This window comes from Prionailurus viverrinus, chromosome X (assembly GCF_022837055.1).
Source record: "Prionailurus viverrinus isolate Anna chromosome X, UM_Priviv_1.0, whole genome shotgun sequence".
Taxonomy (NCBI): Eukaryota; Metazoa; Chordata; class Mammalia; order Carnivora; family Felidae; genus Prionailurus; species Prionailurus viverrinus.
The window spans coordinates 88435527-88507615 of NC_062579.1; the positions used below are offsets into that span (position 1 = coordinate 88435527).

Here is a 72089-nt window from a genome sequence, read left to right on the forward strand (position 1 = left end):
GAAGGCTTCCTGGAGGAGGTGATATCTAAGCTTACACCTGAACGTGGCAATTAAGTCAAAGGGGAGGGAGGGAGGTGGCAGGGCGGGAGGGAGAGCATAGTATGAACCAAAGCCCAGAAGTGTGAGAGAGCACTGTGTTTGGCTGGATCCCAGAATTGAAATGGGAGGAGTGTGAGAAGATTCTAGAGAGGTTAGAAGGGGCTAGATAATGAGGGACCGTGTATGCCATGTAAATGAGTTTGAATTCAGTTTTGAAGGTAATGGAAAATCAGTGAAAGTTGTTTTGCTTTGTTTTTAATTTTTTTAAGTTTACTTATTTATTTTTAGAGAGAGAGAGAGAAAGAGAGACGGAGAGAGAGAGAGAGTGAGTGCAAGTGGAGGAGGGGCAGAGAGAGAGAGAGGGAGAGAGAGAAAATCCCAAGCAGGTTCCGCACCATCAGCACAGAGCCCAATGCAGGGCTCGAACTCACAAACCGGAAGATCCTGACCTGAGCCGAAGTCAGACGCTTAACCGACTGAGCCACCCAGGGGCCCCTGTTTTGTTTTTAAACATAAGAAAGTGACTTTACGAGTTAGGTATCTGTTACAGTGGTTTGGAAAAAAGATCCAGGGGGATCATTTGGAGCATACATTGACTACGTGGAAGGAAAGAAGAAAGAAAGAAAGAAAGAAAGAACAATGTGCTTCAAATTAGGCAAGGAAAGTGCAGAGGATCCTTAATAGAACTCTGTGGATGTGCGTGTTTGTATGCGCGTGGAGCTGTTGTTGCCTTAGTTTTCGTGGCAAAATAACTATATTAAGTCCCTAATGCCCAGAGAGGATCAAATTCTCTTCTCCTTGGCCTTGGTTAACCTTGGGCTCATATTCAGGTCAGTTCCCATCTCTCCATGATACTGAAGCACCACAGAGATACTGCAACGTTCCCCAAGGAGCAAGGCCACCTTTAGGGAAGACTATGGACATGTTTCACCGCGGCTGTTTTGCCAGCTACTGTCGAAAAAACGAAAAACGGTCCTGCAAGGAGGTGGTTGCACAAACGCACTCTCTTTGAATGAGTTTTGACAAGAAGTTGAAATCGTTGCGCTGCACTGAAGCTCTCTTAAAATGTTGTTACAGTGTGTAGAGCTGGTGCTCTCGGTCGGCTGCAACATTTCCTGCCTATTTACAGAAAGCAGATAGCTGATGTTTAATTTCTGCCAACAGCAATAGACCAAAGGTAAAAATACACAAGTAGTTCAAATACAAGTAGGGATATCTGAGGATTTCCAAAGAAGGAGTCTGGAGAAGCCAACTCTCCGTCTGGGGCTACGGTGTGCCTGCGTTTTGTTTTGTTTTTCGTTTTGTTTGTTTGTTTGTTTCCCTTCCCCAGGGACGCAACGTAAAAGCTCAGCGCAAGTCGAGGCATTATATGGGAAAGATGTAGGGCTGCTTGTGTATCAGCCAGGATTTCAGCAAGAAATGGGGCATACGCTCTGGGACGCCCGGGGTTAAGCTCAGTTGGTTAAGCGCAGACTTCAGCCCAGGTCATGATCTCAAGGTCCGTGGGTTCGAGCCCCGCGTCCAGCTCTGTGCTGACAGCTCGGAGCCTGGAGCCTGCTTCGGATTCTGTGTCTCCCTCTCTCTCTGCCCCTCCCCTGCTCATGCACTCTCTCTCTCTCTCTCTCTTTCTCAAAAATTTTAAAAAAAGAAAGAAAGAAAGAAAGAAAGAAAGAAAGAAATGGGGCATGAGCTCAATTAGGAATCTGAATGAAATTTAATGAGGGGGCTCTTCACAGGGGTGTAGGCAAAGTTTAAGGGAACCAGGAAGAAATGGGACTAGCAAGCGTGGGAAGTTCTTACCCTCAGGCCAAGGAGAGCTGGGATCTGTGGGAGGTGGGGGGCAGCCATGAGCAGGAGCTGGGGTCACAAAGGAGCACGGTCACTGCCGATGCAACCCCACTGGGCAGAGAAGGGGTTTGAATCGATTTGGGAAGGTAGGCGCAGAAGAACAAGCAATACATTTGTAAATTGCTCCTTCTTTGGGCAAACGGTTCTCAAAACCATACAGCCTTGCAGTGAGAAGTACGTGTGAGTCAACATCGTAGTCAGACTTACCTGGTGATTTGAACAACGCAGGAGGCCGCCGGTGTCGGCCAGGATGCGGTGGGGGGACCCTCTTGCACTGTTGGCGGGAGCGTTGGTTGGTGCAGCCACTCTGGAGAACGGTGTGGAGGGTCCTTGGAAAGTTAAAAAAATGGAACTGCTCTTCTCTCTAGTGCAGGGGTATATGTGCACCCCGATGTTTCTGGAAGCATCATCTACAGCGGCCAGATGGTGGAGGCAGTCCAGGTGTTCATTGACTCGTGAACGGATGGAGAAGGTGTGGTGTATACATTCTTTGGAATATCGCTTGGCCGGGGAACGGAATGACGTCGTCGTGCCTTTGTGGTGACGCGGATGGAGCTGGGGAGTGTCGCGCTGGGCGAAGCGGGTCCGTTGGAGGGAAACAGGTGCCATCTGACTTCACTCACGTGTCGAATTTAAGAAACAAAACAGGTGAGCAAGGGGGTGGGGGAGAAGAGAGAGGGGGGCAGGCCAAGAAACAGACCCTTGTCTATAGAGGGGAGACGCAAGATTGCCATTGGAGGAAGGGTGGGAAGGGGACGCGGGACATCGGTGATGGAGATTAGGGAGGGCGTTTGCTGTGATGAGCAGCGGGTGATGCATGGAAATGCTGAATCACTGTATCGTCCACCTGAAACTAATATTACCTGTGTGTTCACTGACTGGAATTTCATTAACAATAAAAAAAACAAGAATGGTGAAAACAGCCGTAAATTGGGATTGGAAGGTCAGTCCCACTTGGGGTTGGTTGAATGACCTTAAAACAAATCCTCTTCCCCCTCTGTTCATTCGGTTTCCTCATCTGCAGAATAGGGAGGTTGGACCAGCGATCTTAAAGGTCTCTTAGAGCTCTAACATTTTTGGCTTCGAGAGTCAGTGGATGCAGTTTTCCTGCAGCTTGGACTGCTCTTTACTCCGTAGCAAAAGTCAATAAAAAGGAAGGGGGGAGATAGTTCTAACACCTCCTTTCCTTTCTTTCAATCATCCATCCAACAATTCGGTAAGTCAGGATTTATTAAGAAATTTAAAAGTTGTACGGATATTCAAATGTTGGTGCTATACAAACAGATATTCACGAAGGGTCAGCTTTCTCATGCCTTTTTTTTTTTAAACTGGCTACTGATTTTACAGGAGTATTGATTTGGATGGTTTGATAAAGATGGGAATAGCTTCATCCTATAGGACCAGATGTCATGACTTATTACTTGAAAATAGGCTATACCTGTGCTTTTAGAAGATTATTGGTCTTCTGTAAGCTGGGTTTACATAATCATATTTACTGAAAAGTACATTGAGAAATGAGCACTGACTATTTTTTTTTTTTAATTTCTTTTTCAACGTTTATTTATTTTTGGGACAGAGAGAGACAGAGCATGAACGGGGGAGGGGCAGAGAGAGAGGGAGACACAGAATCGAAAACAGGCTCCAGGCTCTGAGCCATCAGCCCAGAGCCCGACGCGGGGCTCGAACTCACGGACCGCGAGATCGTGACCTGGCTGAATTCGGACGCTTAACCGACTGCGCCACCCAAGCGCCCCTAATGTGGCATTTTAAATTGCCAGTTTCTGGACTGGGAGTGGCCACGAGGCAATGGTGCAGGTCGATAGTGTCAGAGTGAACAATACGGACCTTATTCTTATTTTTTTTAATTTTTTTTTTTTTATTGTTGAGAGACAGAGGGAGACAGAGTGTGAGTGGGGGAGGGGCAGAGAGAGAGGGAGACACAGAATCGGAAACAGGCTCCAGGCTCCGAGCCATCAGCCCAGAGCCCGACGCGGGGCTCGAACTCACGGACCGCGAGATCGTGACCTGGCTGAAGTCGGACGCTTAACCGACTGCGCCACCCAGGCGCCCCAACACTGACTATTTTTTTAAGTTTATTTATTTTATTTTGTTTTCTAATTTTTTAATTAAAAAAATTTAATGTAATTTATTGTCAAAGTGGCTTCCATACAACACCCAGTGCTCACCCCAACAGGTGCCCTCCTCCGTGCCCATCACCCCTTCCCCTCTCCCCCACCCCCCATCCACCCACAGTTTGTTGTCTGTATTTAAGAGTCTCTTATGGTTTGCCTCCCTCCCTCTCTGTTTGTAACTATTTTTCCCCCTCCCCTTCCCCTGTGGTCTTCTGTTCAGTTTCTCAAGATCCGCAAATGAGTGAAAACATAGGATATCTGTCCTCTGACTGATTTATTTCACTCAGCATAATGCCTCCCAGTTCCATCCACGTTGCCGCAAATGGCAGGATTTCATTCTTTCTCGTTGCCAAGTAGTATTCCATTGAGAGAAAGAGCACAAGCGAGGGAGGGGCAGAGAGAGAGGAAGAGAATCCCAAGCAGGGCCGCACTGTCGGCGCAGAGCCTGACGCGGGTCTCGAACTCACAAACCGTGAGATCGTGACCTGAGCCGAAATCCAGACCCCGGCCCTTAACCGACTGAGCCACCCAGGCGCCCGGAGCACTGACTTTACATAGTTGAAAGACTGTCACATAAACAAGATTTACACTATAACTCTTGCAGCCCCAGAGGGTAAAACTAAGGCCAACAGTGGAAGCACAAAGAGATGACATTGGCCCCCAGACTCAGGGTTGCCATTAAGGGTAAGCTATCTCTGGCGTAAGTGCCAGTAAGTTGAAATAACTAACCAATGCATCATACCCTGAGTGCTTTCTGCTCATTTTATGTCACCACCCTCAGATCAAAAGGTGTACCCTGAGAGTGTGACTCAATTATTTCATAACTAAACGTACCTACTCTGATCCCAATTAGTCATCTCTAAAGTAGGACTTTACCCTGGCGTTTTAGCCTTACATGACATGTTAAAAAGTCATCTGGAGAAGATATTTACATGGACATTCTGGTGACCATGCAAAATAAATGATGTCATTAATAATATACACCTTTTTTTTTTCTCTCCAGGCGGTTTTCAAGCCTGAGAAGTTTAATTTGTTGACATGTACTAAAGCGAAAGGAAGATCTTGATGGAGGAAAAGACATATTTTGTTTTGCTGAGAATCCTCAAAGAAAAACTAGAAAATCCTTTCCAGATTCTTTTCCTTCCTTCCTCCCTCTTTTTCTTTCTTTCTTTCTTTCTTTCTTTCTTTCTTTCTCTCTTTCTTTTTCCTCTTCTTCTTCTTCTTCTTCTTCTTCTTCCCCTTCTCCTTCCTTTTCTTTTTTGTGTCACAGCCTCTTGACTCAGAGAGACTAAAAGAAAAGTCATTCACTGACTGTCAGCTCTATAAAAATACAGTAGTAAGGGCTACTCATTTTATCTTCTTAACAGTCTTTTACTATTAATATGTTCCTATTTTATGGGTGAAGAAACTCAAGGTTTCAGCAAGCATGGATTTGCCTAAGATTACATAGCTGGTAATTGGTACGTGAATCCAGTGTTTCTGACTTCATTTACCTTGCTCTCGTGATGATCAGTTCGGGTTTTCCTGAAGCCACATTCAATTGTTTCGTGAAGTGTTTTCCCAGGTTATTAAATTTTTTTAATTTTATTTTTATTGTTATTTTTTATTTTAGAGAGAGAAGAGAGGGAGCACACGCATGTGAGCAGGAGAGAGGGGCAGAGGGAGAGAGAGAAAGAGAGAGAATCTTGAGCAGCTCCACACTGAGCATGGAACCCCAAGTGGGGCTTGATCCTAAGACCCTGGGATCATGACCTGAGTCAGAATCAAGAGTTGGATGCTCAACCAACTGAGCCACCCAGGTGCCCCTGAGGTTATTTTTAATTTTAGCACTAAGGTATTTAGATTTTTCACTTCCTAGTTCCTGTGTCCTTTGAATAGATATCAGTGTTCAGCCAGGGCCAATAGGAGAAAACTCAAGAGAGTATTAGGGAGCTTCTGCTATCCGGGAAACCTACAGAGAGCAACCAGGAAATCTGGATTCTATTCTTGGCAGTTGATACTTATAAAGCTATTGCTGAATTCAAGCGAAACAAAGAAGACTGTGTACTTAGCACTTTAGAAAACAAGTATAAGCTAAATATGTATGCCCAAAGGTGTTCAGTGCAATGCTGTTTATAATGGCAAAATTTTGAAAACAACTTACATGGTAGTGCATCAATATGGGAATGAATTCAATCATTACACATGATAAAATAGACCCATATTTACTGACATGGTCAGATACTTGTAACATGTTAAATTTTGTATAATGGAAAATCCTCACGTATTGTCAAATAAAGTGCAGTGCTATATTAAAAAAGAGAAAAAAATCCCAAATAGGTTAGGCTTATTTCAGAGACTGTAATTCACATTAATAGAATCAAGGAGAAATTCATATTTTATTTCACCCGATGCAGAAAAACACATTCGATAAAATCCATTCAAAATTTAAAATTTTTTTAAATGTTTACTTACTTTTGACAGAGAGTGAGACAGAGCACGAGCAGGGCAGGGGCAGAGAGAGAGGGAGACACAGAATCGGAAGCAGGCTCCAGGCTCCGAGCTGTCAGCACAGAGCCCGACACGGGGCTGGAACTCACAGACCGCGAGTTCACGACCTGAGCTGAAGTTGGATGCTCAACCGACTGAGCCACCCGGGTGCCCCAAATCCATTTAAAACTTAAAAAAATAAAACTTGTAGCAAACTAGAAAGAGATACAATTTTTTTAAAGATTGATAAGTATATATCAAAAGCTTACAGGAAACCTGTTTAATGACAAAATATGAAAGGCTCTCCCCCTCAATACACCCTAAGATGAGACAAAATTGGGGATGAGACCAAAAATGCCCATTTATTATTGTACCAGAAGTCCTAGTCAATGCAAGACAAGGAAAAAAATGGTGTAAGGATTAGAAAGGAAAAAATAAAACTGTTATTATTCACAGACGAGGAACTGTGTATGTAGAAAACCTAAAAGAATCTATAAGCAAGTTTCACAATTAACAAGTGAATTATTAAGGTTATTAACCACAAAATCAAATGTAAAATTGTGTTTATATTCCAGAAACAATCATAGAAGATGAAGTTTTAAAAGAGCACATTTCAAATACCATAAAAATCTTAAATATGTAGGAAATATCCAATGAAATATATGCCAGGTCAATACATAGTGAACTATAAAAAACTACTGAGAGATATTAAAAAGACCTAAATACATGGAGACATATACCATGCATGTATAGCACTGCAAACTATTATAAAAATATCAGTGTTTATGATTGATCTGTAAGTTCCACAAGAGTCTCAATTAAAACCGTAGCAGGTGTTTTCGTGGAAACTGACATGCTTATTCTAAAGGTTTTATGGAAATGGCAAGGGCCAAGAATAATCAAGAAAAAAAGAGTAAAGATAGAAGACCTACATGCCCGATAACAAGACTTACAATAGAACTTGCAATAATTAACATAGCATGATGATATGGGCACAAAATGAGAGAAATAGAGCAATGAAGGCAGAAAAGAGAGTTCAGAAACCAGCCTCTACATATATGAGTATTTGGTTTCCCTGTAGGGCGGCAGGGACCTCTTCAATAAATGGCGTTGGACTCATGGTCAATCGGTAGCAAATAGAAAAAAAGGAAATCTCCCCTTCCTATTACACGATACACAAATCAATTCCAGACAGATTATAGATCTAAATGTGAAAGATAAAATGGTAAAGCTTCCCGAAAAACACACAGGAGAATATCTTACTGACTTTGGGCAAAGATTTCTTGAATAGAACACAAAAAACACTATTAATCAAGACTGTGCTATAAAATTGGATAATTAAATGAAGAACTTGTGTTCTTTAAACCATCATTAAAGAGAGTGAAAAATTGGGAGAAGATGTTTACAGTACGTATATCCAGCCAAGTCGGTGTAGCCAGGATACCTAAAGAATTCCTAACACATCAATAAAGATAGGCAACCCAATAGTCAAAAGGGTTAGACAGATTGAGACGTAAATGCACATCCGCTTGAATGGCTAAAATGAAAAAGATAGGTAATAACAAGGTTTGGCCAGGATGTAACGCAGCCAGTTGCCCATGAACTGCTGGTGAGAATGTAAACTTACACCACCACTTTGCAAAATGGACATTCTATACTCTAAAGCTAACGTAGCCTACAACCCAGCAGTTCCGCTTTTAATTAGATACAAGAGAAATGTGGACATAAGTGCACCAAAGATATGTACAAGAATCTGCTTAGCAGTTCTCTTCATAAAAGCCAAGGATTGGAAACATTCCAAATGTTCATCAAGTATAGAAGGAATAAACAACTTGTTGTATATTCACACAATGGGCTTCTGTACAATTGTAAGGGAGACTCATTACTGCCATACGCAACCACTTGGGTGAATCTTACAAATATAATGGGACACAGAGGAATCTAGACACAACAATAAGTACATAGCTACAATTCCATTTGTACAAAGTTCAGAAACAAAAGTAGTTGGACGGTGAGAGAAATAAGGGTAGTGTTTTACTTTTGGCGTGGGTGGTGTGGTTGGAAGAAAGCTCAAAGCACAGGGAAGCCAGTAATATTTCTTGACTTGGGTGATGATTACATGGGGCATGTTCACTTTGTGAAAAACCGTCCAACCATATACTTACAATTTGTTCATTTCTTTATCAGTATGTTGTGTGTACATACATAGCACTTCTATTATATGTACACATGTATGCGTACACATATTCACGTGTAAGATAATAAGTAAGGAAAAACACCTGCTAAAAAATATACCAAGCAATCATTTGTTTAAAATACAGTAGACCTTGGATTGTGAGTAACTTGCTCTGCGAGTGTTCCTCAAGACGAGCAAACATTTCTAATCCATTTTAACTTGATAAACGAACGATGTCTTGCGACACGAGTCGTACGTAACGCCGAACGTCACACGATCACAACCGAGCCAATGGTTTTGGAAATTCGCTTTGACGTACGAGTGCTTTGGATCACAGGCATGTTTCCGGAACGAGCTATGCTCACAAAGCAAGGTTTTGCTGTACACATCTCCGCAGAAAAAAGATTTAAATTTTATGGATGTGCCAAAATATTACATTTTGGTGGGTGGGATCACTGATGAATTTGATTTCATGCTTTGGACTTTTATTTCTCGGAGGTGGGAGTAACGTAGAAAGAAACATACGGACTTCCTGAAGGCTTAGTTCAGATCTTGAGTAAACCAAGGGAATCTATACTACACATTGAAATGGGACAGATTTAAGTCAGGCTGGCATGAGAGGCAAATGCTAGAGAAATCTCTCAGATTCCCCTTAGGTGTAATCATTACCTCAATCAACAAGAGCTCAGTAGAGATCTTCTCCGCCAGTACAAACAACACTTTTCTTTCTTGAAGCACTGAGTTATTTGGCTGAGTTAACATTGACACTGAAACGTAAGGGCGATTTAAGGAGGCTGAGACAAAACCGGAACATTTTCCTCATTTTTCTCATGGCCCTCCAGGGATCTTAGACTTTGTGCCTCGAAGAAAGAGAACAAAAAGGGAGGGGCTGAACAACACAGGAGATGTTTTTAACAGAGCTTTTGACTGCTCAATCTCTATGTACATGGAAACCAATGTCTTTCTTTACCGTTCAAACTACTCTGTAGTTGAAGCTTCCATGTTAAATTTGTTGTGATTTAAGCAGGGAGGTACATGAGCTTGAACTTTCCGTGCTTTCCGTTCAACTGGTGGGTTTTTCTGAGTGATACAGAAAAGATCAAGCTTTTGGCCTCATAATTGTGTGTTTTGTCACAGGCCAATTCAGTCGCACGTGAACCAAACAGGTTTAACATGATTTTATTGGCCCAAATCCAGCCACCCCCTGTTGCACTGTCTCTCACTTTACAAGTTTTGGATAATCCCTGTAGAGGTTCCATCGCAGCTGGAACTCTCTAGTTCCGGGTGCATGGGTGCATGTGAATTACAGGTCCTGTGGGCAGCTTCCCTGGTCTCCACCAATTGTCCTGGCCTAGTTTCTGATAACCATGCATGGATTTAAAATTCAAGGAATCGCTTCCCTGTTACAAGTCAGAAAGTTGAATTCCATCTAGACAGGAAGATCATTAGAAAGATTGTTCAGGAAAATTTCTATGGATTAGCTCGTAAAAATAGATACGGTACCACTTTGTGGTCGTTGTTGTTGTTGCTGTTGTTTTTGAGTTTCCCAAATCATAATGTCAAGGTGGAAAAAAACTAGCCAAACAGCTTTCCAAGAGTTTTCCTTTGTTGTTTACCTAAAGGGAGTTACCTTTTTGAAGTGCTTTTCTTTTTTTTTTTTTGCCCTGATGAGCCCTTTATTTACATTCTATTATTGAATCATCACAATAAGTCAGTGAAACAAGCACTATATCATTGTTCCCCTTTTCCAAATGAGGAAACTGGCAGACAGAATGCTTAAGAAATTTGTCCAAAGTCACTCAGCCAGTACGTGGCAGAGCTAGAATTCACATAAAGATCCATTTTGTTATACACAGGAAATTCTCAACCTTTCTGATGTATTTCCCCTAAATATGTGCTATCTCATAGTGCAAATACAACCTTTCTTGATTCTTCCTTAAAACAATCCACTAGGGGAGGGCACCTGGATGGCTCAGTCTGTAGAGCATGCGACTCTTGATCTCAGGGTTGTGCGTTCAAGCCCCATGCTTGGTGTGGAGCCCACTTAAAAAAACAAACAAACAAATACCCGCCACCCCCCCCCAAAAACCCTACAAAATAAAATCTAAAAACCCTAACCTCAAGCTTTAAGTGGAAAGTAGAAATGGAAACCTCACTACAAAGAAGTTATGAAACATTCCTGAGAGCGGTAGTTCTCAACTGGGGGAGCTTTTGTGCACTACTCCCCCACCAGGCACATTTGCCAGCATCTAAAGACATTTTCGAGGGTCATGACTTGGGTGAGGGCTTCCTTGTGTCATCTACTAGGTAGAGATAATCACAAATCGCCTTACAAGGCTTGTTGCATGAGCTGATCTAGGACAATACCTGTTCTGTGACTAGGCTGCTATCTCGTAAATTCCAACAACTTGAATGTGTTCAACATGGCTCCTGTGGACAGAAAGAATCGTCTCAAAGACTGTTTCCCAAACGTTTATAGGACTCTCATACAAGTGGTTAACAATTTATTCAAAGAAACAAGAAACAGACACATGAAAAGCCAACCGCGCCTTTTAAGGGAAGTGGAAAGACGGAGATGCTCTGAAAGAAGTTGATTCATACATCAGACTAGTTCTGACCTCATATTTAGTAACTTAATCCATGATGTACAGATACTCAAATTCTGCCCCCAGATATTTATGTGGAACTCTTAAGACATCAGCAAGAGTTACAGTAAGGGTGTCTGAGGATAAATCTTCTTTCCAAGTAACATAAAATAAGTAAGTGAACATCTCCGGATAGACTCATAGATGACATTACAGTTGCAGCCACTGGGTTTAAGTCATTCCATCTTACAGTGGTTTTAAGGTCATGTACTTTACATGGCTGTGCTGTGCTATTAGGTGGCCGTATTTAGACTTCTAATGTGCTCCGCGATCACTTATTGATTCGTCTTCAGAATGTTCCCGTGGTTGTAACAGCCCATGGTAGGACGTTTGGGCTGGAAATGGAACCGAATGTAGTAAGGGGTACTAGGGGGAGGACGAAGAGTAGTGGTGAAGTGGAGACAGCTCCAGCCATGGTGTCAGGTCTGAAATCACAACTGGCAGCTGGTGAAGATTTTCCCATGGACATTTTCGTCCTGTAACTTTTACTACATTCTGGTGAGAGTTCGGATGTTAAGTGGGATTGACCGAGAAACGTAACTAAGAGACGTCCGATAACAAAACCACTACTTGGGCTCCGTGGCCATATCAAAAGGTCACCGTCTATAAAGGTCCATCGAGATCCACAGAGAATCTTTCTGTTTTGTGGTGGTAAATGAGGGATGCAAATAAATAGGGTGACCCTGGCACATCTGGGGATAATGTGAATTGGCGCACGTCGTGACGGTAATTTGGGAATACGGCTTTAAACCTGGAAGCAACCATTCCATTGATTTCGAATCACCCTTCTAGGAATCTATCCTGAGGAAATAATCCTTAACAATGTATTTAGACACAGATGCTTACCCAAACATCATTTATAGCAATGAAAACTTGAAAAATTATAAATCGCCGAGAACAGGTCAAATAAATTGCCGAACCCATGTGATAGGAGGCTATGGAGCCATTTTGCTTTTTATTATTATTATTTTTTAATATGAAATTTATTGTCAACTTGGTTTCCATACAACACCCAGTGCTCATCCCAACAGGTGCCCTCCTCCATGCCCATCACCCACCCTCCCCTCCCTCCCACCCCCCATCCACCCTCAGTTTGTTCTCAGTTTTTAAGAGTCCCTTATGCTTTGGCTCCCTCCCTCTCTAACCTCTTTTTGTTTTCTTCCCCTTCCCCATGGACTTCTGTTAAGTTGCTCAGGATCCACATAAGAGTGAAAACACATGGTATCTGTCTTTCTCTCTATGACTTATTTCACTTAGCATCACACTCTCCAGTTCCATCCACGTTGCTACAGAAGGCCGTATTCCATTCTTTCTCATTGCCAGGTAGCATTCCATTGTGTATACAAACCACAATTTATTTATCCATTCGTCAGTTGATGGAGCCATTTTAAAAGATGTTAACAGGGGCGCCTGGGTGGCTCGGTGGGTTAAGCGTCTGACTTTGGCTCAGGTCATGATCTCATGGTTCGTGGGTTTGAGCCCCAGGTCGGGCTCTGTGCTGACAGCTCAGAGCCTGGAAACTGCTTTGGATTCAGTGTCTCCCTCTCTCTCTGCCCCTCCCCTGCTCATGATCTCTCTCTCTCTCTCTCTCTCTCTCTCTCTCAAAAATGGGTAAACATTAAACAAAATTTAAAAAAAAGATGTTAACAAAAAAATGCTCAAAATAAAATACGAGGTGCCAAAACTGGCTCTAAAACTTTTTTAAATAATAGCAAACTGATTTTGTCATTTATACATACATATAGACGCATAGACATTTACAGATATATAAAGCGTACGATCGAACAACAGTGGTTTCATCTGGGTGGAGGTATTATAGATAATTTTTGTTTTACTCTATACTTTTCTTATTCCGTGATTTTCTTAAACAAAAATATCCCTTTTACAATCAGTAGGTACACTAAATGCTATCTGCGGTACAGTTTTGGTGTATTTAACGATGGTGCAATTTTACCTCAACCCTGAGGGGTGGGCCTGCTGGTCTGTCAGGAAAGAAGAGGGCCAAATGTGTGAGCTGTCCAGCCTTGGAGAAAAATCTGGAGCAACAGCCTCTTTAAGGGCCTAATTAACAAGTAAGCTGTGTCTAGCTAATTTAAATAATAGGCCTGTGTACCTGCAATTGACCGAAGCTGCGTATAGTTGATAGCTTCAAATTGCCAAGCTCTGTACGTAGTTGTGCAGTTCAGGGGGCTGACTGAGCGTGTGTGAGCAGTAGATGTGGCCCCGAGGGTGGAGATAAGGGGGAAAGAAAGGGGAAAGACTGTGGGCCACAGGGCACGGAGTTCAGAAAAGAACCACCCTCTCCGGCTGCTACGCAGGCATTGCTTTGGATGATGGCGGCAGAAAGTCCCCAAGCAGGGAACTGCCCATGTGAGACTTGTAGCCCTATTTCCTGAGATTCATAATTACTGCAAAGTTGGGGGGGTGGAGTGTAGTAAACAGTGTCAAAACTTCTATATTCTATTTCCTTCATTTTTTTAAAGCAAATTTTAGGGGCGCCTGGTGGCTCAGTCGGTTAGGCATCCGACTTCGGCTCAGGTCATGATCTCACCGTTCCTGAGTTCGAGCCCCGCGTTGGGCCCTGTGCTGACAGCTCGGAGCTTGGAGCCTGCTTCGGATTCTGTGTCTCCCTCTCTCTCTGCCCCTCCCCTGCTCATGCTCATGGTTTCTCTCTCTCTCTCTCTCTCTCTCTCTCTCAAAAATAAGTAAATAAACTTTCAAAAAACCCAAATTTTAGACCAACTTTAAGGACCGGCACCAGAAGAATGGAGGTTTAGGCTAGAGTTTCGAAGAGAATCCCAGGCTTAGAGCTACACACGCCACTCTCTTTCCTCCCTGCGACCTCACAGAGCAGAGAACCATCTGAATTGAACTGTGTTGTTTTGTTTTTCTTTAAAAGAATTTTTTTTCTTTTTTTTTTTGGTTATTTGCATGGGCAGCCATATTGGGGCAAGAACGCGAAGGTAAGGGAGGGATTTGCAGGTTTACTCTGGGAATGGGTTTAGGGTAGTCAGGCAAAGTCCCTAAAGACCCACTGGTATGTTCCTAAACTGCACTGAATTTATTGTTACTTCCATTTCTCCGTCCCTTTCCATTTTTCCATTTGCCTCTGCAGTAGGTACGAGACGACAAAATCAAAGATAGATTATGAAATAAACTCAGCAAGCGTGGTTTTTCTCTGATTATAAAAAATACCCACGATAACTCGGAATATAAGTTATTAATAATCTCGCCGCCTGGAGCAAACACCTTCCAATATTTTAGCATTATTTTTTCCAGACTTATTCCAATCTATCTTGTGGATATGTTTATGTTTTTGTATGTCATTATTCTATGACAGACATTTTCTTGGTTGAATAGTATGAAATTTACTTGAACATTCACAAACGTTTAGGTACTCAGTGTGCTATTAGTTTTTCTCAATTATGCTCAATTTTTGTTTACGTCTTTGTTTCCTTGGGCTCCATTTCTAGAATTAAGAAATACCGAGTCAAAGTATATGAACATTCTTCAAACGTTTGATACGTGTTGCCAAACTGCCTTTCAGAAGTTCGAGCAAATTTACAGTGCTATCAACTACGCAAATGAATGTGAATCTGCGTTTTCAAACCACAGGAAGTGACACAAAGATCAGCAGACCTTCTATTCTGATGACAGCCAAAGAAATAAAAACGAACACTACTTTGGTCACTCCTCAGCCTTATTTCGTGGGCGGGGACTGGCGGTTTGCCCTTCTTCACTTGGAGATATCCTTCCGTAGGCTAGAGGTGCAGCATGGTGAAGATTGGATACAAAATGAAACTTGAACTAATTCTCAAGGCACTTTGGGAAACGCTCAAGTGGAAAACGCTGAAGGCTCCCTCTTACCTACAGGATGGAATCCGGATTCAAGGATCTTTACTGGCTCGGCAAGCACTAAATATTCATGGAGCCTGTTACGCTCCAGGCCTCCCGACACACGGGTGGAGAAGACAAGGTGCCTCTAGCCTCTCAGAAACTGTGTCATACGATAAATGTTTGCTATTTTAAGTATTGTGTAACAATAAGCCTTATTCTTAGTCCCCCCGTGAAACTCTCCCCAGCTATTCCTATCATCTGAGCGCTTAAATCTGTGTTCACAATTGGCTCATTGTCTCCTTCAACTCCCTAATACCCTCGTGAGAAAAGACCCCGAGCTCAATTATGCAAGCTTGCCCACAGCACCCAGGGTAGTGGATGCAGTCGGTAACCCTTTCTTTACCAGAACTTGGCTTTCGTCAGCAAGATGAAATCCTGAGTAAGGCTGCTCTATCTTGGACCAACTCTGCCCGAGAGTCTTCGTGTCAGTCTGGCTGCAAGAATAAGGCAGAGCCTCTGAAGTCAGTGTTAGAGTGGGGGGGTGGGGGTGGGGGTGGGGGTGGGGGGCTCCAGCAACTGGCAGGGGCCTGGGAATCAGGGAACCAGAGCCGGTTCCTGGATCTGCCCCTCGCATCGGGGACCTTTGAGAAATTATGTGTATAAAGCTGTATGTATGAAGTGGTATAGTTTTCCCCTTTTCTTTGGATTTCTTTGTTTTTTAATTCAGATGTAATTGACATATAGCATGTTTGTTTCATGTGTCCAATGTAATGATTTAATATTTGCATGTATTTTGAAGTGATCACCACAATAAGACCCCTTTCTTCTTTTTTTTTAAAAAAGTTTTTAATGTTGGTTTACTATTGAGAGAGAGAGAGAGAGAGAGAGAGACAGAGCATGATCACGGGAGGGGCAGAGAGAGGGGGACACATAGAATCCGAAGCCGACCCCAGGCTCCGAGCTGTCAGCACAGAGCCCGACGCGGGGCTCGAACTCACGAACTGCGAGATCACGACCTGAGCCGAAGTCGGAGGCTTAACCGCCTGAGCCACCCAGGTGGCACCCCAAGACCTCTTTCTTCTTAAAGAGGAAGAGGAGGGGAGGCACCTGGGTGGCTCAGTCGGTTGAGCTTCCAACTCTTGGTTTCAACTCTGGTCATGATCCCACCGTTTGTGAGTTCAGGCCCTGCGTCGGGCTCCACGCTGACAGCCCAGAGCCTGCTTGGGATGCTTTCTCTCCCTCTCTCTCTGCCCCTCTCCCCCCACCCTCTCAAAAGTAAAGAAAATACTTTTTCAAAAAAAAAAAAAAAAAAAAGAAGAGGAGGAGCGTTCCAACGGCAAGTTAGGGTGGAGAAGACTCCGAGATAACTGCTTGCCAGAAATTGCAGGTTTGGCAAAAGGAAGACCTCGCCATGTTGTCTTTTCTTTCAACCTCTGCGTATCTAGTGGACCGTCTCATCTGTCCCTTATGATGCTTTGAGCAGCAGGAGAAGATAACAGAAGAGACATGGCAGGGCAAAGAGAGGAGATGTCAGTGGAATGGCCTGAACTCCCAATTTGGCATGGAAAGTGTGTATGTGTTTCCCATTGGTCAAATGGATGCCACCAAAGGCAGCCAGGCTGGAGTCATCTCGCCAGGATGCTACCCAAGAGGGCTGCTGGCGGATGAAGGTTTTCCCAGCAGTCAGAGGCTCCGAAGTATGCTACAGACACTGGCTTGGAAGAGATTGCAAGAGGAGAGTGCAAGGCGAGGCCACACATCCATACAGTTCCAGAAGGGCTCACCCACGCCTGCGATTTCGATACCTGCCTCGTAGAGGGCATTGATGGCCAGCCGTTCATAGTGAAGGAAGCGGTGACAGCTAAATACAGAGTATACCAGGAGCTCTTCCCATCTCCAACCCTGCAGGGGAGAAAGGGACTCTGAGAAGAGAGGGGAGGAATAACAGCCAGTTGTATTTCCTTACTGCTCTAAGTCCCTGAAGCTGAAGTCTGGCTCTTCCTGAGGGGAGAAAGAAGATGAAGAAGAAATTGGCAGTGAATTACAGTTAAAAAAAAAAAAAGTTAACATTTATTTATTTTTGAGAGACAGAGCCATGAGCAGGGAAGGAGCAGAGAGAGAGGGAGACCCAGAATCCAAAGCAGGCTCCAGGCTCTGAGCTGTCAGCACAGAGCCCGACGCGGGGCTCGAACTCACAAACTGCGAGATCGTGACCTGAGCCGAAGTCGGTCGCTTAACCAACTGAGCCACCCAGATGCCCTATGAGTTGGAGCATTAAAATGGGTTGGACTAGGTGGAATTTTTAATACCAAAGTATTAAAGTGACCGAAGAGCTGTGATACGTGCCTGAGGAGTTGGGGATTTTTTTCCTCGTGTGTCCTTTGCGTTTTTTGTTTTGTTTTGAGCCATAATTGACACACAGCATGTTAGTTTCAGGTGTACAATATAACGCTTCGATATTCGTATATATTCCCAAATGATGACTGCTGTAAGTCTAGTTAATGTCTGTCACCACACATAGTTAAAATTTTCTGTGCCAGGAACTTTTAAGATTTATTCTCTGAGCAACTTTCAAACTTGCAATTCTGTATTATTAACCATAGTCACCGTGCTATATGTTATATCCCATGAATTATTAATTTTATACCTGGACATTTGTACCTTTGGACTCCCTTCACCCTTTTTGTCTACCCCCTCCACCTCCCAACTTCTAGCGGCCTCCAATCTGTTCTCTGAATCTAGGAGCTTGCTTCGTAAGTCCCACATATAAGTGATGTCGTGATGTCATACAGCATTTCTTTTTCTCTGTCTGACTTACTTCACTTAGCATGATGTCTTCGAGGCCTATCCGTGTCCATTTGCGGCAAATGGCACAATTTTATTTTTTTGAAATGTTTCTTTGGTTTTCTTTATTTTTTTTTCGAGAGAGGCACAGAGCGACGAGGGGAGCGGCAGAGAGAGAGGGAGACAGAGAATCCCAAGCAGGCTCCGTGCTGTCAGCGCAGAGCCCGATGTGGGGCTTGAACTCCTGAACCTGAGATCATGACCTGGGCTGAAACCAAGAGGCAGGTGCCTCACTGACTGGGCTACCCATTAACCCCACAATCTCATTCTTTTTATGGCTGAATAATATTCCATTGCATATATATATATATATATATATACGTATATGTATATATATATACATATATATGTATATGTATATATATATAATATGTATATATAATATATGTAATATGTATTATAATGTATAATATGTAATATAATATAATATGTGTATATATATATATGTATATATATATATACACCAGACTTTCATTATCCATTTGTCCACAAGATTGTTGCCAAATCTTGGTGACTATAAATAATGCCACAGTGAACATGAGGGTACAGATATCTTTTTGAGTTAGTTTTTGATTTCTGTGGATACATTTCCAAAAGTGAAATTGATAGTTTTGTTTTTATCTCTATTTTTTGAATAAACTCCACACTGCTTTCCAAAGTGGCATCACTTTACATTTCCACCAAATAGTGCACCAGGTTCTCCTGTCTCCACATCTTTGCCAACACTTATTTCTTGCCTTTTTGACAATAGCCATTCTAATAGGTGTGAGGTGACATCTCACTTCGGTTGTGATTTGCGTTTCCCTGATGATTAATGATGTTGAGCATCTAATCAGGTGTTAGTCATCTGTATGTCTTCTGTGGAAAAATGCCTATTGAGGTTTTCTGTCCATTTGTAAATTGGACTGTTTGATTGTTGGTTGGTTGGTTATTGAGTTGTAGGAGCTCTTTCTGTATGTTGGATATCAACCCCTTAACAGATATATGATTTGCAGGTATCTTCTCCCCATCAGTATGGTGTTTTTGCTTTGTTGATGGGTTCCTTTGCTGTGCAGAGGCATTTTAGTCTGATGTAGTCCCACTTGTTTATTTTGCTTTTCTTTGCTTTGCTTTTTCAAAAAATTTTTTCTAAACATTTATTTACTTTTGAGAGACAGAGAGAGAGAGAGAGCGAGTGGGAGAGGGGCAGAGAGAGAAGAAGGCACAGAATCCGAAGCAGGCTTCAGGTTCTGAGCAAGCTGTCAGCAGACAGCCCGATGAGGAGGCTCAAACCCAAGAACCGTGAGATCATGACCTGAGCCGAAGTTGGACGCTCAACCGACTGAGCCACCCAGGTGCCCCTCTTTTGTTTGCTTTTGATGTGAGGTCTCAACTGTCATCACCAAGACCGATGTCAAGCAGCTTACCACTTATGTTTTTTCCTTGGAGTTTTCTGGTTTGGGGTCTTATATTCAAGTCTTCAATCTATTTTGAGTTAATTTTCGTGTATGATATGTTAGTGGTCCAGTTTCATTCTTTTGCATGTGGTTGCCCAGTTTTCCCAGCACCTCTTACTGGAGGGACTCTTTTTTTCCCCCATCGCATATTCTTGCCTCCTTTGTCATAAATCAGTTGACCACTTATGCATGGGTTTATTTCTGGACTTTCTATTCTGTTGCATCGATCTATGTGTTTATTTTTATATCAATACCATACTATTTTGATTACTATAGCTTTCTTATATAGTTGAAATCAGGGGTTGTGGTGCCTCCCGCTTTGTTTCTCATTCTCAAGATGACTTTGGCTCTTCAGGGTCTTGTGCGGTTCCCCCACAAATTCTAGAATTTTTTGTTCTCTTTCTGTGAAGAAATGCCATTGGAATTTTGACAAGGATTGCACCGAATCTGTAGATGATTTCGGGTAGCATGGAGATTTTGGCAATATTCATTCTTCTCATCCATAACCGGGAAATATCTTTCCGTTTGTATCTTCTTCAATTTTTTTTAAATTTTTTTAACTTTTATTTATTTTTGAGACAGAGAGAGAGACAGAGCATGAACAGGGGAGGGGCAGAGAGAGAGGGAGACACGGAATCTGAAACAGGCTCCAGGCTCTGAGCTGTCAGCACAGAGCCCGACGCGGGGCTCGAACTCACAGACCGTGAGATCATGACCTGAGCTGAAGTCGGACGCTTAACCGACCGAGCCACCCAGGCGCCCCTTCAATTTTTTTTTTAATCAACGTCTTATAGTTTTCAGTGTACAGAACGTGTCCATCCTTGATTGCATTTATCCCTAGGTATTTTATTCTCTTGGAGGCAATTGTACCTGGGAACTTTTTCTTAGCTTCTCTTTCCGGTAGGATGTCATCAGCATACAGGAAAGCCACAGAGTTTTGGATATTGATTCGTTTATCCTGCAACTGTACTGAAGTGTTTTATTAGTTCTAACAATTCTGAGGGGGAGTCTTTAGGGTTTTTTATATATGATACCATGTCACCTGTAAATGGGGACAGTTTTACTCCTGAGGTGTTTCTAAGGTTCAGGAAATGGAGATTCAACACACCGTGGTTCAAGGGAGTCATCGGGGGGGAGGGGGGGGGAAAGCTACGTGTTTACCCAACACTGTTCAATAAACTGGATAGCAATATGATTATGTGTTCTATGTCTTAAAGGATATGTTAGTCAGAACGGGTAATAGGATTTAGTATCTCTATCAGGAGATGTTGCCATTGTTTCTAGCCTCACAGATTTTTTTTTTTTTTTTTTTTTTGCAGCACGAAGTTCTGAAACTACAACGCGAGAGTTTTTCGGTTAACCGTATAGAAAAATAAGACAAAAAAGAAAAAGAAAAAAGAAGGCTAATACGCATAGTACCTACTTCACCCGATACACCTCACTGGCATGAGCAGCTCAAATTGGGAAAATGATTTCAGGGAAAAGCATGACGTAAGAGGTTGTGTTTTCATTTTTCCTGCACTTTTCAATGATATTTCCCAGTAAGTCTTAATCATATAGCTGTCTTCATTTCTAGACACAAAAGATCTAAACAAGTGAGTCAGTCCGTAACCCACACGGAGGCACTGGCTGGTGTTGGGTAATTGCGAAACAGGTGTATCACGGCTCGTAAGCCCCAAAACAACCGCATCCCAACAACATAGGGTCGTGGGCGACCTGAAATCCTGACCACCGGGGGCCGGTTGCTGCGCCCTGATGTTAATAACTGTAAGAATACTGTCGATAGAGCCGGCCTCCATTTTATCTCTAAGCCCTTCCTCCCTTGGTATCGGCAGGGGCCTGGTTGCATAAACTGGTCTCTGAAAGTAGGTTAAGCCCGTGGAACTGATCCAATTGGCTTATGCACTGAGTCACCCCTCCTGTCTTCAGCGGTCTCCCCAAAGAGATCCCCAGCTTGGAGAGGTGGGATACCTGGCAGGTGTCAAGGTGTCGTCTCTTCAGGCTGGTGATGAATACTGATTAACCTTTGTTTGTGTTTTAAAGAGAGACTGCCTGAGAGGGGAGGGGTCGAGGGAGGGAGACTGCCAAGAGTGAGAATACGAGTTATATGAAGGACCGGGTTAGGCGTGAGAAAGGGTGAAGGACGCAGTCACAGAAATAAACAGCAAAAGGGCGGGACGCTGGGAAGAGAGAAAGAAGTTGGAGAACAATCGAGAAAGGCTGCGGTGGGAAGGAGAAGCGTCAAAGAAAGATCGGTGGGGGACAGCTCGGATCTGGTTAACAGAACTGGCGTTTCCCGGCTCCGCGACCCTGGACAAGTGATTTCACCCCTCTGTGCCCGTTTATGAATCTATAATAAAAGTGGGGATAAGAGTAGCACCTATTGGGTAGAGTTGTTACAAAGATTGAAAAGCGCGTTCGCAAAGTGCATGGCGTATGGCACCTGCTCAAACACGGGGTAGCTGATATTATTACCGTTGTAGGTGGTTAGTGTTGTTATTCTTAGAGGCGGTGACATTGTAGTGGCGGTATTATCAGACGGTAATACAACAGAAACAGATCAGCTGCCATGCTATTCATCAATAAAAGAGAGTGCACAGGGGCGCCTGCGTGGCTCAGTCAGTTCGGCGGCTGACTCTGGGTTTGGGGCTCCGGTCACGAACTCACAGTCCGTGAGCTCGAGCCCCGCATCGGGCTCGGCGCTAAAAGCTCCGAGCCTGCTTGGGATTGCTCTCTCCCTCTCTCTCTCTCTCTCTCTCTCTCTCTCTGCCCCTCAGCGGCTTGCTCTCTGTCTCGCTCGAAAAATAAATACGTACACATTTACAAAAATAAAAGAGAGGGCAGAGACGAAGAGGACCTCAGCTGGCTCTCCAGATGTCAGTTTTAGCAAAAGAAGCTAGAACATCACTGTGTTGGCGAGGGAGGGAGAGAATGGCATTATGTTGTTCACATATGAGACATTCTATCGCACGTCGCTTTTTAAAATGATTTTTTAAGGCTTATTTATTTTTAATTTTTTTTTTAACGTTTATTTTTAAGAGATAGAGACCGAGTGCGAGAGCGGGGAGGAGCAGAGAGGGAGACACAGAATCCGAAGCAGGCTCCAGCTTCTGAGCTGTTAGCACAGAACCCGCGTCTGGGCTCGAACTCGGGAACGACGAGATGGTGACCTGAGCACAGGCTGAGCCACCCAGGCGCCCCGTGAAGTGATTTTTTTTTTTTTAAGGCTTGCTTTTATTTAAGAAGTTAACAAGAGGAATTGTTCTGTGGCTTAAGTGAAGGGAACGATTTCTTTACGTGGGAAAGCAAAAGATCGGGCACGTGGATCTTTTTATAAAGGGCCTGCATGTGTAAGAGTTATAGCACAGTTTATTATTGTAATAATACAGTTTGTCCTTGTAAATGCAAACTGAGAGCAAGCCTAAATATTTCTCTCCTTTAACGCTTCATTACAATAGTATCAGAGAAGTGGCTCAAATTAAAATGTTTGTTCACGGTTGCTAACAGTTTAAAGAGTACCTCTGGCGGCTACAGTCAATGTTTCAGGGTGATAGAAAGAATGAATACATCGTATAAAATGAGAATGTTAAAACTGAAACAATTCACATTAGCTCTATTGCCTAGTTTGATTCACGTATCTCTTACATTAAGGATTGGTTTCGGTAAAGATACATCTCTTTTTTTTTTTCAACGTTTATTTATTTTTGGGACAGAGAGAGACAGAACATGAACGGGGGAGGGGCAGAGAGAGAGGGAGACACAGAATCGGAAACAGGCTCCAGGCTCCGAGCCATCAGCCCAGAGCCTGATGCGGGGCTCGAACTCACGGACCGGGAGATCGTGACCTGGCTGAAGTCGGACGCTCAACTGACTGAGCCACCCAGGCGCCCCTAAAGATACATCTTTTTAAAAAGTGGCATTGGTTCCCTAGGCTCCAAATCCTGTGTGTTTGTGACAGCGATAGCATTGAATGTCTTTCTTTGTCTCGAAGTTCTAGCTACTGAAATCCAGCCCTCAGCCCTGCACACTCAGAACTGATTAGCCTCACTGTGAGTCAGTTGAATGCAAGTGTCCCGATGGTGACTCGTGCAAATTGACAATGTGAGACTCACTTGGGAAGGCGTCACCAGTGTCTAAGTCAGACTTCTCTTTCAAGGAGGCCATACGGGAAAAGCTCATTCAATCTTACCGAAGATGGCGTTAAAAAGTTTCCTTCTCTGTGGACCGCTCCACCAGGGTCAAATGATGCCTGATTGTACAACATCATCATTCATGCTAATGCAGTACGTCGTCCGACGTGGCAGGAGCCCCACGGATAAAGCATCGTCTAATGTCTAGTGGTCGTGCTCCTGTGGTAAGGTCGTTTGGGAGCACAGACATCAGAGTCGGAGAGTCTGGGTTCAAATATCAGACCCGTCACTTAGTAGCTGTGTAACTTTGACGAGGACCTTCTTTTTTTCAATCTTCATTTACTTTTGAGAGAGAGAGAGCAGGGGAGGAGCAGAGAGAGAGAGAGAGAGGAAGACCCAGAATCCGAAGCAGGCCCCAGGCTCTGAGCTGTCAGCACAACTTCGGCTCAGGGCACGATCTCGCGGTCCGTGAGTTCGAGCCCCGCGTCGGGCTCTGTGCTGACGGCTCGGAGCCTGGAGCCTGTTTCGGATTCTGGGTCTCCCTCTCTCTCTCTACCCCTCCCCCTCTCGTGCTCTGTCTCTCTCTGTCTCAAAAATAAATAAACGTTAAAAAAAGAAAGCACTCATAGGAAATTACACATAAGAGCTGTTGTTTCCTTTCAAGGTCCTCAGGCACGGTACCCTCTAATATTCTGTAGGAACAGAATTCTCTGTCCCTCCACTGGTTTTTCCAGCTCGAGAATCATTATCCCCTTGGCTGGCAGCAAGGACGTCTGTCCAATTGTCTTTCCTAAGTAAGTCTTGCTTCCTAGAATTGAAAAGACCCTTTTCAAAGAAGTAAGTTATTAATTATTTATTAATTTGTTTCGACGACGGATAGAGTCTGATTTTTTAATGACGTGGTCTGAAATGTCTGAAACTGTAGACTTTAAAGGGATAACTCATGTGCACGCATTTACTATGATAGGATTTTTTTAAAATACAGCTTTATTTCTTTTTGCCGTCAATAGACTGGTAGGGTTCCTTTTCTTCGACTTTCAGCTGGTGAAGTTCAATGTGTGGTTGCTCAATAAGGCATTGGGTTGGTGAGATCGTTCAAAGGCCTTGTGAACAGTGCGGATTTTTCACATCCAGATAGCTAGAAGAAGGCTTTAGGTAATGAGTCTCCTTTGTTCTCCGTGACGAAAAACAATATTGAAGGGACTTCCATGAATAATGACATAAATTGAGTCTTAGTCATAACTACTGGATTGGTTTTTATTTAATTTTTTTTTCCTGGACAAATCAGTTATAAGATGATCTTTAGTTGCTGGTGACTTACTAAATAAATCTTTAAATTGCTCTCGGGGCGCCTGGGCAGTTCAGTCAGTTGAGCGCCTGACTTCAGCTCAGGTCATGATCTCAGGGTTCGTGGGTTCAAGCCCCGCGTCGGGCTCTGTGATGACAGCTCGGAGCCTGGAGCCTGCTTCGGATTCAGTGTTTCCCTCTCTCTCTGGCCCTCCCCTGCTTGTGCTCTGTCTGTCTCTGTCTCCCAAAAAGAAATTAAAGTTAAAAAAAAATTTTTAAAAATTGCTGTCAATGCTGTTTTTCTTTTTTTAAAGCTAAGCAGATTCGTGGCCGCAGTGTGGGTATCCTTGGAAGGGATGACCCACAGTTACAAGTCCAGCATTGCACACCTCGGTGCATGGAGATAGTTAAGTATAATTTTGAGGTGTTTTGCACAACTAAAGTAGAGTGTACTATGTGTCATTTGCAAGTTAACAATCACTTTACTATTGCCTACTAGATCATGGCTTTGGCCTAGATCTCAAGGCACATAAATGGCCACACTTTCTCTCTCCAACCCTCTTTCTTATTATCCTATCAATGAACAGAGTCTTCCCATATTCTCCCATGAATGCTGGAATAAAAAAATCATAAACACAAGTTATCAGTTCATAAAGCAGAACCCAAAGAAAAGGAAATGCAGGGGCGCCTGGGTGGCGCAGTCGGTTAAGCGTCCGACTTCAACCAGGTCACGATCTCGCGGTCCGTGAGTTCGAGCCCCGCGTCGGGCTCTGGGCTGATGGCTCGGAGCCTGGAGCCTGTTTCCGATGCTGTGTCTCCCTCTCTCTCTGCCCCTCCCCCGTTCATGCTCTGTCTCTCTCGGTCCCAAAAATAAATAAACGTTGAAAAAAAAAATAAAAAAAAAAAAAAAAAAGGAAAGGAAATGCAATCCCGATATTTCACGCCCTCTCGGGGATGGGTTGTGGGCCAGTTGTCCTTTCCCTTTTTTCTTGACCACGGAGTTCTTCCGTGGCCTCCCTGAGTCAAATGTTCTAATAAGCATCCACTGAGTTGCCTGTCTGTGTCAGGTTTTGTGCTAGGTGTTGGGAATACAGGGATGATTAAGACAGGTTCTTTGACCTTCCTCAGAGAAGTGGCAGTCTCAAAGGCTGTAGGCGAATAATTTCTCACAGCGTAAACGGAATATACGGTAGGTAGCGTAGGCCTGCCGAGGGGCACCCAAACCCGGTCCGCCGTAACAGAGGTGCAACCGTTGTGGAAAGATCTGGAGGAAGTGACATCTAAGCAGAGTCTCAAAGGACGAGTAGTAGTTAGCCAAATGAGGAGGGCGGGAATTTCCAGAAGGAGAAGTAGCGTGAGCAAAGGCACAGAGGTGTGAAACAACATGTATGCGCACGCACAGGAAAGGACACACAAGCTTAACAGTCTGGGGCGGTGGATGGCAAGACATGCACGACAACGGAGACATTTCCCCCAAACAAACAAACAAACAAAAAACAAACGATACATTCTCCAAAATACCTTCTGTTTTATTTTTGTAATGTTTGTTTTATTTATTTGTGTGTGTGTGTGTGTGTGTGTGTGTGTGTGAGAGAGAGAGAGAGAGAGAGAGCATGAGCGGGGGAGGGGCAGAGAGAGAGGGACACACAGAATCCGAAGCAGGTTCCAGGCTCTGAGCTGTCAGCACAGAGTCCAACATGGGGCTCAAACCAACCAACCGCGAGATCATGAGCTGAGATGAGGTCAGACACTTAACCGACTGAGCCACCCAGGCGCTCCTAAAATACTTTATTTTATTGTAATGTTTATTTATTTTTGAGAGAGAGAGAGAGAGAGAGCGAGTGGGGGAGGGACAGAGAGAGAGATCGAGACAGAATCTGAGCCACCCAGTCGCCGCCCCCTTTTTTTTTAAATACCTTCTATTTTAAAGTTTATGCCTTGATGCTCTAAACTGTCGTTAGAAGCTCCTCTACTGCATAAGAGGCAGGGAGAATTGGGGGCCACTTCCTCTGCATCCCCCCCTACTCCTGCCTCGATATCCCCATAATGTATCTATCCTTAAGACTCCTATTCTCCTTCTCTTCCCACAGTCGCCATCTGTTTCATTGTCCCTCGCTGGGTGCCTTTAATTTCTACGAGATGTCGATCGTTTGGGAAATGCTATTAGATTTGCCTTTCAGTTCATCCTTTTACAGAGAGAGTTATACGTCCCTTTTCCTCTCCTCTCTTCATTTTAGCCTTTAGGTCACACCTAGTAGCGTGCATATAATAGGTAGTATATAATACTAATAGGTGTGCGCACACGCGCGCGCGCGCACACACACACACACACACCAGCCTGTGCCATGTTCAAGACAAAGTCAGGTGGAATTCATTGATGGCTTCTCATTACTACCTTTTCGCTCCCCTCGTGAGCTTTCCTCTGCTTTACCTGCCCAGATTCCTCAGGGTATATTTCTGCTGCAAATGGGAAATTCATGTCGGTCAACAGAGGACAAAGAACAAGGGAGCCGCACACACCGTACAGAATCTGACCCTCTGCTGGTTCCTCTGAGGGCACCGATTCACACTGTTCCATGCAACTGCCACCATCTTGTAACCCGAGTCCGATGAAATACTCCGCGCGTTTTGATGACGAGGTGCCACGCTGGTAAACAGCACTATATAATTCTTTTCCTCCCTGGCCAAGCTGGGATGCTTCCTCATAGTTTACTTTCTAAGGCCCCACTCTTGCAGAGTGGAGTCCTTTGTTGGGGCTAGAATTTCCCAGAAACCTGCTCGATAATTTGTTTTTGTTTGGCCTCTTTGAAATACTACACAAAGCCATCCCTGTAAAGGGCAACGCTGTCCCGAAGGCTGAGAAAGGTCCCCGAGACTTCAGCTCCAGGTTGCTCTTTTCAGGCAGAGCCAGCTGAGTAATATTATCTCAGGTGGCTGCTTTTCAAGGTGCCCGATTCAGGAGCCTTTGCCTCCGGGAGCAGCGTTTGCCCCAGGAGATCAAGTGCTTTCTAGTGAGGGGAAAACTTTGAGAAATCCCAGGGCCCAGGACGATATGGTCTGTTCAGAAGAATCTTGGGGAACAGAATGGGCCCCCAGACGGGGTCCTTCTTCCCCTTCTCTACCCTCCCCCCCCCCCCCCCCCCCCCCGCACGCCAGTGGAGATCAGCATGTGGCATCGGGACAGAGACCAGACTAAGAGAGGAGGCTAGGAGGAAGCAGGGAACCCGGGAAAGGAGGTGAGATTGCGAAGGCACCTGCTGGGCTCTGAGTCAAAGGCTGTCAGTCACTTGGGCTCAGGCTGCTCCCTGCTCCGCCGCTCGCTCACAGCCCAGCCCTTTCCCCGGGCCAGGGCAGGGGATTGCTACACGCCAGCTTACCTGGGGAAAAACCAGAGGCTCACTTTGGTCCCTTCCGGTAATTGACACGACAGGGCGCCCTGAAAGGGGAGGGGAGAGCTCCCTCCATAAATGGTCCCACCCCTGGGCAAGGTGGCTCGCTCAGGCAGGTAGCAACGGGGGAGTGTGCACCTGTCAGCCGTCAAGCTCAGCCGCACTGCGAGACGAGGTGGAGCGAGCAGAGGGAGTGAGTCAACCATGGACAAGTTGAAGTGCCCGAGCTTCTTCAAGTGCAGAGGGAAGGAGGTAGGAGTCTGGAAGCGGCGGGAGGTGTGGGGGGCCGGGGAAGGAAAAACTTCAGGGGAAGCAGTCCCTGTATTTGCCGTCTGTGGCTGTTCCTTATTCTCCACGTTTCTCTTCAACTGCCTTCAAGTGTGCCTGAGATGTCCCCATAGAGTATGGGAAAAATAGAACAGGTCTTAGTGGGGTCGCCTGAAGACTGAGGGTCACCTCAACCTGTGCTTTGGGCACGCCCACAGAATCCTGTTTTCTGTCCCTCTCCGGACTGTGTCCATACGCTGGAGGGAAATGAGGAAATGGCACTGTCCTTATCTGACCTGAGGAAACTTCTATACCCTAGAGCAGCTAAGAGGTTGGGAGAATTTGTCTAGGAATATTATACTGGGGCTTTCAGAAAAGCACTGACTGTCTTGTCTCCAAGACAAGGAGAGAAGTTAAACTTCCCTTAACTCCAAACATCCCAAACTATCGGCTCATGGGAAAGAGAGTCTGTAAATTCTTTTCGTTTGTCTGGTTTAGTGGAAGCTAAATTGGATCCTTCTTCTCAAAGATCTCATACAATCTCCAGGGTGTTCATTTTCCCTAATTCATCTTTAAGGCTTTTGTAGTTGAAACCTTATTGATTCGTCCACCTTCTTTTGCCCTTCGTGCGGGGTACCCCGTGTAACCTTTGCATCAACATTTGGATGATCTTACCCCCAAAAGGAGTAAACATCTCCACCTAAAGAGGTTTTTTTTTTTTTTTTTCATTTTAAGAGGTAAATGTTGTAAAGTAAAAACAGCCATTAGCAGAAATGTCCTCAACCTTTGAAAAGTGTTTCCCTCGGCTGTGGCTTTCTGGGTTCATCCTCTGTCTGTCTGTCTGTCTGTCTGTCTTTGAGTGTGTGTGTGTGTGTGTGTGTGTGTGTGTGTGTAATTATGCTTCTGTGGACTTTTAATAGCATAAAGACAAACTCTTGATATCGTCTCTTCTACCAGAAAGTGACAGCTTCATCTGAGAATTTCCATGTTGGTGAAAACGATGAGAATCAGGACCGTGGTAACTGGTCCAAAAAATCGGATTATCTTCTATCTATGGTTGGATATGCAGTGGGCCTGGGAAATGTGTGGAGATTCCCCTATCTGACCTACAACAATGGCGGAGGTATTTCTCACCCCCACCCCCAACTTCTTTCCCTTCTAGTCTAAATGGGGTGCTGTGTGGCCTCAGAGGCTATTTTGAGAACTGAGGAAAGGCAGGTGATAGTGTGAGTTAGTGGGAAGATGGGGAATAAGCAATACTTCATTTATCATCAGACTACGAGTTGCTAGCTCAAGTTGGGCAGGTGGCAACTTCTGAGTTTCTGATTTAAGTGTGTTTGGCTTAACGTAAGGCTGAATCTAGACGAAAGACGGGGAATTCTCATTCTGAAGCGAAGTTCAAATACACTGTTTGCTTGAATAGCGTAAGGCATTCCATTCTGGAAACACGAGTGTCGAAGGAGTTGATTAAAAAATAAAGGTTTAGTATTTTAAGCTGCAATATTCAGTTACATGTATTCCAGACTGGATGGGCCATGTAGAAGATCCTTCCAAAATGCAATGAGAATTTAGTTCAAGACCAGATGTTCAATTTCTGCCAAATGATACTGTTTATACCTATAGATCATTAGGGAAGACTCAATTAGAACCAAGAGAATAAAATAACTCTGAGGTGACACACAGAAGGAAACAAAATGAGTTGCACAATTCTCTAGTAATGTCGAAACAACTTTTCACTTACACCATATTTTATTTACTTGTAATTACAGGTTCTATTAGAAGTGTAGAGGTTCCATGCCCTTAGATTTCATAATTGGGAACCAGTGAAACTGTGCCACTATAATTATTTTTCTTGGTATAATAGGATTTTGTGTGGTGATGTTTCAATCTCATATTCCTTGTTAATTGGTTGCATTAGAACATTCATATGGGCCTTTGGAGCCTCAAGAAGCAAGGTCTGTTGATCAAACACTTCAAGTGTTGATGACATAAACTCCCCTCTCTGGAGCCTACGTTGTTTAGCCATGGGCTTGGTCTAAGTTTGCACTTGAAGATGAGTTAGGAGTACAATCATTTTGGCGTCTAAGTCCTCAGGTCACACGTAGTGAAGAGCGTGCAGACTCCCGTCTAGCCTCTGGTGTTCAGGTTCAGATTATCCCTAGGTTCAGAAATTCCCTGTGCCTTGATGTCATATATAAACCCAGTAGTTGCCATGCATTTCCAGGAACTATGTTAAACAAGGTCAAATAGAGAGTTTTAAACGTAGGCCCCCAAATGCTTTTATCATCTTCGCCCTCATTTTCTCCCAATATTAACATATCACATCAGCTCTCAGTTTTTAAAGATCGTATCATTTGGGTAACGGGGATCTAGGCTCTTTCGACTGCTTTTTTGCTCTTCTGTCCAAGGGTAGGCGAGGAACAGGAAATTCAGATTTGTCAAGTATTAATGATCAGAGTTTTAAATATGGTCAGGTTTGGAAAACCATTGCTAAAATCTCGACCCATCGTTATCTGTAGATTCTTCTTACCAGTTTATGAAAAAGAGGTATCATACGACCGTAGGGTCTAGGTCAGCAGCGTTAACAATTTGTGGCCACTGTATGTTATTCATAATTTACCAGTTGTGGTTGTTATTAATTAAAAAAATAATATAATAAGTAAAAAGCTATATATACCACTGAGGAAAACAATCCTTTTTTTTTTTTTTGAAAAAAATGTAATGGGCTAGTAAAATTTACCTTATTATTGTATTTGGACGGGGATATTTTGTATTACTTCTCTTTATATTTATCATTGGTGGGACTTAAACTTCTATTAGTCATAGTAATGATGCCATGTGCATTGCAACATCTATAAAAACATATTTGTCTCTATGTTCTAGTGACTAGTGACTTGTACATAACAAGTATTTTATTGTCTCATTATTTTTAATAGAATAAATTTTGAGGGTTGGGAAAATGTAATCCCCAGGTATGATGTTACAATATCGTAATATGAAAGATACATGAGGAAAACAGTGTAACATGGGTGCATGAAATGTACATAATTCAAAAACCCATTTTTTTTATTCACCGATCCCCATGTTTTCTTATTAAACTTTGTTAAGACTTCTAGAGTGCTTGATCAATAAATGTAATACTTTGTCCCTGCTTCAGCCTACAATCTGGCAAACGTTCAAATCAGCAATATTATGCCCCAGGTGTGGGCAGAAAAAAAGTAAAATAATAAAAGTTTTATTTTATTTACTAGAAAAAAATTTTTTTAATGTTTATTTATTTTTGAGACAGAGAGACAGAGCATGGACGGGGGAGGGTCAGAGAGAGAGGGAGACACAGAATCCGAAGCAGGCTCCAGGCTCTGAGCTGTCAGCACAGAGCCCGACGCGGGGCTCGAACCCATGGACCGTGAGATCATGACCTGAGCCGAAGTCGGACGCTTAACCGACTGAGCCACCCAGGCGCCCCTAAAATAATAAAAGTTTTAACTTACAGTGCCAAAAGGGATCTGGATACTCTAACGGTAGGAGATTTAGTCTGTATAAAATAAAAAAGTTGGGGCGTCTGGGTGGCTCAGTCAGTTGAGCATCCAACTTTGGCTCAGTTCATGATCCCACAGTTTGTCTGTTCGAGCCCCACGTCGGGCTCCGCGCTGACAGTTCTGAGCCTGCTTCTGATCCTCTGTCCCCCTCTCTCTGGCCCTCCCCTGCTCATTCTCTCTCTCTCTCTGTCTCTCTCCCTCAAAAATGAATGAACATTAAAAGAAATAAGAATAAAATAGAAAAGCTAACTAAGAGTAGACCTCAAACCTTCAGAATCTTTTACCAAAAACAGGACATTTCTTATTGAGGAATGACTCTTACGACTCTTTGGGGAATAATATCCTTAGTTGCAAACACTTCTGCTCTAAAACACATTTAGCATTTGCACCCGAAGTCTTAAAAAAAAATAGACTACTTATTTAGAAAGGACAAAGGAGGGAAACTAACTTTGAACATCTACGATGTGTGTGCCATCTTGCCAAGTGTTTTCACATAGGCTCTGTAATCGAACCCTTGCCACATACTGATGAGTTATTCTTGTCCTCCCCATATATGAGGAACCCAAGGTCCGGAGGTTAGGTAAATTGCCCCAGGTCTCATAACTAGCACATGGTGGAGTCGGGGTATAAACCAAGGTGTATCTGGCTCCAAAGCCTGTGATCATTCACCTCCTCTGGATCGCTTTTTATAGGCTATAGTTTTTTATTTTTATTTATTTTTATTTTTAGAGATAGAGCAAGCTGGGGGGGGGGGGGAGGGGCAGAGGGGCTCGATCCCCAGCAGTGACATGATGACCTGAGCAGAAATCAAGAAGTGTGGATGCTCAACCCCCTGAGCCACCCAGGCACCCCTTTAGGCTATGTTTTAGGCTAGCGTCTTTAGGTAACACTGGACTCCCATTTCGCAGATGAGGACGTCAAGGTTTAGAGCATCAACTACTCTCTCACAGAGAGTAGTAAATCTGGGGACTAAACCCCGTCAGGACCGATACAGGACCCACTGTATCAGAATGCTTTCAGAGTGTTATGTTGGTTGTCAAACGGTCGTCGGAGGTTTCGTGACATAATGGCACTTTGGTTCTATTTTGCATGTTTCAGGTGCCTTCTTGATACCTTACGCGATCATGCTCGCGCTGGCTGGTTTACCCTTGTTCTTTCTGGAGTGTTCACTGGGACAGTTTGCTAGCTTAGGTCCAGTTTCAGTTTGGAGGATTCTTCCATTGTTTCAAGGTTGGTATCACGACATTTTCCCTATGGTGCTTATTGGCCTATTTGGCGTATAGAGCTGTCCCCACTTTGTGGCGTTAAAATGTTTCCAATTTGGACATGGGAAAGGCAAAAGAGGCATCCGGTTTTTTTTTTTTCCTCTGAACGTTTGCCAGCATAGAATTTACAGACCAAATGTTAATTTGGAGTTCTGTTTCTCTGGGGCTGATGGTATGGAAGGGACCGGGCGGGGGTGGGGGGGGGGTGGGGGGGATGCTAGAGGGTGTTTAAGGGTGTCATTATTCTCCTATTTTCACCTTTTAAATTCCTCTGGCACACAATTGTAGTCGTGTTGCGTATTAACTTCCCGGGAAGGTTTTCAAAGTGCCTTGATTGTCATTAAACATCAAACAGCCCTCCTGCCTGAAGATTAGTTTCAACGGCTGCAAACTATTTGCAAAAGCCTCAATGCAGCGTCAAAAATAAATTGATAGTGAGGTGCATAGAACAGTCGTGCTGGAATATTGAGGAAGCCACCGCAGAAGCTAGCCTTGAGCGTTCGAGTTCTATTCAATGTTACACTGCAGTTTGACACCGGAGAGTTCAAGAAACTTCGGAAGTTTAAATTCAGATGGGTACGGAGTTGTTGGATGTTCTTTACATGTACTTGGAGAAATCCTGTGCACTCGTTTGGAGGCTTTGTCTTCCACTTATTAAAATACTGGTTTATAGATGAAGTAAGTAGAGCCATAACTAGTGTTTGTCGGTTGGTTTTGAATGTTTATTTATTTATTTATTTTTGAGAGAAAGAGAATGAGCAGGGGAGGGGTGGAGAGACAGGGAGACAGAATCCCAAGCAGGCTCCGCGCTGTCAGCCCAGAGCCGGATGTGGGGCTTGAACCCACGAACCGTGAGATCATGACCTGAGCTGAAATCAACAGTCAGACGCTTAACCCAGCCACCCAGGCGCCTCTGTTTGTTTTTAAGAATAGGACCCACGGTGACAAGAATTTTCTGACTGAAAAAGAGAGTAATGGCCATGGGTGATTGCTCATGTGAACTTGATGGATGAATAGAGGTTTTCTGCCCTTGATCTTAGTACCATTTTCTAATTAACTGAAAAACCGGTCTGAGAAAGCCAATCACCAACATAATTTTAAATTTGAGAAGAAAGCTATTTAGACAGTAGTTAGACTGCCTCCCCACTCCTGCTCAAAACAAGGAAAGGCAAAGAAAATGTCTGAACCAGACTTCTCATTTTAAAATAGATTTGGGGAGGGGCGCCTCGGTGGCTCAGTCGGTTGACTGTCTGACTTCAGCTCAGGTCATGATCTCACGGTCTGTGAGTTCGAGTCCCGCATCGGGCTCTGTGCTGACAGCTCAGAGGCTGGAGCCTGTTTCAGATTCTGTGTCTCCCCCTCTCTGCCCCGTCCCCGCCATGCTCTGTCTCTCTCTGTCTCTCAAAAATGAATAAACATTAACAAAAATATAAAATAAAATAAAATAAAATAAAATAAAATAAAATAAAATAAATAAGATAGATTTGGGGAAATTGAGATGCAGTTTTCTTAACGAATTAGCAAAAGAAATTTCACTTTTTTAAAAAAATTTTAATTGTTCTCTTTTCCAGGTGTGGGAATTACGATGGTCCTGATATCCATTTTTGTGACAATCTATTACAATGTCATAATTGCCTATAGTCTTTTCTACATGTTTGCTTCTTTTCAAAGTGAGCTACCATGGAAAAATTGTTCGGTTTGGGCAGATGATAACTGTAGCAGGTCGCCTATAGGTAAGCTACATCTATTTTTTTAAAAATGTGTGAACTGAGCATTGTTCTTCTATATTTTCTAATAAGCTTAAAGGGCTACATTATTTTCTAACCAATTTAGGTGCAATCCAAAGTGAGCCATGGGTTATTGATGAAAGCCGAATAAAGCCTGGATAACTTGAAAATTGATTAGTGCAATCCGTTCATTTCTGAGGGCAGCCAGTAAAAACTAAGCCATCATTTGGAGTAGGCAGGAGAGAAGGAAGAAAATGGGAAAGTGGTAGAGAAAAGCTCTATCCATGATAGTACTATAGTGAAGCCTTGGATTGCGAGGAACTTGTCCTGCGGGCGTTCCGCAAGACGAGCAAACATTTCCGATAAGTTTTAACGTGATAAACGGGCGACGTCTTGCCATATGAGTTGTACGTGGCACCGAGTGTCGCGTGATCACAACTGAGCCAATGGTTCTCAAAATTCGCTTTGATATACGAGTGCTTGGGATCACAAGCATGTTTCCGGAACGAGTGCTGCTCGCAAACCAAGATTTGTATTGTGTTTCAGCAGCTGGAGAATGTCCGTTGTCTCCATCATACGTTGCTGGTCTTTGGGATCACGTGATATTGAGACTGTAGGCTATTACTACTGGGATTGCCTATGTCTATCAAAGAATAAAGGGATAAAGCTTTCATGCTTCTTAGCCATTTAAAGGTATCACTTATCTATATAGGTTCATTAAGTCCACATCCTAAAAATTCCTTAGAGCACTAAATCCCATCTGAAATGATTGTTACTTTATGGCGGTTATTACTATACTCACCCCAAGCTCAGTATTAGAGAAGACTTAAGATGCCGAGCACTCAGGGTTTATTCCATTTGTAAGATTTCTCCTCTGCCCTCACCAAGTAACAATCTAAACAGTTTATTTTACCATTCATACTTTTTTTTCCAGGAAAATACTTTTCTAAAACTAAGTACGTGTCTCTGTGTGTGCTCTTCTTTATAATTTTTAGTTACTCATTGTAATGTGAGTACAACGATGGGGGACATCATCCGAGTAAATAAAAGCTGGTTAAGCACCCACAATTTGACCTGCATCAATGGAAGTGAGGCTTATCAGCCAGGACAGCTTCCCAGTGAACAATATTGGAAGTGAGTATGTTAGACGATCTACTTTTTTTTTTTTTTTTCAGTGTTGATTTATTTTGAGAGAGAGAGAGAGTGAGCATGAGCAGGGGAGGGGCGGAGAGAGAGGGAGAGAGAATCCCAAGCAGGCTCCGTGCCGCCGGCTCAGAGCCCGACGCGGGGCTTGAACTTGCAAACCGTGAGACGGTGACCTGAGCCAAAACCAAGGGCCAGACGCTTAACCGACCGGGTCACCCAGGTGCCCCAGACGATCTGCTTCTTAAACAGAGGTGACGTACAATTTTTGTAAATAACAGTAAAATAGTGATCAGCTCTTTCCTTACCTCATGTTAGTGGGACAAAAAAGGGGAATCGGAACAAATTATGCTGCATTTGACTCAAATGCTTACCCAGCCTGTGTGAGTAGCAGTAACCTGCAAAATCAGCTCATAGTCAATAAATGGTCATTTAAAAATTCCTTATTAAATGAGCAGAATACTGTCAGCAGTGGTTGATTCATTGCTTTTTAGGTCTAAGTTAGGGCATTGCTTTGAAGAAAAAAATACTCACATTTTGGACTACAATGAGCAAATTCTAATAATAAACAGCTGGGTGATGAGTAATATTTGGAGCAAAATTGCTATTTATTTAAGGCTGAAATTCTTCATTGTCTATTTTACTTATAATTGTCATTACATGGTAAAAATAGATATGTGAGATTATATATATTATTATATATATGTTATGTATATATTATAGATATATATATATATATATTTACTTGTATTCATTTTAAATGATCTCTTCTACTCTCCTTACTTCTACCTACCTTTGACCCTTACCAGATTTCCTTGAATAACGCTGTAATGAGTTCTTCCTCACCGATGTGCTAATGCCCTGTGGCCCTTTTAAAATTTGGATCTTAAAATGTTCCCAAACATAAAGCGAAGAATTAAAATCCCAGATCCACGCACGTCTCTAACAGAAATCATTGAATGTTACAGAAAGCCTTTGAAAAAGGCATACAAATGGGGACCAGTCTAGGTTTGATGCTCACTAAAAGCGTGATGAATGATTGAATATAATTTTCGGGGTTTTCTTCATCATTTTACTTGGAGAAAAAATACGGTGACGAATGAAAGAAATAACCTGATGTAAGGTTATTATTATTATTATTATTATTATTTTTACATAAAGGAGCTTTGAAATACGAGGGGGGAAACCATAGCTACAGGAACTAGTAGATGTTTTATTCGAGGGTTTGGAACTGTGCACTGGCCACGGTTAACGCTCACATGCATAGCCTAGCTTTTCATTGAACTACGTTTGCCCCTCTTTACAATGGTATCAATAAAAACGTCCCATGACGTTGATGTATTGAGATACATGGAACATCCTCCTGGATGACGGATGTTGCAGAATTCGATGTAGTAGGACCAGCGATTCTGTGTTCATAAGAAGGACTTGTGTGCTTTCAGCAAAGTGGCGCTCCAGCGGTCAAGTGGAATGGATGAGACTGGGGTAATTGTGTGGTATTTAGCACTTTGTCTTCTTCTGGCTTGGCTCATAGTCGGAGCAGCGCTATTTAAAGGAATCAAGTCTTCTGGCAAGGTAATTCGGAAAACACATTAGAGAGTGATGTAGCTCTTTTCCAACTTCGTTGAAGTTCAGTGGCAAGCATAATCAAATGCATGTTTTTTCTATAACGGGAACAATTCAAATGCGTGAAAAGCTTTCTAAGGAGGCGGCCTGGCTGTAAGAAAATACATAAGATCCCCGCTATTGGTATAAATAAAGCAAGCAAAAACTAGTACTAGAGTTTGACAATGACAGCTGACCCTTGAACAAGTCTGGGGTGGGGGGCACCAACACCCCCACCCCGTGCAGTTGAAAATCCTACTATTGTTGACCAGAAGCCTTACTGATAGCATAGTCAATTAACACCTATTTTTGTACGTTATGTGCATATTTTTAATGTTCATTCATTTATTTTTGAGAGAGAGAGAGAGAGAGAGACAGAGCGTGAGTGGGGGAGGGGCAGAGAGAGGGAGACACAGAATCTGAAACAGGCTCCAGGCTCTGAGCTGTCAGCACAGAGCCCGACGCGGGGCTCCAACTCACCAACGGCGAGATCATGACCGGAGCTGAAGTTGGACACTTCACCGACTGAGCCACCCGGGCGCCCTGTTACATATACTATATACTGTATTCTTACAATAAAGTAAGCTAGAGAAAAGAAAATGTCATTAAGAAAATTGCAAGAGAAAATACATTCACGGTACTGGATTTATCGAAAACAATCCTCATATAAGTGGACCCGTGCAGTTCAAACCTGTGTTGTTCAAGGGTCAGCTGTACCCAGAAGTTGGACCCTGCTAGTCAAGACAGCATTCTGAGGCTTGGGCATATATTTTTAAATTGTCTGTCCTATTATATAAATAAGCATCTTGAATGGAATTATGTATTGCAGTGTTGGGTTTGGAAAAGTCTAGATCCTTGTTAGATAGCATTAGCTGTTCTACAGCTTCCCCAGAACGACTCAGAACCCTCTTTTTGTCCTCTTCTGAAAAACCATTAGTATTGTCCCTCTGTATGGTTTTATGTTTTAAACTTTCAGAGAGCATCTTGGCAATTTCCGGGAACAACGTGAAATTTTCTCCATGAACAGTTGTGCAGCGCCCAGAGAAGCGAATATTTATGTGTTTGTAACTGCTAGGTCGAAATCTCCTAAAGATGGAGGACCGGCATAACTGTGGACTCTCTCTATGAATTCCCGGTAGAATATCTAGCACATTCAGTTAATGTAAAATTATAATGGATGCCACCAGATCACACAAGTACTGTGCCCCTCAGAAAGTCCGTGGAAACCTTCGAAAATAATGTTTCAGTTGCACATTTTTGAAACCCGTGGCTCCCTTTTGACGTTAATATTGAAATAATCCCCGATAGGCCATTTGCCTAGGCAGTTAATTGTTATTGGTCTCTGGCTGGCTTTAAATCGTCTCCTTGGGCCTATCGTCAAACATAGGACATCTATGGATCAAAGAAATCATCCGCGTTGATGAAAAGCCAGCCTCAGAGGCAATCTGCTCATCTGGAACCATGTGTTGTCTAGGCTACGAGCAGCGCTCTTGTATCTGTGCTATCAAATCTCTTAATGGCAGCTTTAAGGATAATAATATCAAGGGCTCGGTATTCGCTCTAATCAGCCTTCATGAGATTTGGCCATCTCGTGGGAGATTATGTTCCTTCTCCTTGGGGAGTGAATATATACAAACCATTGCGGGGTTTAAGACCATGTCCCTTCCCATCTCAGTGTAGTAATTTACCAAGAAGCAATACTCTGTCTCCTCAGACATTGAAAAAGACATATTTAGGAAAGCAGTCTATCTAGATTCCAAGTTGCTACCGCTGAGGTCTCGTGTATTCACAACGTGAACCCAGGAAACACTGCTTCATACATCGGAGTGTTTTGAAAATGGATCATTTGAGAGCGGGGAGAACAGAAAGACAAGACGATGGCAACTTTGGTAGGGGTGTCACCAGATTCATTAGTAACTTACGAAGTCTTTGATACTGTATTTTGCTGATCTCGACTGGCTAATAACTTTGTTTGCATACAATTCAATACCACCGCTGAAAAATCTAACTTCTTAACCTCTGGTTGTTTTTCTTGGTAGGTGGTATATTTTACAGCGATTTTCCCCTATGTCGTCCTACTCATCCTGTTAATCCGAGGTGCGACTCTGGAGGGTGCGTCGAAAGGCATTTCATACTATATTGGAGCACAGTCAAACTTTACCAAACTCCGGGAAGCTGAGGTAAGACTCCATTTGGATTTCAAATGATCCGAGGAGGTAAACCTGAAAAGCAAACACTGAACAGGAGTGTCATAATGCCTACAAGTTGCCGAGGAGGACCGTGAGACCGTGAGACTTCTTGGATACACTAGATTTCAAGACTACAGCCGCGAGTTTAATGGTCTAGTGTGCATTTTAATTGTCTTCCAAGTGAATATCCCCAAATTAAAATCAAAGTGCACCTAATGGATTATGCTGTTACAACACAAATTTGAAGTGAATGAAGCATTCCATAAACAAGACTGTTATAAACCTAACCATGTGCCATGAATGTGAATTGGGTAAACCCTCTTTTAGCTCTCGTCCATTGCCAGATAGCAGTTTGCTATTTTCTAAGTACTTCCAATCTGGATATTTAATTATTTGCTGTAGAATCTTTCTGGTAATCCAGTCAAATTGACCAGTTTTTAGTCATGGAAATCTATGTATCCTTTGCCTTTTTCGAAAATTGGGATGTCAGTCTCTGGCCTTTGGTTTCCTGTGCCCAAATAATTTTCCCTCAATAATTAACCACAACGGCCTTACGTTCTTTTAGAATTATGAACTTTTATTGTTTTAGTCTTGGAGATGTAGCTTGATGTGTCCGCAGGCCATTTGTTTATTTCTTCATTTATCTTGAGTCTCACGTCTTTTAACCTTGTTTGTTAATATCTTCCCAACTCAAGGGACATTTTTGATGATGAATAAGAAACAAATAAAATGGAAGTTGGTACTCATCATCTTCTCTCTGTTAGGTTGTTAGACAAGATAAAATATTAATTAATGCGCTTTCAAAATGGTAAACTGCTATCTAAATATCGGCAATGATTTTAATCACTGCTGTTACGTTACATTGTACTATTATAGATGGCAACATTTTCCCTAAGAAGTGGACCCTCCATTTTCCTTAAACTTCATAACTGTGAGCACCGATGAAAAGCCCCTTTGATATTCTTTAAGAGATGTTTACAAGCCTGAAAAATGTATGTGATTATTTCATATTGGTCTGTGTTTCATTGTCTCTATTACCTTTAAAATATCAGGCCTAAACCTAAAGCTCCTTGTGAAACATACAATTGAACCCCCCTTCTTCCTCACCCCCCCCCCCCCCCGTACAAACAGTACCTTCACTCTTTCTTTGGGTTTGCTGGTAATGAGAATTATTTCTTAGATGTTTTTTTTATTTCTCATAATCTGTATTCTGAGCCTGGGATCACAAATATATACATTTTTTCCTTTTCTTTGGCTATCTGAACTCTGTTACAGTCTTTAGGAGAGCAGAGGACCACACACATTCATAGCTAGAAGACTCTTCTGGTCTTCAGTGATGATTTTGCTAACTCCTTCATTTTATAGTGATGAAATTAAAACCCAGAAAGAGTCACATTTAGTTAAGTTGACACAGCCAGCTGGTGCATCTTGAATTAAGGTTTTCGAATCCCCAAAGCAATAATTTTGTAGATAGCTATGAGATTGATAGATATGGAGATTATAACTATGTTTGGAATTTTGCTTCACTCTTATTTGCAACCTTAGGTACACGTCTAGCATTTTCATAGAACCCAGACCTGCCACACTCATTTCTAAGATCCCCTTAACTCACATATGCATACAAAATGTGTCAAGTAAAAGCAGCTGCCTAAGAAATGTGAAATAACCATTATATACCATCTATGTATCTATGTATCTATCTATATATGTATGTATCCATCTATCATCTATCTATCTATCTATCTTATCCTGTCTATCCATCCATCTATCCGTCCGTCCATCCATCCATCCATCCATCCATCCATTTTGCTTTCTACTGGCTTCCTGCCATTATAAAGTAATTATAATATAATAATAATCTAACATCAAGCTCTATTCTGAAGACCTAGTAATATTTTACTCCCTGACAACTTTTATTCCTATTGAAATTGGAAATAGATTACATACTTTTCAAGGGGGGAATTAGAGTTTTTAATTTCCATAAAAGAGACCAAGTATCAATTTATGATTATTTTCCTTAATAGCAATCATAGCTACCACTGAGCATCCTAATTGCTTTACAGATACTATCTTAGTAAATTCTCACACATCATCCCTAGGACATCAATAGTAATAATTGTATATATTTTGTTCTTTTGACTTATTTTATCATCATCATCATCATCTTCATCACCATCTCCATTTTACAGATGAACAAACAGGCTTAAAAACGTTATATAGGGGCGCCTGGGTGGCTCAGTCGGTTGAGCGTCCGACTTTGGCTCAGGTCACGATCTCACAGTTTGTGGGTTCGAGCCCCGCGTCAGGCTCTGTGCTGATGGCTCGGAGCCTGGGCCTGCTTCGGATTCTGTGTCTCCTCCTCTCTCTGCCCCTCCCCTGCTTGTGCTCTCTCTCTGTCTCTGTCTCTCAATAATAAATAAACGTTAAAAAAATTTAAAAAAAACATTATATAAAGTGAAGTCAAGGAGAGTGAGAGATATTGGATGTAAACTTCATTCTTTGTGACTACAGGGCTATGGCTCTTCGTCACCATATTCTAGTGCCTGCCTTCAACTGAGCAGTCCTGTGTTTAGATGGACTAAAAAAACCCCCGCTTTTGCCCAAATCTTGGCCGGTCTTATTATTTGAAATCTACACAATTAGGGTTTTTTTTTTTTTTCCTTTGGGTCGCATTAGATCTACAGAATTTCACTGTTAAAATGGATTCACTTCGATTCATTTCTATGATTAATTATTGTCCTTTAGCAATGATCTAGGAGGGGTACACTGTGAAAGGCAGATTGGTAAAGGGGTGGATTAGATGACGTGAGGGGGAGGCTGTTAAAGACTTGAGGCCGGCTACATGAGGCTCTAATCAAACTAACACAGGATAAGGGAATTGGTGATCTAAGGGATGCCTTGTTAAGAATTGATATGTTTCTGTTGTCCCCAAATTGATGTGTAGAGTCAGTAGAATTTTCATCAGGATTGCAGCACGGTCTTCCTTAGACCTGGAAAGCCGATAGTAAAGCGTATGTGAAGGAGAAAAAGGCAAAAGAAGAAAGGTGTTTTTGAAGAAGTAAAGAACACCTGTTCTGCCAGATATGAAACAATATCATAACGCTATAGGAATTGAAACAACGTGCTGTTCCATAGTTTCTGGTCACATTCTTTCTGACCAGTTGGGACAGTAGTCTCAGAAATAGATTCATGAACAGGGGCGCCTGGGTGGCTCAGTCGGTTAAGCGTCCGACTTCGGCTCAGGTCATGATCTCACAGTCTGTGAGTTCGAGCCCCGCGTCGGGCTCTGGGCTGACAGCTCGGAGCCTGGAGCCCGCTTCGGATTCGGTGTCTCCCTCTCTCTCTGCCCCTCCCCCGCTTGCACTCTGTCTCTCTCTCTCTCTCTCTCTCTCTCAAAAATAAACATTAAAAATATGTTTACAAGTGTTCAAAACCATGTATCTTTAGCTAAACCATATGAATCTGTCAATATGTTTTCAGTTTTGACTCACAAAATTGAAATTGCATTTGGTTCAAATTGATAATGGACAAATCTCATACAACCCTGAATGAAAAAAGGCAAGTTGTGCAGGTTTCCAAGGCATTAAGAAAACTTTTCTGTACACTCCGCTAAATGCCGTGTTGTTTGGGTAGACACATTTATCTAGTTTAAAAATTTAAAGGAGAACAAGGAAGTCATACACACACAAGTCAGGATAGCAGTTACCACTGGAAGTTGAAGGGTGATGTCAGAAAAGGGTGCTTGGAGGCTCTCGAACACTGGAAACTTTTTCCTTTTTAAGCTGAGCAGTGGGTAGTTGGCGTTTCCTCCCTTACTGCTCATATTCACTCATTTGTATATATAAACATATTTTACAGAAGTGTAACATTTAAAGTGCATGTTTTGAAACACTAAATTGCTTTTTCTTATAGGTTTGGAAAGACGCGGCCACTCAAATATTTTACTCCCTTTCGGTGGCTTGGGGCGGCTTAGTTGCTCTATCATCTTACAATAAGTTCAATAACAACTGCTTCTCAGATGCTATTGTGGTTTGTTTGACGAACTGCCTCACGAGCGTGTTCGCCGGATTTGCTATTTTTTCTATATTGGGACACATGGCTCATATATCGGGAAAGGAGGTCTCTCAAGTTGTAAAATCAGGTATGTAACGCTATATATTAATAACTTTGATTAATTCAGTGCAGCTCATTTAGGAAACACTAATACATTTTATAGCAATTTACTGAAAGCACTCAAGCAGGAGTTAGGGCGTTGCATTTTCTTTCTCATTTCATCTTAGGTAATTTGATTGTCTTAATGATGTGGTACTTCTCGGATGATCTCGGAAAACAGGACTATATTAGGGAACAATTGTTTAAGAAGATATTTTTATTGAATTCTGTTTAGTCCTTAACATGGACTACTTATTGTACAATTACAAGTATCAGGCATCGTGCGTGCCTTTACCTGCGTTATCTTCATGTATGTGTGTGTACATATACATGTGTGTGTTCATATATATATGACTATATGAGTGCAAGTACAGTATTGTGTCTGAACTTTGAAGACACATCAGATCTCGTATAGATAGAAACCCAAGTGACTTTGAGTGTCCAGCTTTAAAGGAACCTGATTAATGAACTTCCTAACTTTAAAGCCATTGGCTAGGGATGCTTAATTATCTGGCTGAGATTCTCAGGAAAAGAATTCTAGGGTCCTTAGTAGTAGGAATTCCTCCTTAAATTTTTATTTATGGCTAGCACTTGATGGAGAGACCAATGCAGGAGAATAGAATGTTAGGACTAGAAGGGACCTTATGGATAATCCAACGTCCAGCTCCTCACTTCCAGAGGAGGGACGGATAGTGGCACAGTACAGGCTCGCAGCTAATTCTCCTGAATGCAAGGCCAGTCGTCTGGGAGTCTGGAGAAACTCAACATACTTAAAACTAAGTACCACCTACTTGGAAAAAATTCAAAAGCACCTCTAAAATTAATACACATCAAATATGAAATAAGAGTCAGTTTTTAGTTTAGTTACATACAATCTTGCAAGTGTCCGTATACTAATTAAAATGCCGCTACAAATAGTGATTCCGGGTGAACATTTGGAGAGACGGCCGAAGACTAGAAAGGTAGTTCCATAAACATATCTTTCTCGATAGCGTAATTCTTTCAGACTTTCTAGGCTAAGACGACTTCCTTTAGATTCCTGGAGTGTAAGACCGTCGTTATTCTTCACGAATCTTTAAAAACATGAAATTTGGTTAAACAAAATCGTTGAAATAGTTAAGATTTCTTATGTGAGACATGTGCCGCTTAGAAAATTTTTCTCACTAGCGTAATTCTTGTCACGTGCTCGCGTTATCGCATCGACTGAACAACCAAGTCAAATATTTTTTTTTAATGTTTTTTTCAACGTTTATTTATTTTTGGGACAGAGAGAGACAGAGCATGAACGGGGGAGGGGCAGAGAGAGAGGGAGACACAGAATCGGAAACAGGCTCCAGGCTCCGAGCCGTCAGCCCAGAGCCCGACGCGGGGCTCGAACTCACGGACCGCGAGATGGTGACCTGGCTGAAGTCGGACGCTTAACCGACTGCGCCACCCAGGCGCCCCCAAGTCAAATATTTTTAAAAGTGGAAATGAAATAGTTGCTCAAGAATGTATACCATGGATCGGGTTGCCAAATTAAAATGAAAGTTTTCTAGTGTCTTATGTTGAAAATGTCCAAATATGTGAACTCTTTGGCAACTAATTTAAATTCCGTGTCATACATTTTTCTTAGGTTTTGATCTGGCGTTCATTGCTTATCCAGAAGCTCTAGCCCAACTCCCAGGTGGGCCATTTTGGTCCATATTATTTTTCTTCATGCTTTTGACTTTGGGTCTCGACTCTCAGTTTGCATCCATTGGTAAGTAATCCTTCCAGGGTTAACATATCCCTCTTATATTTTACTCATGTTTCCCCTGCTTGAAAATATCCTTTTCCTATCCTTGTTGTCCTCATCAGCTTTTACTCTTAGGGCCTGCAAATTCTTTTTAACTTGATTTTAAATACAGAAAAATACAAAGCACTCACGCCGTAGGCACCCGAAAGGAACAGGCGTTTAATACTTTATATTTGCTTCAGGAATGAAATTGAAGCTCCCTGTGTTTCTGTCCCGAATACGATTCACATTTCTTCCTTCCTAGCAGCAACTGTCACCACGGATTACGTGTGGCACTCAGTCCATGTTTGTAGACGCTACATGTGTATCCATAAATACCACCTAAATAAAATTTTGTCACATAAACGTGAAGTCTCATAGCATACATGTCACCCTGACGGTTGTTTTTTTTTTTTTTTTTTTTTACCTGTATTGTGAACCTTTGTTGACATGTGCTCATGCGGATCTAGTTAATTCACAATCTGTCCCCATAATGATGGCCATTTGGACTATTTCCACTTTTAAAACTCACGCACGCTACTGCAGTTATTACTCTGCGTACACATGGGGATTTTCCCTAGGGTACACAGCTAGAGATTCTGGAACATTCTTCGTCGTATCACTCTTACATAAAATATTTTAATAGCTAACTCTGTACAGTATAAAGTCTGGCTTTCTCTAGTTGACTTTCAAAGCCCTTGAACATTTTAAACCTGCATCTTAATCCTTTTGGGCATACAACCTTCTATTTTTAGCCAGGATTGTTTCACGAACCCATTTGTTTCTTAAACCTGGAAGGCCTTTCTGTCTCCATGGTATTTATTCAAATATTCACCTTATTTAAAAGTTCTAGAATTCTTCCTTCCCCATAACCCTCTTGCAAACTACTTCAGCCCCAGAGATCTGTTACCTCGTAGTTACCACCAACGAAAAGCCTTAAAAAACAGACTAGAACCAACAAATGAAGAGGGCCGCGTTCGGTTTTTTATCAGAACCAACAAGTGGTGACTGCAAAGAGAAAGGACCCTATGGATTTTTAAAAGCCGGGAGTAGGACCCAGAGTATATTCTTTTCATATATTTGTAAATGTGATTAATAGAAGTGGAATTCTTGGATTAAAATTATCGGCAAGTGAGTTGACATTAACCCGCCATTTTTCTCCCCTTCTGAAGAAACGATTACAACAACGATCCAAGATTTATTTCCCAAAGTGATGAAGAAAATGAGGGTTCCTATAACTTTGGGTTGCTGCTTGGTGCTGTTTCTCCTTGGTCTCGTCTGTGTGACTCAGGTATACTATAGTATTTTTACACAGACAAATCATTCGTTGGAATGTACTTCATAATCTACATGAGGAAACAAAGGTTTAAGAGGATGTTCCGTGACAAGTCTAAGTCTGCCTTGGATCAAGGCTTTCTGAGTTTTAGCCCAGTTTTTTTTTCCCATTACAGCACAATTTCAATGGGCAGTCTATTTTGAAGAGGGGAGGAGACCCAATAATGGACAACTTCCCCAATTACAATGAAGTCACATATCCCTTTCGAGATATTTAAAGCCACATTTGGTCTTTACATTTGAAAATGTTCTTGTTTCACATCTTAGCACAGGTGAAACCAAGGAGCATTTGTGAAAATCAAATGAACAGATTCACTTTAAAGACTTCGTCAGTCATAAAAATAATTAAAATATACTTAGAGGTGATTTGGTATTCTTTTTGTAGGCTGGAATTTACTGGGTTCATCTGATTGACCACTTCTGTGCTGGATGGGGCATTTTGATTGCGGCTATACTGGAAATAATAGGAATCATCTGGATTTACGGTAAACAGCAACTACAGAATTACCTACACATTTCATTACAGTAATTTAGTTTGGTTCCTTTTCATTATGTTTACCGTAATAGTAGAGTATAATATAACTGGGAAAGTTGATAATGAAGCTACTGTAGTTGAAAGCGTATACTCCATTGCTGCAGTATAGGAAAATGTTTAGATAGAAAGATAATTTGGGGCCACAATGATTAAAGGAAGAAAATGTGAGCAAGGGCTGAACGCACTTTTTTTTTTTTTTTTTTAAGGTGGGAACAGATTCATTGAAGATATAGAAATGATGATTGGAGCAAAAAGGTGGATATTCTGGCTTTGGTGGAGAGCTTGCTGGTTTGTCATTACACCTCTTCTTCTGATTGTAAGTATTAATATGCCATGAATTTGGTATCAATAATATACATATTATTATCTATATAAATGTTTTATATATATATATATATATATATATATATATATAACATTTCCAATAGAAACTTGAAGAATAATTCATATCGGAGACAATAAAGCAAACTAATGTCATAAATTAATGGCTTCCAACTTTTGCTTTATGACTGGCACCTGCAAGTGGCCTAAATTAAAACGCCTTTGCAATATTGCTTTTGAGGCTATAGGTTTAAACATTTACCATTTGAGAAAAAGAACAGGCTCCTATAGACTTACAGATCTTACATATTTAAACATTCTCAATAGAATAAGTAGAAATGGTTCATTTGCTCGTTCCCTAAAAATACGCCGAGTCATCTACAATGTTCCTAACCTCTCTGCTAAGACGCAGGCTCTTGTCTTCAAGGAATGCGATCTAAATATACAAATTGCTAAGAAGCAACACTCAGATTTTAATGCATAATTTTTCTCTGTATGGGAAGGTATTTACGATCTGAAATGGCTAAAAGAAACTCACCGCTGTCAACAGAGGCAATGGTTCATGTTAAATTCAACAATGGGTACTATTTAAGAACCGAGAGAAAGCAAAAGAGATCTTACTGGACAGACACGGCATATAAACAGGAAACCTTTAAAGAACAGTTCGGCGCAGTAAATGACTGATTGACAAAAACATTTCACAGGATGGAGGATTACTGTCTTGGTAGAGATGGGGAGGTGGCAAAAATTCATAAGGGGACATCTGTTGGTTCTCACTGTCTTCATGCATTAAATAATTTGATCCAGAATTTGCTTCACATCTGAAATATTATGTTTGTTTTAGAGGGTGTTAAGATTTATTTATTTACTTACTTACTTATTTATTTACATTTCATAAGGTCAGTTTCAAGTAGCGAGCAGTTTGGGACTGGATGTACTCGATCAAAATATTTCAGACGCCCCATATTCTAGCTAAACGATTTTGACTGTGCTACTAAATATTGTTTTCCTCCTTTGACAAGTCTCCATAATCAAATAAGCCCTTTATCAATTTAGAAGACCTCACTATACTTTTTAGCCAGCCAGTTTTCATCGATTACACAGCTTTGACAATGGGATTTAATTTCAAATGCAAAAGTATTAAATATGAAGGGTTATACATTACCATCTATTTTGTATAAAGTCATGTGAGGTCATGGATACTCTCCCGGATCCCTCATCCATTCTCTTGTAGTTATGTAAAAAATTATGGCAATTGGGAAATACATTTAAATTACTTAAATGAATGGAATTAACCTATTTAATTTTAATAGTAAGCTTGAATAGCTATTTGATAAAGATTCTTACATTCCATTTCTCCACTGGTTTTAGCAAAACAAAGACAGCTAGATCTAGAGAAACTAGGAGGTGACTCTGGCTTTTGTTTATTTAGTTTCGTTTGCTTTACAGATTTCTAAAGAGTTAGATTTAATGTGGCAACATGTCCAGATTTTGTTAAAGATTTTTTTTTTTAACTTGACCTCAACTTCAGTCTTTTCACTGTTAAGATTCCGATTTCGCTGTTTTGCCCATACGTACATTGAGCTTGTTTTTCTCTGCCAGAGAGGCTGGAGGTGACGTGTGCTTTGGTAAATATGTACCAAATGTGTGTGAACGCGTGTGTGTTTCAGGTGTGGCGTAAGGACTGCCCTGTGCAGTGGGAGATACTAGAAACAATTGCTAAGCAAGGGAGCACAGCCTGTTCGCTAAAGGGTACTTTACATTCTCCTATACGCTGGCTAGCTTATGGCACAGAATAAAACCATACTATTATAAATTAAAGTTAAAAGGTCAAGGACAGAAATTTTCAGGTATCATTTAACTTTCAGCCTGATATATTTCCTGGGCATTGAAACACATGTGGCACAAGTATTTATTTGCACCTTTTGCACAGATATGGAGGTGCCCATTTTGGAAGAATCTATTCAAAGTCAAATGCAAGTTACTTAGATTGGTTCATTTAGAATTATCTTCTGGCTGGTCACTGGGTTATTTTAGTCGCTTGAGTGTATCTTCATTGCAATTGCGTTTGATGGATTGTTTCCAAGGAAGGGGATCAAATTCCTCACAGTTGGTGCAACAGAAATCACTAATGCAATAAAGTCTAATCTTTAGCATTGCTTTTTCATACTTTATTTTCACAGGCAATCTTGATCTGGTCATTGGTGAAATTTCATAGGCCTAACTATGCCAAAATTCCGTACCCTGACTGGGGAGTTGCTCTAGGCTGGTGTATGATTATTTTCTGCATTATTTGGATTCCAATTATGGCCGTCGTAAAAATAATTCAAGCTGAAGGAACTATCTTCCAAGTAAGCACATTTATATTATTTATTCTTTAAATAGAGTACTTACGATCCGCATGAAGATTACTCATCTGACTACTGTGTACATAACATTGCTTTATATTTATATATCTGTGTGTCTTGTACTAGATTATAAGCTCCTTTAGGGAGGAGTCCTATGTTGCTTGCTGCTGTATCCTCAGGCCCTATTAAGGGTGTTCGGCACGTACAAGTTATGCCATTTATACTTGTGCTGAGTTGTCCCTGAAGAGGACACAAGGCAAATGACCTTTTTGCTTTAGATCTACGATCTTCACCTTAAAAGCATTGGCCGGTTAGAACGCATGTCCTAATAGCGTGTGCAGACTTGAAAAAGCCTGGTAAATGATCTCGCACCCCATCTAGACCCTGAGTGATCCCTCTTGCACGGAGGCCCAGGGGGATGGAGTTGCTTATGACATCTCACTAGGACAATGACTGGGACAAATGTCAGGAGTCAGGTTTTAAATAATTTCCCCAATTATTCCCATCCAGATCGATGGTTTGACCCCGGGGTTCCCTTTCTTTGGTTCTAGGCATATGCTAGATTAAATCCTCACCTGACTCTCACTCTCAGGGAAGGACAGCAATGTCGGAGAATTCAGTGAAAAGACGTGGAGTAATGGGCTCAGACACTTCCTCTTAAAATCATTTGTAGGCTCGGTTATTTTTGTCTTGTAGTCAATGTAATTCTATTAACAACTAGTTAACTTTGAGTATCATTTTTTTTAGCACACTATATTAAGAATTTTGATGATCGCTTTTGACTTTTCTGTGGTTCCTAGGTCATTTTGCTTAGCGAGGAAACAATATTCTGCAAAGGAAATACGGTTTGATATTTGATATGGTCTAAAACATGCTTTTTTTTTTTTTTTTTCTTTTCAGCGCATCGTAAGCTGTTGTAGACCAGCTTCTAACTGGGGTCCGTACCTGGAACGACATCGTGGGGAGAGATACAAAGACATGATAGATCCTAAAAAAGAGACTGACCATGAAATACCTACTGTCAGCGGCAGTAGAAAACCAGAATGAGATCTAATGTTTTAAACAGATGTGGTCATGTAAAGTGGTAACTTTAGAATCAAGGAAAATTTTATTTATTTGTAGGTTAATTGAGTAGAAAAATGTATATACTATGTCCATAATAGTATAAACTTGTTTTCCCATTTAAGCAGGAATGTGATATAATGTGAATCTACGAATACTTAACAATGTGATTATTATATTTCTTTTTAGATCATCTATCTGTATAACACATACGCAGCTGTCTCTATTTCACAATAACACTTTTGTAAATATTACCACAATATTTTTCTAATATGCTGAAGACTTTATTTTGAGCCGGTTATTTAGAAAATTGGTATATTTTCTATTATACAAGTTTTAAAAAATTGTTTGCTATATTTTCTTAGTATACAAGCTTTCTTTTCCATAAAGCTGGGGAAAATAAAATCAGTATATTTAAAAGAAAGTATTAAAGTTGCAGGCCTTATTTAACTATAAATGCTATACATATATGCGGAAAACGGACTGTGTATATGAGCACTGTAGTTTAATACAATGGCTTCGATCAAATCTAAGATCTTATGATTGTAATATATAGTTAAGAGATGAAGCAAAATGATGTTTGTCTTATTTGAGTAAGTTACTATGTACACGTGGTAACTTATTTACATACTTATAGGAGATAAATCTGTCAAACTTGTCAAGAATGAAGGAAGGCAATTAGAAAGTCCTATGTCCCAGTTTCCTTACAGAAGATAATGAAAACATATCATTGGCAGGTTCATACATCGATTAGGCATTACTGACCACTAGTTTGAACCTCACAGCCTGGGATGATGAACATTGCTGAAATATGCAAGAAACTTTTCAGCTATTCTTAAAGGTTCTTAACTAGGGCTTCAGAGAACATTTAAAACTGACATTATACATAGTATCTTTCTATGTGTATGTGTACATGCATTTTTCTGGGGAGAGAATCTACAGCTTTCAACAGAATACCAAAGGGATCTGTGGTTCAAAAAAGTTTAAGAACCGCATCACTATTTCTTCTGGCTTTTTGTTGTTGGCAAGTGAAGAAGGAAAGGAATCATTTTACGCCTTAATTTCGGATACATTTTAAATTCCTTTTCCTCTTCTTTTCTACTGAAGATTAAGGGAGGAAGAGATTAAGGTATTAAATTTAGACTGGTAACTTATTTGGGGGGAAGGGCCAGGAAGGAGGTAAACAGATAGGCTTACGATCGAAAAGTCTCAGGGAGCTAGGTACAAACATATAACATAAACTTGTGTTCGGTATTTTAAGGATTTTCTTTGAGGGTAAGTCAAATGCTGTTAGTGAACTTCAACAGGTTAATTCCTCAGTTACACTGGATTTTTATAAAATACTGGAAATAGATGGCTGATGAGAGTTTAGAAATACTTTTTCTGATTCTTAGTCCATATTACACTACGTGCATCCCATCATTTTGGTGACATCGGAGGCGTCGATTTTTCACCAAATAGAAAAACGCGTGCCATTTTCTATAGGTGAATCTTGCAATTCAGGGAAGCGTTAGGCACATTTCTAAGGAAATGATACCAAATTGGTGGGGGAGAGGGTGATGGGGAGGCAATCCCTTTCAAGAGCTGACTGCGAGGAGTAAAGAGTTTGTGTGACTATCTTGGCAAGCGTATAAAACGAGATCTTAACAGTGCCTGGCAAATTTTAGGGTGCTCCATGACAGCTCCTGTTAACACAGATTCAACAGTGGTGAGGGAGTATCCCATAGGATAGAGTTCCATCAGATCCTACTTCCTTTTTGGTTTTAATTTTGTTTAATGTTTATTTATTTTTGAGAGAGACAGAGTGCGAGCAGGGGTGGGGCAGAGAGAGAGGGAGACACAGAATCCGAAGCAGGCTCCAGGCTCTGAGCTGTCAGCACAGAACCCGACGCGGGGCTTGAACTCACGAACCACAAGGTAATGACCGGAGCTGAAGTCCGAGGCTTAACCCACTGAGCCACCCAGGCGCCCCAAGATGCCATTTTCTTTAGTGCAAAAAGACATTTGCAATATTTTATTGTACACCAAAACTCTTTTTCACACGTGAATGAAATTAAAATCACTATATTTTTACTGTAGCTTATTTTTTTTTAAAGCAAACCTTTGGAACTGTTATTCTCTATTGTGCTTTCATTCCTTGCCCAGTACAACATTTATATATTTTATATAAATATATAATAAACATTTATACATGTTAAATAATGTTTTTACATCTATATAATATGTATATATATAGATGTATACATATATAAAACATGTAATCAATTCTTTAAATGTCAGTAAAAGCGAATTTATAAATGTCTGGATTTTGTACCTGACTTGGCAACCCCTCCCCTTCTTTTTTTTTTTTTTTATTTATTTTATTTATTTTTTTTTCAACGTTTATTTATTTTTGGGACAGAGAGAGACAGAGCATGAACGGGGGAGGGGCAGAGAGAGAGGGAGACACAGAATCGGAAACAGGCTCCAGGCTATGAGCCATCAGCCCAGAGCCTGACGCGGGGCTCGAACTCCCGGACCGCGAGATCGTGACCTGGCTGAAGTCGGACGCTTAACCGACTGCGCCACCCAGGCGCCCCAACCCCTCCCCTTCTAAACAACAATTCATTTGGTATGAATACATATAATCAAATGAATTCACTCAAAGTGCTTTTAATGATTGCCTTCACTCTCATTACATTCTCTAAGCCTGTCAGTGGATTTACAGTTAGCTAATATACAATTTAAACCCTGGATAATTAGGAAATGTTCCAATTCAGCCAGCTTGTCTTCCACGATCCTGAGGTTTATCAATATTCGCTTCTGCATGGCTATCGTGTGTGGGGAATTAATTAAGATACCACGAGGGATGCGGTCGACTGAAAGATTCTTATCAGTATTGCTGTTAGTTGACTCAGTAGAAGAGGTTGCTCTTACTAGTGAAAGAGAGGTCGAACTGGATGACATTTCACCAACGCTGCTCTGTAAGGGAAGGAAATTATACATATGTAGGTTATCGAGTCTAGCAATTTCCAAATACAGCTGATGTTTGAACATAGTGGGAGGTTAAAGACATTGATTCCCTGGGCAGTCAAAAACCCATATGGAACTTGTGACTCCCCCCAAACTTAACTACTAATAGCCTATTGTTGACCAGAAGCCTTACAGACAATATAGTCGATTAACACGTATTTTGTGTCTATATTACATACTGTATTTTTACAATAAAGTAAGCTAGAGAAAAGAAAATGTTATTAAGAAATTGTGGGGGGGGGGCGCCTGGATGACTCAGTCAGTTAAGCATCTGCCTTCGGCTCAGGTCATGATCTCACGGTCCGTGAGTTGGAGCCCCACATCCGGCTCTCTGCTGTCGGGGCAGAGCCCCCAGTGGATCCTGTGTCCCCCTCTCTTTCTGCCCCTCCTCTGCTTGCTCGCGTGCATCTGCTCTCTCAAAAATAAACGGAAAACTTTAAAAAAAATTCAAAAAAAGAAAATAGTAAGGAAGGGGAAATACATTTATAATAGTGTACTGTATCAAAAGAAAATCAGAGTATAAAGACCCACGAAGTTCAAACCTATGTTGTTCAAGGGTCAACTTGAACTATCAAATAAGATGCTTAGTCTTGGGTAGCAAAATGAACTGATTGTCCCCCCCAAGTGATTGAAAATCCGTTGAACAACAACACTGATTTGGAAATACGCTCTTCCCAAAGACTGAAAAAAAAATTTGTATAAAGTAGCCTCTTAATATCAAAATGTTGTATTTTGGGCTTACATTTCCTGGACTGTCCAGTAGGTTTATACTTGGACCCTGATCCTTATCTCAGAGGACCCCTAAAGCCCTAAAGTCATTTGTGACTTTAAGTATCACCAGGACACCCACAGTTTGAACTGAATTATTTGCGAATGCCCAAAAACCTGTCATAAAAATGGCTGAAACCAGGGGAGAAAGACGCAAACCAACCTAAGGGGTAGTAGAAGCTAGAGAAGGAATAGATTCTTAAAACAGGAGGCGACGGCGGAGCGTGGGCCCTTTCAGCTCTACTTTTCAAGTGGATGAAACGCTGACCACGTTACTTAGTGACTTGGGGCTTTTTCCAACAGACCACGGCTGTCAAATGGTTGGTCAAGAAGAGGGAAGCGCGGGGGTAAACATCCGGGGCTCTTCGAAGAGAAGAATGAGGCGACCTCCCCTTACTCTTAGTTTACTGTTTTAGTATCTTTCTAGTCACAAACACCTCCCTCCCCCTCCACCGACCACCTGACTGCATCCAATTCCAATTTCTCTTACACACTTTACCTGAAAGCGGCTCTTCCAGACGACAAGCAGGAAAGTGAACACGATAAAACTCAGTAGAAGCAACAGCATGCTCATGTTTTCTCTTCGGCCTCTCCTCCCCTCTAGGCCACGGAGGCACAAGACTGGCAGTTGGGAAGCAGGGGACCCTAGTCGTCCCCCCGAGTATGGAAGCCGCGGGCCACGATGCCAAGCGTCCCGCACCGCTCGGTGCAACTGGGAGTCGCCTCAGCCTTTGGCTTCACACAGTCTAACCGGCGCGCGCCGCCCTCACAATTGAGCGCTTCCGCGAGGGCGCTACGTCACAATCTGATGACGTCAAACCCGGAAGCAGGCGGCACCTGCCATGGCCTACCTGGGTGCTGCGTCAGGTTGTTGGCCAGGGCCGCGAGAGGCAACGGGGGCGTTTGGGATTTCCGGGCAGCTGAAACATGGTAGAAACACAGACGCCAAACGGACTGACGAAACACGAGTTTTAAACAGTGCTCGTCCCTCCTTGTCTTTCTCGCTTAAGACAGGTTTGCCTTTGCTGCAAGCCACTCCGTTCATTTCAAAAGCAAGTCCAGAAAGGTTTGGAGGTGCTGTGAGAAGCAGTTACCCACAAACTGTGTAAGTCTTTGCCAGAAACCTCCTCCACACTCCCATTGCTATTTTAGGAGTCGTTCCAACCCTAGCCACATTGGACTAATTATGTGCCCTTGTGTTACTGTACCGTCTAAAAAGTAATTCCAGGGACATCTTCCCATGTAATTCTTACAATAACTTCGTGCTACAGGAATTTTTTCTGACTGTGCCCACTTCAGAAGTGCAGAAGCAGGTTCAGGCATGAAGTAAACTCATTGGGAACCAGGAGCGAAAGCAGGACTTGAATCCATAGAGCTGAGTCCTGAGATAACCACCCCCATTCGCTTGCCCTCATCCGGATCCTCAGGACCTCTGCCCGTACTTGCTGACTTGTGAGCATCAAGTATTTCATATTTCCCACTCAAGGAATTGAACAGTATATTCCGATTGATATTAGTGCGAGCCGATAGGGAGAGAAATCACTGTACCTGACAGGAAATGCACAAGAAATTCGGGTAGATGTACAAGATGACAACGAACGAAACACTCAGAGCTAAAGGCAATAGCCAGGGTCGTCTCAAGATGAGTGTCACCCTCCAACCCCTAGCTGCTTGGGGAATAACTCACATCTTCGTATCGATAGGAAGGAGAGGAACTGTATACACTTTTCACCTTCAACGTATTTCCCAGTTATGGTTTCAAAGCTTTACTTCTTCAACGCCCATGTCAAGGGTGCGCACCGTGGTGTATTCTGGGGAAACGAATATGAGCAAAAATAAGGTCTCTGTTCACCTTCGTTTCATCAAATGAAATGGAGTGTAGCCCAGTAACATTGTCTCTGACCAAAGCATTTTGAATTTTGATCCTACTGGAATCCAAGGGAACGCTTCGAAGCACTTACAAAATATTCTCATAAAGCACATTACAGTCCTGTTTCGAATCATTGATTTTTTTTTTCATTTATTTTGTATTGCGGTAAAAGATACAAAACAGAGAATTTCACGTTTTAACGGACTTTTTTAATTCTTTTTTTTTTTAAATGTTTACTTATTCTTGAGAGACAGAAAGACAAGAGCATGAGCAGGGGAGGAGCAGAGAGAGACAGGGAGACAGAATCCGAAGCAGGCTCCAGGCTCCGAGCCGTCAGCGCAGAGCCTGACGCGGGGCTCGAACTCACAGACCGCGAGATCACGACCTGAGCCGAAGTCAGACGCTCAACCGACTGAGCCACCCACGTGCCCCGCATTTTAAACAATTTTCAGCGTGCACTTCTGTGGCTGTAAGTACACTCGATTCCCACCATCTCTTTTTCATCTTCCCCAACTGAAAATCTATACTCATTAAACACTAATTGCCTATTGTCCCCTCCATCCAGCCCCTCGAAATCACCATTTTACCTTCTGTCCCTCCAAATTGAGGTAGCATAGCTACCACATGGGAGTAGAGTGAGTAGACGAGTAGAGTGACACAACATTCGTCATGTTGTGCCTGGCTTATTTCACTTAACAATGTCCTCAAGTTCCATCCATGTTGGGGCATGTGTCAGAATTTCTTTCCATTTAAGGCTGGCGAATGTTTCACAGTTTGTTTACCCATTTATCCACTGATGGACACTATGTCGCCTCCACCTTTTGGTCCTTGTAAATAATGCTGCTATTAACACGGGTTATTTGTATGTTTTAGATAACAGTCCTTCCTCAGATACGGCTTTTGCAAATATCTGCCCCCGGTCAAATGGCTTGTATTTTCCCTTTTTTTTTGACAAGGTCTTTCACAGAACAGAAATGTTTAGTAGTAAGAAAATCCAGCTTATCAATTCTTTCTTTCATGAGTAGGGCCTTTGGAGTTAAATCTAAAAAGTCATCACCGAATCCAGGGTCATCTAGATCTCTTCAAATCCACAATCCTTGGTTTAGGTTTTTTCCCCCTATTTTGATATTCTCTACTGCCTTCATTTCTGCTCTAATATCTATTATTTTCATCTTTCTGCCAACATTGAATTTAGTCTGTTCTTTTCCTCGCTCTGTTATTGTTCCTAAGAATAGGTGACGGCGTGTTTCTCTCAAGATCACGTGAAACATTCTTCGGATAGGCCATATATGTCAGGTCACAAAACACGTCTTAATAAATGTGAAAACACCGAATCATACAAAGTATCTTTTCTAACCACAGTGGGTGAAACCGGAAATTAACAGCAGAAGGAAAACCGGCAAATTCACAAACACGTGGCAATTAAACGACAGGCTGTTAAACAACCAATGGCTCAAAGACGAAATTAGAAAGGAAATTAGGAAATATCTTGGTGCAAATGCACATGAAAATACAGCATACCAAAGTTTGCGAGATGCAGCGAAATCAGTGCTGAGCAGGAAATTTATGGGCTTTAGTGCTTCCTTTTTTTTTTTTTTTTTTAACGTTTATTTATTTTTGAGACAGAGAGAGAGCATGAACAGGGGAGGGTCAGAGAGAGGGAGACACAGAATCTGAAACAGGCTCCAGGTTCTGAGCTGTCAGCACAGAGCCCGACACGGGGCTCGAACTCACGGACCGCGAGATCGTGATCGGAGCCGAAGTCGGCCGCTTAACCGACTGAGCCACCCAGGCGCCCCTAGTGCTTCCTTTTTAAAAAAGGACTTAGGGGCACCTGGGTGGCTCAGTTCACGATCTTGTGGCTCGTGAATGCGAACCCGGCCTCGGGCTCGCTGCTGTCAGCCTGTGAGTGCAGAGCCCATTCCAGATGCTCTGTTCCCTTCTCTCTGCCCCTTCCCCACTTGCTCTCTCCCCAAAATAAATAAATATTAGAAAAACAGATTTCAAATACATTTTAAAAAGACTTAAATCAACAACTTAACTTTACACTCCCTTTTGATTACTAGCTGCATGAAATACCTTTGGGGCGCCTGGGTGGCTCCGTCGGTCGAGCTTCCCACTTCGGCTCAGGTCGTGATCTCGCGGTCTGTGAGTTCGAGCCCCGCGTCAGGCTCTGCGCTGACGGCTCGGAGCCTGGAGCCTGCTTGGGATTCTGTCTCCCTCTCTCTCTGCCCCAAGTCACTCGCATTCTGTCTCTGTCTCTCTCAAAAATAAATAAACATCTAAGCAAATTAAAAAATAAAATAAAACTGCTCCCTTTTAGGCAGCATATACTTGGATTCTGTTTTTAATCCATTCTGCCAATATATAGCTTTTGATTGGGGTGTGTATTTACATTTGAAGTAATTACAGGTGTAAGCATTTACTTCTAGCACTTTATTTTTTTTGTTTTCTGTACCTCTTAAAGCTTTTTTTGCCCCTCCTTTTCTCCATTATCGCCGACTTATCTTCAGTTCATTTTTTTGTAGCGACACATTTTGATTGTTTTCTTATTTCCTTTTGTAGGTATTCAATAGGTATTTTATTGTGGTTATATATAACCACATAGAACATCCTAAAGTTATGATCATCTGTCTTAAGTTGATACCAAAATTAATTTCAATTGCATACATAAGCTTCACTCTTTTATAACTCTGCTTCCTGCTTCCGCTTTATGTTATCGATGTCACAGATTACATCTTTAGATGTTGGATACCCACTTACATAGGTGTATAATTACTTTTCACGATTGTGCCTGTGTAAATCCTGTAGAAAATAGCAAAGTGGAATTACAAACCAAAATTGCTATAATACTGTTTTGGTGTGTGTGTGTGTGTGTGTGTGTGTGTGTGTGTGTGTTTACATTTGCCCATGCATCTGCTTTTACCAGAAATCTTTATATTTTCACGTGGCTTTGAGTTACCATCTAGTGTCCTTTTATTTCAACTTAAGGATTCCTTTTAGTATTTCTTTTTAACGTTACTATTGGTGATGAACTCTTTCAGATTTTGTTTGGATATGTTTTCATTTCTGCCTTATTCTTTGTTTAAAAAAAAACACGTTTGTTTTGTTTTTTGAGGGAGATAGAGCATGGCCGGGGGAGGGGCAGAGAGACGAGGAGCACAGAATCTGAAGTGGGCTCTGTGCTAAAAGCAGAAAGCCTGATGTCAGGGCTCAAACTCACGAACCGTGAGATCAGGACCTGAGCCAAAGTTGGATGCTTAACCGACGGAGCCCTCCAGGTGCCCCGTTTTTTTGTTTTTTGTTTTGTTTTGTTTTGTTTTTTGTCCCTTATTATTGACAGACATCGTTGCTGGATGTGGAATTCTCAGTTGACAGTTCATTTCTTTCAGAAAATATAAACATTGAGTCTTTTTTGAACCCCCCCCCCAGTAAGTTTTTCAATTCAGTTATTGTCTTTTACAGTCTCAGAACCTGATACTTTATTATTTCTATCTTTGTTGATATTCTCATTTTGTTTATATCTTTTCCCCGCATTCCTGTAGTTTTTGTCCATGTTTCTCTTTAGCTCTTTGAACATAGTTAAGATAGTTTTTTAAAAGTCTTTGTGTAGATGCTTCTTCAGGAATGATTACTGTGGATTTACTTTGTTTCTTTGAATTGGCCATGTTTTCTTGTTTCTTTGTATGCTTTTTGATACCTTGTGGAAAATCCGGCGTTTGAGAAAAATGCCCACCGCTTCTCATCTTTAAAGACCGACATAGAGGACCTTTACCATTTAGAGCCCCACCCCCCCCTCCTCCCCGAGTCTTAGGATCAGCTCAGGGTCTTTTCTGCGCACGTGTTCTTTTGTGGGTCTGTGTGTGTGCTTTTTTAATTTTTGGTTTTTATTTCCCAACTGCTTTTATTATGTATTTATTTAGTTTGTTTATTTATTTATAACGTTTATTTATTTATTTTAAGAGGGGGGAGGGGCAGAACCTAACACGGCTCGAACTCGTGAATCATCGTGAGATCATGACCCGAGCCGAAAACCAAGAGTTGGATGTTACCCAGGTGCCCCTTCCCAGCTGCTTTTAAATGTCTCAGTTTTCCAAGCTGTCTCATTCTAGCTTCTCGTTGAGGCCTTAGAAGTTCCACTGTATTCCTCTACTTACAATCTCTTGCTCCCAGGCACCGACAGGTCTGCGGTCCCCCTGTAGTGTTCACGTGCCGAGATAGATACTCTCCATTGTCTTGTATGACTTCCAGACTGAGATCCAAAATTTTCTACTGTTCCTGTTGTAACAGGAATCGGTCTGCTATTTTTCAACCATGCCCCCACCAGGGAGGGGTGAAGCAAGAGTGAGCCAAAAAGCTGCAAAAGGCTGCAGAATTTCCCCCTGTTTTTATCGTGCTTTTTTCTTGATTGGACAATTACTTGGTTGGTATAGATCTTTCACTGGTTTATAGAGCTTCTATAAAGCTATTTTAGTCAAGCTGTCATTGTTTGATAGTTCCATGCGGAAAAGAGGGTAGAAGTCTGGAATTTCCTAGTCCGCCGTCTTGTTGATATCACGCACTAACAATTGATTTTTTTTAATTTTTTTTAAATTTTTTAAATTTTTTTTTTTTTTGAGACAGAGAGAGACAGAGCATGAGCAGGGGAGGGGCAGAGAGAGAGGGAGACACAGCATCGGAAGCAGGCTCCAGGCTCTGAGCTGTCCGCACAGAGCCCGACGCGGGGCTTGAACTCACGGACTGTGAGATCATGACCTGAGCCAAAGTCGGACGCCCAACTGACTGAGCCACCCAGGTGCCCCAACAATTGATTTTTAAAATATGACAACCGGTAGAAATAATTAAAAGTCTAGAGCCTCTCCACCTGTGAGACACTGACAAAAACAAACTCAAATAATGGAATGAATGCCACATGTATTATTAACTTTCAATTTTGTTACCTCCTATTCATGACATGCCAAATTTTCTTTTCTTTCCTTTTCCATTCATCGTTAGTAACTTAAAAACCACCTCCTTTGTTTCCATACTTCAGGAAATAACTATTTTTCTAAGGTATGAACTTAGAATTGTCACTCATCTGACTTACTGTTTCAACCAGCTATGGTCATTTTTTTGTATGTATGTGTCAAATTGAGGTTTCCTGACTCTTTGCCATCTCCCAACCCTGTAAGATTTTTACTGTGATAATTTTATACGTATCTGGAGCGGGCGTTCACTCACTTCTCTCTTTTTTTCTTCCTCTTCTCTTTTTCCCTTTTGGGAAATACTGATGTTTCATTGATCAAAAATGTGTTCTGTCATTATGTGAACACTACGGAAATATGTTTATCTGGGGATAAACAATCAAGAACCTCCAAACACAATGTAAATTTAAGCGTAAGTCCGATGAACAAAATTAACTGTGACTTCAAACATAAGCAGAAAAATGAGACACTCAGTTTTGGGGATGACTTCAAGAGTAAAGAGTTTTCTGGAATTGTATCAGAAAATAGTTCATGTCATATTCTAAAGAAGTAGATGACACTTTGGACAAATCGCAGTCAGTTCCTTTCAGTTTAACGGCAATTTTTTCTCCTCTCCCTGATTTCACCATTATGTAAAAATAATAAAGATGTGATGTTCTAGATAGTTCAGGAATGTAATTTATGAGGGTTTAAAATATTTACATTTGCTGCTTTGTTTTATAGATCAAATAAATTGGTATTATTGTCTCCACAAATACTTTTAAATTACTAATATATAAAATGTTGTGAACCAAATGAATTTCTAATGATGCGTATATTTTAAAAAGCATATTCTTGTGAATTTTTATGATGCCACAAATTATCAAGACTTAAGGCGTTGGCTTAAATTATAAATTCCATGTCTTTAGCGAACTTTATGCCCTTAAATTCATATTAAATTGAGCTAATTAGTAAATATTCTTTGGCTCTCTGAACAATTTCTTTTTTTTTTTAAATGTTTATTTATTTTTGAGACAGAGAGAGACAGAGCATGAACGAGGGAGGGTCAGAGAGAGAGGGGACACAGAATCCGAAGCAGGCTCCAGGCTCTGAGCTGTCAGCACAGAGCCCGACGTGGGGCTCGAACTCACCGACTGTGAGATCATGACCTGAGCCGAAGTCGGACGCTCAACCGACTGAGCCACCCAGGCGCCCCGGTCTCTGAACAATTTCTAAGCAAGAAAAGTGCATAAAGCATTGGTCAGTAAACAGAATTTTTCATTTGCTCTTGCTCCTTATTTCTATAACAGCTATAAATTAATAGGATAAAGAAAGTCTTTGGATAGTATTAATATATATGTTCATTGTTACTTTAAAATTTTATAAGTAATATGAGATGTATGTAAGGAAAGAAGTTTTTGTTTTTGAGAAAGAGAGAGATAAAGGAAGAGAGAGAGAACATGGGGAGGGGCAAAGGGAGAGAGAGAATCTCAAGCAGGCTCCACACCCAGCAGAGCCCGACATGGGGCTTGATCTCATGGCCGTTGAGTCCAAATCAAGAGTTGGGACGCATGACTGACTGAGCCACCCAGGCTCCCCAGAAAGAAGTTTTAATGGTTGATTCTAGTAAAGATAAATGGTTGAGTTTAGACTAGGTATCGTGGTTAGAGAGGAATGAACACATATGAGATCATGTATATATTTATTTATTTATTAGAAAAATGATTACAGTTGTATTAAGATGATAAATTCAACATTCCTTGCACAGTGTTTTATTTAATATGCTTGTAAAGTTAATTAGATTTTAAAAATAAGATCAGAAGTTTCGCATTATCATGTAACTATACATTTATATAGGTATAAACACATTCGTATAATGCTATGTTAGGGTTAGAAATAAAGGTGGTTTATGAGTCCTTTACTGGAAATTATTACATTAAAATATACAGAAAATAACTAAATCATAATAATAACTAAATAACTAAATCATCTTTTTAAAAGTTCCTTATTTGGGGAAAAAAGTTAAGTTCCTAATAATTATTGATTATTACTGTGTTTCCAAAATATTCGCTACAAACGTTTCAAGATTTGTACGTCTTGGCCATTGGCAGGAATGTGCTTATGCATGTGCTTATGCAACGGTCTCTGTTGCAAATTTATTGAACTTAATGGTCATATATCTATACGATGACTTCTCTCCCCTTGTAAGCATTTCACTTTTTATGCTAGCATAAATGAAAATCCACCCCAATCCCCCCCCCCCAAAAAAAAATCTTGGTTTGTGCTATGAAATGATGTTTCTGGCTATTCTGTTATCTTTGAGAACAATTGTGGATGAAAATAAAAATTTGTATTTGCCTGCTTGTGCCTTTTCCTATTTATAGATGCAAGAAGGGTATTATAAACAGTACAGAAAGGTGCCTTCCAGGTCTTTCTGTTTGCTAACGACTATTCCTTCTCTGGGTCCCTAACAACATGAGTTCAGTTTGACACTGTGTAGAACATATGCGTTTCCAAGCAGCTATTCCTTTATAATGAAGATCTCATCCTTTTGGCTATTGTTTAAGTACTGTGACGACCAGAAACTTGGTGACATGTGAAACATTCTTGATTTGCTGGATTTTAGGAAATACGAAAGGTTACTGATATTTTAGTCCTGTTAGTACTTGTGAAAATATCTCAGAAAGGATACGTTTGATATTATGAAGTGTGATGGTAGGCATTAGACACAGGCAGGTTGTTGGCGTTGATAGAAATGCATTATACATATATGGTTTCAATAATGGGATAACTGCCTCTTGGTGCAATGGGAAAAATTAAACCCTTTAGGAGGGAACAAGTCAAGTAAGTGTGGTTTAGAAGGATGGTTGAGAGATGAGAGGTTTTGTGGGGGTGTGTGTGTGTGTGTGAGAGAGAGAGAGAGAGAGAGAGAGAGGCAGCTCAAATTGTTCCAAATAAGGGAAAGATAGGAAATGAACAACAATACTCTGCTTCTTAGTTAATTACTATTAACAAGCTAACCTGGTGCAGTCTTATAAGTTCTATTTTGTAAAGCTATGTGGTTCAGATAGGAATTACAGAGGGCTATCTTATTGTTGGGATATGATGGAAAAAAGTGTGTTTCGATCTTGATTTCCCATCAGAATGAGGCTTATCTCGTATGCTTACAGAAGGCGGTTATTTATTTATTTATTTATTTTTAATGTTATTTGTATTCAAGTTAGCTAACATACAGTGTAGTCCTGGCTTTAGGAGGAGAACCCAGCAATTCATCGCTTACGTAGGACACCCAGTGCTCATCCCGAAAAGTGTCCTCCTTAATGCCCATCACTCATTTAGCTCATCTCCCCACCCGCCTCCCCTCCAGCAACCCTCAGTTTGTTTTCTGTCTTTAAGAGTCTCTTCTGGTTTGCCTCCCTCTCTGTTTTTACCTTATTTTTCCTTCCCTTGCCCTGTGTTCCTCTGTTGTGTTTCTCAAATTCCACATATGAGTGAAATCATGTGATATTTTTCTCTGACCGACTTATCGTGGTTTTAAAGTCCATGGGCTGGTCCTTTGCCACTTCATTTTTACATAGGAGAAGATTAATCCCCCGACCAATGAGCTGAAACCCGTAGGAAAGGAGGTTGTGAAAGCTTTTGTTTACTCCGCAGTTTAGAGAGAAGACTTAAAAGTCTTCTCCCTCCTGAGACTTGACTTTATGCTAAGATGTACTCGACATCAATTTTGTAATACCTGGATTACGTTAGTTACTTGATGGGGTTCTGCAGGTGGAAGAGAGTACAATGAGAAAATAGGTTTAATAGAGTCGTGTGAGGGTAAAGGAGTAGGAGAGAATGAGGGGGAACAAAAGGATACTGACGACATTACGTGTAAATTTTATTACAATTATCCCCAAGTCTTGACATATACATCATACAACATTAAACTTGAAAATACCAGATTCCTCGGCCACTTGGATGTTATTGTGAAATGTCTGTGGGCAACCTGGTGAGTGTTTCCACGGCCGGTGTTTGAATGTATGCGATTTTTCGTTCGATCATTGACAGGGGAAGCTGGTATCATTTAATTGCTTTGCTTAAGGTCTCAGAATTGGTTCGCTGGGAACCAGGTCTCCTGATTTGGGGTCCTCTCATTTGCTTATCCCCAAATGGAGAAGAATCACGAATTAGATAGTCTATGGTATGAATTTTCTGTTCCTGCATTGAAAAGATTAACAAGGGGCGCCTGGGTGGTCGGTTAAGCGTCCGACTTCAGCCAGGTCACGATCTCGCAGTCCGGGAGTTCGAGCCCCGCGTCAGGCTCTGGGCTGATGGCTCGGAGCCTGGAGCCTGTTTCCGATTCTGTGTCTCCCTCTCTCTGTGCCCCTCCCCTGTTCATGCTCTGTCTCTCTCTGTCCCAAAAATAAATAAACGTTGAAAAAAAAAAAGAAAAGATTAACAAATGGCGATATATTGGCAGCTGTTTACTATATACGTTAAATCTATATAATATATATAATGTCAGGTCCAATGACAGATAATTCATTATCTCTCTAGCTGTGAAATTGACAGAGGGAATATCAAATGATACTAAGACATTGTTTATATAATTTAAGTGTTTGCCCCTTTTTAGTTGTACTATGGACATTCTGTCATCGCTCAGGAGTTTCTCTTGGGTATGCTGCCATATTTAACTACCTCTGTAACAATGTCATACTTTTTTTTTTGAGAAAGAGAGAGAGAGAGAGACAAAGAGAGCAGGGAAGGAGCAGAGAGAGGGAGAGAGAGAATCCCAAGCAGGCCCCACACTGTCAGCCCAGAGCCCCACGCGGGGCTTGAACTCACAAACCGTGAGATCATGACCCGAGCCGGTGAAGAGTTGGAGGCTTAACGGACTGAGCCACCTGGGCACCCCAACAATGTCATACATCTTAAGCTCAAAGTATAGCAGCTCCTGGTGTGTGGGAGATGGGAGCCCATTTTGATTTGATTTTGAAGGAAAAGTATATGAGTGCAGAATGGAAACCCTAGTTTTCTCAAAATAATCCCTATCTTCAACCTGAACTATCAGCGAGACTCTCCTTAACAAATGAGTCAACATGACCACAGGAGGAAGGTACTTCATATCCAGAAAGCATTACAATATTTTTCATTGTATGACAATAAAATTCACCCTAGGTTTATATAATGTATCTCTAACGCATTCAGTGACAGTTTAATGCAAACGCATTTGAATATGTGGTCAAAGTTGTCATAATGCTTGACGGTGTCATAGTCTCTGAAAAATTTCACCCGATATTCCTTCTTTATCATTTAGGTTTATTTTTTGATTTTTGATTTTTTTCTATTTATTTTTCAGAGAGAGAGAGAGAGCGAGAGAGAGCAGGGGAGGGACAGAGAGAGAGAGAGAGGGAGACACAGAATCTGAAACAGGCTTCAGGCTCTGAGCCATCAGCCCAGAGCCCGACGTGGGGCTCGAACTCACGGACCGCGAGATCATGACCTGAGCTGAAGTCAGAGGCTTAACCCACTGAGCCCCCCAGGCGCCCCTTCATTTAGGTTTAGATTCAGGTGTAGCTGAGATCCAAAATAATAACTTAGCAAAAATAAAATAGTTGATTAAGAGGCAGGCAGTCCAGGGGCGCCTGGGTGGCACAGTCGGTTACGCGTCCGCCTTCAGCTCGGGTCATGATCTCACTGTCCGTGAGTCCGAGCCCCGCGTCGGGCTCTGTGCTGACAGCTCGGAGCCCGGAGCCTGTTTCGGATTCTGTGTCTCCCTCTCTCTCTGCCCCTCCCTTGCTCATGCTCTGTCTCTCTCTGTCTCAAAAATAAATAAAAACATTAAAAAGAAATTTTAAAAAAGAGGCAGGCAGTCCAGCATGAGTAGGGGATTCATAAATGTCTTGGGAACCCAAGTTTTTTATATTCTGTTGATTTGTCATCTTCAACATATATTTTCTACATTATGATCCCAGATGGTTGCCGAACTGCTCTGATTTACCAGGCTGGTGGAAAAGGTGTGGCAAGACATGCGTCCTCTCTTTTAAAGACATTTTCCCAGGGGCACCTGGGTGACTCAGTTCGTTGAGAGTCCAACCTCGGCTCAGGTCATGATTTTGTGGTTCGTGAGTTCGAGCCCCGCATTGGGCTGGCCATGCTAAAGCTACTGTCAGCGTGGAACCTGCTTTGAATCCTCTGTCCCCCCCCACCCCCCGCTTTCTGCCCCTCCCCCGCTCATGCGTGTGCTCTCACTCTCTCTCTTTCTCTGTCTCTGTCTCTCTCTCTCTCTCTCTCCTTCTCTCAAAAATAAACGTTTAAAAAAAAAAAAAGACATTTTCCCAGAAGTTACACGTGTTACTGCCACTTTCATTTTACTGGCCAGAATGTGGATACATGGCCAAATCTAGCTGCAAAGGTGGCTAAAAAATATAGTATTTATGTTGGCTACCAATATACTCAACCAAAATTTATGATTATGTTACTAAAGAGAGGGAGAAGAGCTATCAAAGGATGTCTCTCCGTCTCTGAAATGGCTCTTCCTTCTCTATTGTTCTCCTGGAACAAGGCCACGTGACTGGAACCTACTGCATTAACTATTTTGATTTTTTGAAGTTATTTATTTTATTGTGTGAGAGAGAGAGAGAGGCAGAGAGAACCCCAAGCAGGCTCTGCACCGTCAGCAGAGGGCCTGACTCGGGGCTCAAACTCATGACCTGTGAGACTGTGACCTGAGCCCAAATCAAGAGTTGGACGCTGAACCAGCTGAAGCACCCAGGCGCCCCTGATTTTTTTCCTTACTAATACATATAATTCTGTGCTCGCTGCTCTAAAAGCAGAACATTCATGTGATGAAATTAGGACATACTTTAGAGAAACTAATTTAAACTGATACAAAAATGAAGCAAGAAACGTACGCTGAATTTTTCCTTTCTGATCATGCATTTTCTAATCACACATTTCATCAACAGAGGGCATTGTAGATTCATTTCATTTTTTGGTTGCTCTATACTTTTCAATCACAGCTTCTTTTTCATTTGGAAATGCACCATAATATCCAGGGTCAAATGAATAGGTGGAATGTGGTATTTGCGAAATATCCCCCAGATCACTGAGCTATGACACCGTTATCCAGAAGTCACTACATAAAAATTACCAGAATATATTTTGCTAAGTCATGGTTTTGCAAATTAATCATATTTGAGTTAAAAGAATTAGACCACCCCTGTTGTTCTAATATAGACAAAATAAAAAGCTTACATAATCTGAGCGACGATGCTGAAATTTGGTATTTAATTTTCAGTGACATCGTTTTACTTTAAGTGACATTTAGAGCTTATTGTGAGTGACCTTTAGATCTGTAATATGTTCTGGAAAGTATTAAGGGACTTGGAAGAGAAATTGCTTTTAGCTTTTTTACTAAGAGAATGAGCTACACGTCTATCTCGAATTGAGACTAACGATTCATTGTGTCTATCGCCGAAACGTTGAAATGCCCACTTAATAATTTACAGCCCTGTTATAACTTGTAGTGTTAGAAAAGTGTGGACATTTGGGATAATTGTTCTTAATATCAGCGGGGGATTTAAGTACAACACGCTATCTTTCTAGTCACACCTATGCTTCAGTTGTCTAAAATAGACCAGTTTTTTTTGAGGTGTGTGTGTGTGTGTGTTAAGTGACACTCTAGAAGAGCTTTATTGAGCAAAATACAGAATAAACCAGAAAAAAATAAACTTTCCAAACAATACTATAATAGGTAAGAGGATACTGTTTGTTACAATTTATTCAGCAAACATGTACTGAATATCTACTCTATGCCAGGGACCATTCTAGACAGTAGAAATCCGGTCATGAACAAAACAGACAAAAATCCTTCTTGCAGCTTATATTCTATTGGGAAGCTATATTCCAAATCCCAGGCTCATTATTTATGTTTTCTTTTCATATTTTTATGGAATAGCCAGTCGTTTTTAAAAAAAACAACAAAAAAAAAACAACAAAAAAACACACATCCTGGTAAAAGAGAGAAGTCTCCTGAACACATTTTTTGAAGCTAATCTAACCCTGATACAAAATCTTACCAGATATATAGCACATAGAAATTAAAGACCGATTTACTTAAAAAAAAAACTAACATAAAGCACTAGGCCAACAAAATATGGACAGTATTAAAAAGAAAATACCATCATCAAGTACAGTTTATTCCTGAAGGTCAGGGTGACAACATCAGGAAATCTCTTACTATGTCATATCCATCGGGCAAAAGAAAACTAAGTTACTAAACTATCTCAATATATGGCCCAAAGGGGCATTTGCTAAATTTCAACGCCCATTTCTGGAGTAACACAGTGACATATTAGAGGCTTTATACTAAAAAATAAGAACAAGACAAGTATGCTTCATCATTACAATTGTTTAGTAATGGCATAGAAATTCCAGTGAATGCAGTTAGAAATATCTGCGGAGAAAATCTAGAAGATTCTGCATTAAAACTCTTAAAACTCATGAGAGAGGTTAGTCAAATGCTTGAATACAAAGGAAATGAACAGACTGAAGAGGTTTCTCACATATTGCTAATAACTAGTTAGAAAATATGGTAGGGACAGAAAACCACTTAAAATGGCAACATCATATGCAAAATAACCAGAAACAAACAATCAAAAGTTGGCTGGAGAGAATTACAAAACTGCACTGGGAAAGATACAAGATTTACGTAAACGTGGAAGAATAACATGTTCCTGGATAGGAAGACTAAACAGTATAAACACGCCAAGTTTTCCAAAATTCAGATGTAAGTTTATTGTAATTCAGATCAAAATCCCAATAGGATTTTTGAAACTTGAGAAAAGGATTTTAACACTCATCTGGAAGTTTTAAAACATAAGACAGCCAAGAAAGTTTTGAACAACAAAAATAAAGAAAGGATATTTGCTTACATAAAAATGTATCAAAGAAACACTTTGAAAACAACGTGATGTTCGAACGGGAAGATGTCGACAAGGAAAGAGAGCTGGGAAACTCTGAACAAAGATGAATATTTTGATAGAAAATTGATACGGACGTAAAAAAGAAGAGAAACAATTGACCAAAATTTTGTAATAATAGTAATGCCCAACTTAATTAGCAATCAAAGAAACAAAAATTAAAATGAGGTATATACGTTTGACCAATATTTTTAAGATACCAATCCTCAGTGATGAGTGTGGCTACTCACTTTACTGACATGAATGCAAATTAACCCAAATGTTCTGAAAGGCAATATGGCAAAATATGTATCAAAAGCCTTAAAATATTAATATAATTGTAATTCCACACCAGAAATCTATCCTAAGAAGCTATTTAGGGGTGCCTAGTTGGCTCCCTAGGTTGGTCGAGCATGTAACTCTTGATCTCACGGTTGTGAGTTTGAGCCCCGTGTTGGGTGCAGAGATCACTTAAAATAAAAGCTTTTTTAAAAAACTAGACTATTCAGAGATGGGGCCAAAGATGCACATCAGAAATGGCTACCATTTCTTGTTTATAAGAAATAAATAGTGAATAATAATAGTGATATAATAGTGAATAAATAAGTAGTGAAAAAATTGGAAGGAATTGAAATGTCTATATATCAAATGCCCACATGCTTACTATATGATGTTACATGAAGAAATTAGTAGGTAAAACTTCATGATCCCGATTTGGTACACACACACACACACACACACACAGGATAGACAATAAGAACCCAAGGGAGAAAAACAGAGGGACTCTAAGAAATGTGTTACAAGCTTAACAATGGTAAACTCTGGATGATGGGATTAGGAGACATTTTATGTTCTTTCCAATAATCTGGACCCTGAAAACCCACCACCCAGTTTCTTTTTTTTTTTTTTAGTGTTTATTATTTTGAGAGAGTGTGAGCGGGGGAGGGGCAGAGAGAGAGAAAGAGAGGAACCCAAGCAGGTTCCCAGCTGTCAGCCTAGACCCCGATGAGGGGCTGGAAACCAAGAACTGTGAGATCACAACCCGAGCCACATCAAGAGTCAGACGCTTAACCGA

At 41.5% G+C, this 72089-nt stretch overlaps 2 protein-coding genes across 2 annotated transcripts; one reads left to right on the plus strand and one right to left on the minus strand.

Moving 5' to 3' along the window:
• The first annotated feature begins 28436 nt into the window (after positions 1-28436).
• Positions 28437-51461, plus strand: SLC6A14 (solute carrier family 6 member 14). The gene is made up of 14 exons (XM_047844276.1): positions 28437-28484; positions 29457-29622; positions 33137-33268; positions 34875-35036; positions 36026-36164; positions 37616-37748; positions 39818-39958; positions 43880-44108; positions 45735-45860; positions 47048-47166; positions 47596-47695; positions 47952-48061; positions 50250-50417; positions 51315-51461. Exons 1-14 carry the CDS (start codon positions 28437-28439, stop codon positions 51459-51461), a joined length of 1920 nt encoding a protein of 639 aa, XP_047700232.1.
• A 2667-nt stretch (positions 51462-54128) lies between these two features.
• On the minus strand, positions 54129-55985 carry CT83 (cancer/testis antigen 83). Its single transcript, XM_047843282.1, has 2 exons — positions 55756-55985; positions 54129-54437 (listed from the first exon to the last, which is right to left on the minus strand). Exons 1-2 carry the CDS (start codon positions 55828-55830, stop codon positions 54129-54131), a joined length of 384 nt encoding a protein of 127 aa, XP_047699238.1. The 5' UTR covers positions 55831-55985.
• Positions 55986-72089: the final 16104 nt, after the last annotated feature.

Coding starts and splice junctions, on each gene's coding strand:
- SLC6A14 (XM_047844276.1), top strand. CDS start 28,437: ATGGACAAGTTGAAGTGCCCGAGCTTCTTCAAGTGCAGAGGGAAGGAG. Junction 33,269..34,874: donor GATTCTTCCATTGTTTCAAG/GTTGGTATCACG, acceptor TCTCTTTTCCAG/GTGTGGGAATTACGATGGTC. Junction 44,109..45,734: donor CTCTCAAGTTGTAAAATCAG/GTATGTAACGCT, acceptor CATTTTTCTTAG/GTTTTGATCTGGCGTTCATT.
- CT83 (XM_047843282.1), bottom strand. CDS start 55,830: ATGAGCATGCTGTTGCTTCTACTGAGTTTTATCGTGTTCACTTTCCTG. Junction 54,438..55,755: donor TCTGGAAGAGCCGCTTTCAG/GTAAAGTGTGTA, acceptor CTTCCCTTACAG/AGCAGCGTTGGTGAAATGTC.